The 72089-nt window shown below is 31.7% G+C and overlaps 1 protein-coding gene and 1 long non-coding RNA gene across 2 annotated transcripts; both read right to left on the reverse strand.

Moving 5' to 3' along the window:
- Window positions 1-21182: 21182 nt before the first annotated feature.
- LOC143054707 (GTPase IMAP family member 4-like) lies at window positions 21183-31999 on the reverse strand. The gene is made up of 3 exons (XM_076227724.1): window positions 31901-31999; window positions 25426-25469; window positions 21183-22183 (listed from the first exon to the last, which is right to left on the reverse strand). Exons 2-3 carry the CDS (start codon window positions 25457-25459, stop codon window positions 21342-21344), a joined length of 876 nt encoding a protein of 291 aa, XP_076083839.1. The 5' UTR covers window positions 25460-25469; window positions 31901-31999; the 3' UTR covers window positions 21183-21341.
- A 2384-nt stretch (window positions 32000-34383) lies between these two features.
- Window positions 34384-42764, reverse strand: LOC143053574 (uncharacterized). The gene is made up of 4 exons (XR_012971413.1): window positions 42578-42764; window positions 40201-40278; window positions 36669-36767; window positions 34384-34719 (listed from the first exon to the last, which is right to left on the reverse strand). It is a non-coding gene; the product is annotated as an uncharacterized LOC143053574 (long non-coding RNA).
- Between the last annotated feature and the right edge of the window lie 29325 nt (window positions 42765-72089).

A 72089-nucleotide genomic window follows, 5' to 3' on the forward strand; every position in this document is an offset into this window, starting at 1 on the left:
GCTCCTGATTTGGGACAGGCGCAAAAATGCGGCGGTGTTAAACATGTTTATGAGATCTCAACCCTCCATATCGACTTTATCATGTAGATAGAACTAGTATATTAACACAGATTACCAATGGTCTGTTAATCCGAAGAAGTTTCTTTTCTTCTTTTTAATAACACTGAGCATGTGATTTAATCATTTATATCAGTCCTGATTTTATTCCCATTTTTATTTGAAAATTTAGATAACGTGTTCTTTTTTTTTTAACGTGTTTATATGAAATTTTGCTTCATTTGAAAACAAAACAAAACAAGTCGTCAAATACAAATGTAGTGTAGTGGTGTACAAATAGTAACAATTTGAATACCTGACCGAATGCTGAAATATCAGTCCTATAAACGCATAAAATATGTTGTCGATAAGAAAAAAACTTTAGAATTGTGGTATTCACAAAATAAAATAAAAACCCGGATATAATAAAATAACAATTAATGTTCTGTATGCCACTACGCAATTGCCAAGTCTAGTATGATAAACTTTGTTCAGAAAACGAATAATGATGTTGTACTTTTCTACGTCTGAGGGTTACTGAATATTTCAACATTGAACAAAGCACAACAAAATCTAGTCATAATCCATCAACGTACTCATTAAATCATTTAGCACATACATTTACTTACAACTTTTCGTCCAATCAAATTCCTTAAATTTGCCTTTTCTTGCATAGTACATACTTTTTCCGTGTACTAAGTAACTACGCAGAAGGACCACAAGGGTAAGATTTCATTGTATCGTAATCAAGATATTGAAATAAAAATTGCTACTCAGTTTGGCTATTTTGAAGAAAAAAAAATTTGTTCAAAATTAAACTAAATAGTTTGTAAATAGTTTCCAAATTAATTTTTAAACATCTGTAAATAATTTTCAAATTAATTTTTAAACATCCCACTATTTAATCTTTGGATCTAAAAATGTTTTTGACAATTAAAAGTTTCTTTCAAGAGTAACAAATATAGTTCGTTATAACTTGATTAGAGTACAATGCCATCTAAAATTGGAATCATTTATCTTCCATGTAATTACTTTGTACCAAAAAGTAGAGTAAACCATGAAACTTTGTGAAGGGAAATTAAAGCAATTTGATCCATTGATGCTATTTCGTCATGAATTGATTGATTAATGGTTGCTTAATGTCCAGTGACAGATATTTCATGCACGTAAACTATTCACTAGACTGCCTATGGGTACATACCAGAGGCAGATCCATCCATTTTAAAAGGATATTTTTGGGTTCCAACCCAAAATTAAGGGGAAGGGGTCCAACTGTATGTTCTTAATATTCAAAACATTGATCATCCCCCCAAAAAGGCGTTTTCCAGCACCCTCTTTTTGGATCTACCACTTCAAACTATCTATATGTTTCAAAATTTATCATGTAAAGTAAAACACAGCTTTATACAAATATATCAATAAACATACCTACACCAGCAACTACAATCTTTTCATTTTGGAGTCAAATCTTACAATGATAATAGAGATTTACAAAACTACGTAAATGAGCTACACCTAGTCAGCCAAAACATATCAATAGACTAATTACAGGATTACTCAAGTTGTAAATATGTGCCAAATTGGACAGTGTGAAGAAAGGTATATACTATGAAAATAAGAGCTTGAGGCAGGCCCCTCGCTCTAATATTCATAGTATATACTTTTACACTTACCGATACTTACATAATATACAAAAATATAAAATTTCTTAAAATTAAATTTATCACATATAAGGTCGATAGCATGTTAAACCAAATATGCAACCTGACTGAACATGTCATTAATTTAAAATTTAACGTATTCGACATTAATAGTTTTTATTTTTTTTTTTTCTGGTTTTTGCTATAGCCCATTTACTACTGTATATTAGCCAAGTTATCACCAAATAGTATGGGCTTTTTTATGAACAATTTTATTTAAGAATTGAATGCTTCTTTTTGTAAATTTATTGGGGTGTAAAAGCGTTGACCGAAGTACATTTTGTATGAAGCGCGGAAGCCTGTGCACTTTATTGTTGGAGCACATGTTATCATGAGTGAAAAGTTGTATTGAGCATTGCAACTGCTTACGGAATAACACGTGATGTGCAGTTAGCCAATCAGAATAAAATATTATAATGAAACATACATCTAATGTAATTATATGCAAGTATGCCTCTTTAAAAAAAATAGTTAACCTTGCCTTGACCCAAAGTAACATGCTGTATCAATGGGTAGAATCAAGTTCATAGATGCTCTTGAACAGCTTACAAACAAGCACCAATACGGATGCCAGATGTGGAGAAGGATCTGTAGATCCTTCTTTTTTGCAATGAAATTGTCAGTTTATTTTCGACTTATGAATTTGAATGTCCTTTTGGTATATTAAGATCCGCTTACACTGGTTTCACATTAACCGTTAATATCAAAAGGAAGTCATATATATAGAGTTACAAGTACCGTAAGGTTAACAGTACTTTGACTATACAAAATTTGATTTAGGCAACTCGACGAAGCATGAATTTCTTTATTACCTTATGTTTGAGTTATAACCTTTACTCACCTAACCAATCATCAATTAAGACTGATTACTTGACTAACATTGTCACCGAACCGGTGTAATTCAATGTTAAAAGGTGTCTTACTTCATATCTGTCTAAAATTAATAATTCATAATATATACATGTGGCAGAGTAGTTCACAGTCTTGTCAGTCCTTGTCAATCTGTCTTCTACTGTATTATTATAAACAATACATCGTATATAGATCAATTCATACATTTTGCCATTTTGTTATTGTGCTTTGGTTATTTTTTGTATTCTTGTGTTTCATTTTTATTCAGAGTGTCTATATGCCATTTTTGTTTTTCTTTGTTGATATTTTTGTTTTGTTTTTTGAGATTTAGATTATAACACAATATTGACTGTTGTACCCTAGTAAGTGAGAATTTAAGCTAGCTACAAAACCAGGGTTAACTCGCAATTTCTACATAAAAAATATGCATGCACGATGTCAGGAATATGACAGTTGTCCATTTTTTTTTTTACGTTTTTGAGTTTTTGGTTTTGCTATTTAATAACTTAAAGGGACTTTAAGGTGGTAGACCTAGGTTAAGGGAAATAACTCTTAAAATCATCAGTACGTTTGTGTCAACCATTTTCAAAAACATATTCTAAGCTTCTAGGTTACATAGATTATTTTCAATCTGTTTCAGGTAAATGCTTAAAATACATTGGTGAACTTGACTTTTACAAACGCTTGACTGATTTAAAGAGTTATCTCCCTTAACCTAGGTCTACCTCCTTAAATTTCCGTTTTGAATCTATTTTTCTCGGTGCTTGATGTTTAAAATGTTTTATTATTTTTTCCATTTTATTGGATCTTTCGAAGATAATATCATATCTATACTACGGTACGTCAGTTGGAAAAACATATCAAACACATAGTAAAGAGCATTAAAAACCATAATTTTTAGAAGTTGTGAATTTATTTTCAGATACTTTTACGACCAATCCCTGTCTGTTTGTTAAGGGAAACTGCACAAAATCCAACAAGCTCTTAATTGTACACTTTAAGATTTTAATATCAATTAGGAATCAATTAAATAATATCTTTTTTTCTTGAGTTGTCTTTTCTTTGTTGATTAATAAGATTTGGACATCGGTAAAATATTATATGATATAGCAATGGCGGTTCCTTCATCTACAGTTAACTATAGAATTTAAAAAATATCAACTGGAGCAGCTGAGCCTGATCACATCTAGTTTTTGGTAGGGTTGGTGTTGCTTAGTCTTTAGTTTTCTATGTTGTGTATTGTCTACTATTATTTGTCTGTTTGTCTTTTTCTTTTTTAGCCTGGGAAGTGTGATTTATTTTCGATCTATGAGTTTGAATGTCTTTATGCATCATTTGACACTCTTAAAACTACCCTGCATTTCCAGCTTCGATCTGCATGTCACTTATCACTTATTGTAGTAAATAAAAAAGTCCAAGAACGGAATCAATCAATAACAAATGTATTGAGTTAAACACATACTACATTTTTGTATTTTTCTGCTTAATACGATTTTGATAAGTCACGGGTTTTTTCCTAATATAATTCATGGTAGGATATTAACACATTTCTAATAGACACCTTTTCAGTTCCGTCAAAAACTCTGGTTTTAGTGAACATCATTCGTGCATCGTCACTTCCATTCCAATGTTGAGCGAGTGGTTGGAAAATTACAATACTATTTTGCACGATTTATTCGGCAAACTAAATTCTCATAATTGACAATCAGCACTGCTGTCATTGGGGAATTGTGATTAAGTACTTACAAAACAAAAAATAAGTCTAGTTTACCCTGTACAATGACGATCACTAAGACGCTTGATGAACGTTAATAGTGCAGGGATACAGGCGATCCCCTCTATCTGGTAAAAGACGTCACAAAGGCGCACCTAATTGACGATTTTTTTCCGGTGACGGATGAACTCGAAAGTGGTCTATTGTATCAAACATTTATACTGGCAAAGAACCATAACTCAACTTTTATGGTCAAAGTTTCATCAACTACACAATATATTGGTAAATGCTGACTAAAGTACGAAGAAGAAAACGTGATTGAGGATCCAAATTCCGAAAGGTTTTGCCAAAAACTGTTACAAGTTGGCATGCTTCGTTTGTTGCAATTCAATTGACATTCTAAAATATTTACAAAATATTTATTGATACTTAAATTGACTTTTTTTGCAGTTCCCCTTTATGCATACAGTGCATACAGAAATAAATTTTAAAAAGGTTGAGCGTAAAAGTAAAAAAAAATCCGTAAAGTCTTTCGATGAATTGTTTCGGCGTAAATAACATGTAGGGTACATAAAACAGCTCATCAAAGTGTAGAATCTTATAAACACCGCTGCAGTTCTAACAATGTACGAGAGAAAAATCAGCGACCACGCATGAAGAATCAGTTTTTAATAATAATAAAATTATTTTATTTACATATTTATAGCTAAAGACTCGCACTAACTACAACTTCTCTAAACTGTCTAGTATTTGTGCTTTGATGTTTATATGTATTTCTAAAAACGGGAATTTCGTCATTGGTTTTGGCTTAGCGTCCTGTATTTTCTTGTTTTGTTCTGATGTTATGTTGCCCTTCATAATACACGCGTGAAGATCATAATATTTATGTTAATAGTTATGCAATTGACGTATTACCTCTGTGTTTTGCCAAGATTTGTGATAATATTATAATTACTGTGATAAATTAACACTATACTTAAAAAAAATCTCATCTATAAATACCTAGGTAACTGTTTCATATTCATTTAGTGTTATTATATTTTTATCAGCATAAATTATTTGAAAAAATTAGCAATTTAGCAAGTGCAAAAGCTATTATAATAGTGTCTTCCTATCTATGCTGCATTTGCATGAATGTCTGGCTGGTATTCCTTCAATTCTTTATTTTTTTTAAATTTTATAGCCATGTTACTATAATCTTTTAAATTTGACCCATTATTATCTATTCGTTATAATAACGCTTCCTATTTTTTTGGGGCTTCTGTTTGATTTTTATTTTGTTGCCGTTTATTCTGCATTTTTTTTTTTGTGTTTTTTTTTATCTCAATTCTCTATTCTGTAAACCCATCTGGTCTCTTGTTTTGTAAACTTTTCCTGCAATGCGAACAATACTGAGTTTAACTTTATGTATTGCTATGTGTTTGTTTAATCTACATAGGATTGAGGTATAGGGGAGTTTGGAGATCTCAACAAACATATTTAACGACCGTATTTTTGCGTCTGTCCCACGCCCGGAGCAACTGGCCTTTGTTGGTCTTTTATGTGTTTTTTATTTTTTATTTTAGTTCATTGTTATGTTTTGAAGTTTTGTATGACATCCATTTTCATTGAACCAGTATACATTTCTGTTAATTGGCCAGCTCAAGTCCGCCTCCGGGTTTCGGGATTTTCTCGTTGTGTTGAAGACCTACTGCTTCTTTTTAACTCTTATATCGAATGTGGTCTCTTTGACCCATTCCCCACTTCGGTTCTCAATCGTGTATACTAGTGAAAAGGCCATAATCAAAATTTTGACAAACCGATATTTTTACAGAACAGTCTACTGTTCTGATATTTAAAGATTTATAAGACCCTTAAAACATATTGCCCGCGAGTAGAGATATACAGACATATTGTATCAGGTGACGGGGAAGAAGTAAAATATGGTCCCACTTGGTCCGACACTAAAACCATTGCCAAAGTGGGCCTCCGTTTAGCAGTGCAGGGTGCATAAGTACGCGGACACTTCCGATAAGGATGGGGACGATAAATCCGATTTTTCGTATAAAAAGAGTACCACACTCTCCGACTTTTTTTTTGCAACAGCTCTATTAGGAGATCGCGTGTGGCCTCTTTGGAATGCAACCTTTCAGTCCCTATCCAATGTACAGCTCTATTAGGGGATAGTATATGGCCTCTTTGGAAGGCAACCTTTCAGTCCCTATCCAATGTACGCTACTTTTCTAGTGACAGTCATAGTTTACCGACCTTCATTCCGTACTACCTCTTTTACAGGAACTACCTATTGCACTTATTTTTAATTTGTTTATTTCATGAATATGCATGAAATATTTACCACTGTACGTTAACAAATTAAAAAGTAAAAAACAATTGCGCCAATAACCTAATTCATGAAGACATATTTTAATGAATAGGCATAATATATACCCTCAATTTTAAACTATTTTAAGCCAAAGAGAGAAAGCATCATTCAGCAAAAAAAAAACCTATTGTATAGTCTATAAAGCCGAACAATGGTTTAATGCACTTTACACAATCGGCAATCCTCGGGTGAGTCCGCTACCCGCCTTACAAAGATATTGAATGGGTCGAGTTGTGACAAATGGCGCTTTAAATAGTGTTTACATGTAGGTGTGAATGTTCCAACAACCTAAGTTCAATTACAGATGCCGTAACGATACAAATATGCCGGCAAATGCAAACCTGCAGTTTAAACATTGTAATGTTGAATTAAAGACCTTTAAACTAACCAATAAGCACGAATATACATATACAAAATATAAACAAATGTATATATATCAACATTAACCATTTTTCATTTAATTGTACTAACCCTGGTTAATCGAATTATATGAGAAGTTCAACCAAATGTTTTAAAAAAATTTAAAACAAATTAACATTTTAATTCAATATCAACTATCTACATTGAGTTTATAAATAATATATTTACATCTATATAAATAACAATTTAAATCAAGATGCTCTTCTGACATAAGTAAAATATAAAACCAACAAAACAGAATCATACACGCGATTTGTGGAAAACATAATCACGAAGGCTATGAGGTCTATTCAAAACGCTACATTGATCCATTTCATTGAAAACTATTTCCCTTATAATGTAATATATACTAGAAGATGCCAGCGAATTCGCAGTAAAATTGAGCACGTGTTGAAACAAAAGGTTTTTCCGGAGAGCAGTACCTCGACTGAGCATGCGCGAAATCGTATAAGATACGGATCGATAACGGTCTCCGAATTAGTATCTTTCTTTAAAAAAAAATGCCGTTTTCGAGAAAAAAAGATTGTTTCAAAGACAATTTAGGAAGCACAAAACACTACATTTATGCGTCATATCACAAACATTTCCTACTTTGCATGGTTTCAGAGGAGTCGCGGCTCTATAAAATCGGTCTCTTCATTTAGTAGACGTATAAGATATCTTTACGAATCCCATTGTTTCCATTTTACGTGCACAGGAAGTGCGTTACTATAGTATTAACCTTCTCAAAGTTATCATTTAAAGTTCGACTAACAGTACAAATTGTCCCGCTTTGGATGATATTGAATGAGCGTCTACTGTCCAAATTATTTACATAATTATTATTCTCAACCTGAATAAAATACCGTTCCTGTGTCAAGGGCAACATGTCAAGTATCTGAAAACACTCTTGTTTACATGTATCTTCTGTTTGTATTTAGGACATGTAATCCTCTGTCTTGTATTTCTACTTTTAAAATTTGCAGGCATTATCATAATAAAGAAATTATAAATGAACCTAGTAGGATTATTGAAAGCGAAAACAATGACACGTTTTCTGTAATTCAATCTATTAAGCCGGACATTTTATCTTGGCATGCGTAAGTCAATTCAATTATATCAAATATAGACGATATAAACTCGTTCAAACTTATCTTTGGAACACAGGGCTAAAATTACAAAGCCAAGCCCTGGTCTATTTTAGATTTATAAGAAACTTTAAACGGTATTTTCAAACCGGGAGTATCGTGTTGGAATGCATCACTTTCTGTCAGTCACACAGTCACATTGTTTTCAAACTGCATTTTCAATTAATTTTCTTTTAGTCCTATCATCGTCCTGTTTTGTATTGTATTTAATATTATGCTTTGAAATAACAGGCATAAGTTCGAAATCAGCACTTTTTCGTCTAGGTGTTGCCCAATATTTCCCATGGGCAACACGAACTTCCGGTTTATTATCTTTACTTTCAGTGATTGTTTTTATTGGGCTTTCGGTAGTTTCGTATTTTTTCGCAACAGGATTTTTTGTTTCCGGTTCCGTCTCTTCATGATTTTCCTTTTTGTGGCGAACATATTGCAACAGATCCGTAAATTCAACTTCCCATTTCATCGCGGCACTCGGTGCCTTGATCCGGGGTCTTTCTTGCGGACTCATTACCCCTTTTCTATACACTAGAGCCTTTCTTCTTTTATGATACCTCCAGAATGACACTCCTAATCCTATAAATATCGGTATAACTGTAAGTAATGGACAAACGATTCCAAGAACAGGCACACGTTTGGTCTGGTGTACTATTCCTTCAGGCGTAGTAATATTAGTAAAATTACTCATTTCCTTCAATTTGCTGGCCACCTTTCGAATTCGTATTACAGTAATTAATTGATTACCAATTTATGAACATTCCTAGTATCATTCAGCATGTTCAGCAGTATATGAAATGTCAGGTATATTCAAATGGAAATATTATAGATAAAGTTCGATTTTTATAATGAATGTTTCTTTTATATTCCAACTTTTATTGTCTAATCAATATTCACTATGCTTTTAATAGATTAGATTCGAGCAATTATCCTTATTCAATGTAATTGAAGCTCTTTTGTTTCCATTGAAAATTAAAAATAACATAAATGACAATTATTTGTCTGTTGACAGAAAATAAAATGATATCCTTCTGGTACCCCAAAATCATCGAATGTTATACATACTGTTGGGTAACATTAATAATTATGTTTTGACACGAATTCCAATATTTTCCTTTCAATATATACAAACAAACATCTGCAATGAATTCATTCACCGCATACACAGTTCATAGGTTTAACGGACGATGCTAAAAGCTATTTGATTTGATTAGCATGTGTATCACATACATGTAAATGTATTTTGAAGAAATTCCACAATAAATGTTACCTAATTATCATTATATATATAAACAAAACATTTACAAGTACATGTACACAAACGTTTCGTTATAGCTGTCTTTCTAGTTATCCTTCATCCTTATCTTTAACATGTGTTTATTCTTTGTATAAAATTTACAGCGCGTTCGTAATGAGTATTAATTATCCTCCTTGCGGTGATATTCTTTTAGACAGGAACGCATGCACTTTTTCTTATGTGAAATCAACTAACAATTTAATACACCATCTTCGCACTAATTGTTTACAGATAAAACGTATATGTATATTTAAACCTGCTATTATTTCGAGGAAGGACCGTGAAAAACTTATATTCTGGATTCAATAGCATTACTGTATTGTTAATGCAACACAACTCGTTCGCTTTGAGATTTCGAATCAATATATTATAACTTAAATCCATTCATTTCCCATTTTTTTTCTCTAGTTTATCGACAGTAGCTTACTGTACATTCTTATCCCATAATCTTTATAAACAATTTAACTATTGGATTAACTGTCCGCATCATCATAATCATGGGATGATGACGTCACATACAATTGCAAATCCTTTTTAAAAGACATTAGGAGACGCATAGTAGCTGTTTATGAATTCATACAAGTCAAATCGAAGCTATGAAAATACATTGATATCTTCGCTCATCTTTACATAGTTCACACAGTATATATCATAATTGCATATTCCTTAATTAGTAAAAACCATGAATAATTCAGCATGATGAGATGAACTGCTGGTTTTATTGAAGTTAATTTTAAACTATATATACCTGTAAGGTGTATCTATTGATTAATTGGTAATTACTTTAAAACGTTATTCAAACACGTCTTGCAAACATTATTGATAATCAATTATTGCAAGTGTCAAATGATGTTAATAAAAATAGAAAGGTAAGGCTTACTTTGTCTAGAAATTATACTATAGTTATCGCGCATATTATATTTTAGTTATTGATTGATTGATTGAATCGTCCATTGGCAAATATTTCATGCATATTGTGTACTGGTGGTTCTGTTATATGTGTTACCAACAGAACCAACAGCACTCAACATGTTTATACATGGAAAATCTGCCAATGGACGCAATCAATAACTCATATATGTGGTATTGGCTTTGCTCATTGTTAAATGCCTTTACTTTTTTTAAGTGGGTCGACTTAGAACGAAGATATTTCACCTCTCATGGAAAAGATATGGATATTGGACAGGTACAGCTATTCTCCATCACAAAGAGTTGTAGCAAAGGATCTTGAATGTGAAGTGATCGTGACACTCTCAGTACCAATCATTAGATTGAATATTTCCATTCCGACTAGGATTGCTTCTCTGGATTACGCATGGTTTTCCATGACTGTTACGAATACGTATCTCGTCCACATATCAAGCCTTATACATTTACTATATTGGCCAAAACAGGTATATTTTGGACACCTACGGGTGCGGGAGTTTCTCGCTACATTGAAGACCCATTGGTGGCCTTCGGCTGTTGTCTGCTCTACGGTCGGTTTGTTGTCGTTTTGACACATTCCCCATTTCCTTTCTCAATTTTATATTTGCATTCTCATAGGAGTAATACTATATGTGATCTTGATTTCCCCCCTAGTTGATTTCTTCTTTTTTTATACCTCGACCTGATTTTGTCAACCGTTTGTTATTTATGCATATATGTGTAGTTTGTGTAATTAAAGATCTTGTTTTAAGAACACACTGTATGTATCGCAGTATTTAGCGAAATATCTTAATAGTGAGCTCAAACTAGTTTTAGCACAAAATTATCCGATAAATCTCGTCTGTGCACTGTACTGCAGTTTAGGTTTGTAGAAAGTTGACCCAAATGTTACGAAAAGGAGAGAATAAGATACCCCATTTACACAATCACTAAGAGAGCTCAACACCTCATCTGCGAGCGCAGAATTCAAGAAAAGCTACCACTTCGTCGTTTGACTAGTGCGACACTCGACTAATAGAAAAAAAAACGAATGTCGTCGTATTTTCGGCACCTAAGCGATTAGTTCTGCCTAGACTGGACGTATGCAGATGAACGATTCTTAATATTGTCATAATTCTACACTAGAACAGAGATAAAACGTCTCGGAGTCACGACTTTGATAATTTATTACAATATAAGCACGCTTGTAAAACGTGTAATCTTTTCCTCTCAATATGAAGATCACACTAATTTTATTTGCTGTTTGCCTCATTGGTAAGTGTATTTCTTTTTACAAAGTTTATGTATATGGTCCTAAGTTATGTATTGCTTCTTGTTACATTTGTAATGTCTGGCCATTTTTTATAGAATGTTTAAAACTATGGTATGACTGCCAGTCAGTAAGTGATGTCAAATGACGAAAATAAAGTAAATGAGGCTTTCTACATTTAACTAAGTGTTTTTGTAGTTGAAATAATAGTTTCCGATAGTTTTTGTCTGCATGTCTTGTTCGTCTGCTTCCATGTTTTCTATAATTATAAATCTATGAGGTCCTACGATGCAGCCAAGCCCTAAAAAATCCGTCAGATGTCAGAACAATTTGGACCTTAACAATAGTAATAATAAAATTGATACCCACCAGTATGTATATACATTTGGACCAAACTTAATCATAAAAACATATTGATTGTACAAGAATTAGACTCAATGTATTCTGTTCGGTCGATTTTGTTTTTCATAATATTAACTATTCAAAGGATTAACTGCTGTTACAAATGATCACCAGGACTTTTCACCATCAGTGTCCGTAATTAAGGTGGCATCAATTTGCTAAGATTTATAAAACTTTTGCCACATAAGTTTGTCATTAGCTGTTAATTTCTGTGTCATTTTGTCTCTGTGTTGAGAGTTGTCTCATTGGCATTCAACATATTCTCTTTTTTTCCCCAAATAGTAGTAAACACTGACCTCCTTCACCTAAGAAGCCTTTCATTAAAGAAACCTGCCTCACTGATTTACGTTTTTTTCTTTCTGTCTCAATCTCCATGAACTACTCGCCACTGGAAATTTATCATACACTAATTAATTATCTTTTTACTTTTTGTCATATTAGTGGTAAATGGGGAAACATGTCCTGGAGGTGTTGTAACAGAATGTGTTCACACTTTGTGTGATGATGTATCAGAACTACACTGTGTTGATAACAACTGTGTGTGTACGTTAACTGGATCAAGTAAGTAGTTCAAGAACACACCTTGGTGTGATAGGTAAGATAAACACTCTGCATAAAATGATTTAAAAAGGGGAAGCGATGCAAACCCTTAAATTAGACAAAAAAAGTCTCCACAAGGACTAAAGTAAAAAGATTAACAGACAGAAACAAATTTCGTCATTAGGACAAAACAGTAACGACTCAAATAACCAACATTCATCTAGATGTAGGCTTAAAGTGTGTATCTTCTATATATAGATGTAACTATTTCGTTGATCCCCCCTTATCATGTTTCTCCATGAAAAAGGGTGCCTTTATATGTGGATTCAGGTTATGGCGTACTCCGCGCACGTCCTTCAAAAGACATGTAAAAATGATAAATTTACAGCCAGTTTTGCGTCCAAATAAGCTCCTCTAATTCTATATTTCCATAAGTAATCCCTTAACATCGAATTCCTTATACCTGCCTGTTCTTGTTAAGATGATCTTCGCGCTTTTGAACCCATAGAATTGAGGGTACCACTCGAAAAGTAATAACGTTCAAAATTAATTTGATTGCTTTCGTAATATCGTGTCATTTCGTTTCTAATTACTATTTTTTTTTAACACCAAATACATGATAAAATTATAATTAACTAACCTTTTCAACTTAATTTAAAAAAATGTTATAATTTCTGTTTCGTGTATTTAGGCTGTCCGAGTGGAACACGTGAAGAATGTTTAGCGATAAACGGATGGAGTTGTCCAGCACATAGACGCCATTGTATGGATCAGCGATGTGTTTGTGCTAACATCTAGTAAGCAATGTGGCAATTAGAAAAAAATATATACCAAAGGAGATTGAATGCTAGAAAAACATATACTAAATAATCATATATTTACTAAGTCAGCTATGTAGAATATAAATTAAGCCATTAGAGATGAGATCGAACATTAGACACATTATTTATACGAATGATTAATTTGTTAAAGTGAAATTCCTTGATAACAAATAGATATAGGAAGATGTGGTATAAGTGCCTATGAGACAACTATCACTCAAGTAAAAATTTATAAAAAAATAACATAAAATGACATTAATGGTCTGAAAAACTACAAAGAAAACTACAAACTGAGCAACCTAACATTTTGAAAAACGATTTGATGTCAACTTTATTTAAAAAGGGATTTTCATTCCCAAAATTAGCAAAAAGAAGTCAACGGAATATCTGAAAAACAATGGTTCCATGGATACATGAAAATCCCTTTCTGTACGCAACATTCTTATTAAAATATTCCTTTTAAAAAGATAAACGTATTTAGAACATGTATAATGTGCGGCGTTTAGAATGGTATAGATTTCGCTTAGCTAGTATCCATTATTGGCTAGGGACGAGCTGAAGCTCTTTTGTTTGCGAGATTTTGCGTTGAAGACCCATTGATTGCATTGAGCTGTTTCCTTCTCCTTAGTTGTTTTGTTGTCATTTTACGCATTTCTTTATTATATACGCTACGATATATTTGTTGATTGTTGTAGGCCGTTCTTTTATATACTAGTTCGTACATATTTGTTTTTGTTTGCTCTTTTAAGCTTAAACCAAGCCGTTTGGTTTCACGTTTGGATCGTTTCACCTGTGTCAATTATATTATTATATACAGTATAGGTTTTGCACATTGTTGAAGGCCGTGCAAAGCCCTATACAATGTAGCTGTTAATATATATTTTTTCTCTATTTGTTTGTTGTCATACGACAAATTTACAATTTACCGGATTTGTTATCACATAAGCAACACGACGGGTGCCGTATGTGGAGCAGGATCTGCTTACCCTTCCGGAGCACCTGAGATCACCCCTAGTTTTTTGGTGGGGTTCGTGTTGTTTATTCTTTAGTTTTTTATGTGTGTCGTGTGTGCTGTTGTTTGTTTGTCTTTTTCACTTTTAGCCATGACGTTGTCAGTTTGTTTTAGATTTAAGAGATTGACTGTCCCTTCGTCCCTCTTCTACAACTTATCCTTATTCATATTTTTTTTATACTATAACTCGGCCGAGAATTTGCCACTTATAATAGCTATTTCATCATGTTCATCAGCTGTATGTGTGTTGCATCAAATTGAAACCAATAAACCCTTCAAAATTTGATATCACTCAAAATTATGCGACAAGAAATATGAAAATAAGGAGATGTGGTATGATTGCCAATGGATCAACTATAATTCGCCGTTTCAGAATCGAATGCATCCTGGGTAATATTTTCAAAATGGTACACCACAACGTCCTGATTGGTTAAAAATGTCATAAACAATGGAAATTTAACCAATGACGTGGCGTTATTTTCATTTTGGGGTACGAACAATGAAATTACCCATGATTCTTTAGATTCTGAAATGGCTAATCTACCAAAGTCAGTTAGGCAAGACATATACTAAAGTCATAACAATCCAACCAGTGTCTTTGCATTAACGTTTTGATAGATCATGATTTTGAAAACTGTTTTTCTCTACCTCCTACAAACCGGATTTTTTTTAGTAATCATTTCAATAGGTATCTATCTGCATGTTATGCTTAGTTAACGATCGGAATAAAGGGCGGGACAAAGTGTTTATTGAGTTTGATAGGGATATTAGTTTTACTTTCAAGTTGTTACACATACAACATACAGATGGACCCGTTCAAGAGCTGTTGTAAGGGGTCAAAACATTCAAAATCGTGGCAATGTCCCTACAAGGGGAATCGAATTTAACTTCTTCATTTGAACTGAACATTACTCCGTTTTCAAACACCACCTGCAGCAGAACTTACGTCCAATCTTGAGAATAGGGTTTACTGCAAGATGAAAGAAGCTGACATTATTTCTTTACCCCGTCATTTCTTTTGACTAAACACAGTTTGTCTTAAAATGACAATTTTGTAGGTCTTTCTTAGTTGATTTTATTCGAAAGGATGACAATCCCATAATTATGTTTTACATCTTTAACATTAAAAAAGAGAGACGGAATATACTGAAGGTACAAAACTGTAAATTAAAACTCAGAATTCAATGGAGAAAAAATGAAATAGACAAATCGAGAAGCAACAGTTTACAAAAAAAAAAAAGTTTAGATGTTCATTAACTGCGAATAATTGTATATTGACGAGTTTACAGAAATAATAAAGAGGCATAAGGCAACTCTCCGCTAAAATGACATATACGATAACAACTATAGGTTATCATATGGCCTTTTACTATGAACAAAACACATACTGCAAAATCAGCAATAAAAGGACCAGAAATGACCAATGTAAAACAATGCAATCGAGAAAACTAGATCGTTTTTAATCACATTTAAAAATGATTATACAAGTGCCTACTAATGTCTTTTCAAAACTCAAGAGTGAAAAAGTGTGTGATTTAAGACAGGTTTTAAGTTTTGAAGTGATACCGATGTACTGTAAAATATGTATCAAATTACATATTTCAATGCTTTCATAGTTTACTTGTACGTACTTAAGGTTGTAGTCTTTAAATTAGTATCTGGTTTGTAGGAGGTAGAGAAAAACAGTTTTCAAAATCATAATCTATCAAAACATTAATGCAAAGACACTGGTTGGATTCTTATGACTTTAGTATATGTCTTGCCTAAGGGTTAAATTAGTATGGCGTTCATTATCACTGGACTAGTATATATTTGTTTAGGGGCCAGCTGAAGGACGCCTCCGGGTGCGGGAATTTCTCGCTACATTGAAGACCTGTTGGTGACCCTCTGCTGTTGTTTTTTATTTGGTCGGGTTGTTGTCTCTTTGACACATTCCCCATTTCCATTCTCAATTTTATTGTAACTGACTGCTCTGTAGACTCAAATGCAAAGCGGCTGATCTATGAATTTAAAAAAAAAAATGCTCCATAGAATTTTTTTCAATGTGAAATTTTAAGCAAGAAAAAAAAAGTGGTCTGGCCACGCAGATTTTCTTTTTATGAAACCCTGAAGTTATTTTTTTTCTACTGTTTGTTTACTGTTTTTATTAGACTGTAGTGGTCACTTACAGTAAACATTCCATTCTTCCACATTCCTGGTTTGATATCCCCATAAAAAGATGCATTAAAAAAGATATATAAATACTGTATATAATGTTTCAATTCAGCATAAACTTTTAACCAAACAGAAAAAAACTGATTGCAGAAAAAAAAAGAACTGTTTTATTTTACTGTAGTTGTAATACAAGACTGGTATCTTGTTAATAGTCTTTATGTTCTCCCGTATTCTTTAGTCGTCTTAAAACTGTTTGGAAAGAAAAACTGATGTAACGTAAATTAAATAATTTAAATTTATAAATATTTGTAGGTGATGCAAGATGCCAATGTGAATATGGTTGACGAAGAAGAGAAAATAAAAAAAAAAATATAAAAGTTTCTTATCTATATATTTTATATGTTAGTTTGTTTTCTGTGTAACACTTTTCAGGTGTATGTACGAATAATTACATTAGATGTATGTTTCATTATAATACGTTATTCTGATTGGCTAACTGCACATCACGTGTTATTCCTTAATCAATTGCATCACACAATAAAATATATCATTCATGATGACACGAGGTCCCAAAATAAAGTGCACAGGTGAATTAAATAAAAACTTGATAAAAATCGTGCTTTCATGATCCTAGCTAATAAATGTAATTATAAGTATTGAATGCTTCTTTTTGTAACTTTATAGGGTAGTAAAGGCGTTGACCGTGCGCATATTTTTAGAATGAAGCGCTTCTGCGCTTCATACAAAATGTACTTCGGTAAACGCTTTTACAACCCTATAAAGTTACAAAAAGAAGCATTCAATTCTTAAATAAAATTGTAAAATACTAATGAGACAGCAACATAAAATAGGTTAACAAGTGTCAAACATATCATTACAACTTTGATAATATTTGCCCAAATGAAAAAAAAAATAAAATGTAAATGTCGTCATTTAAACATGTTTAAAGGCAAACACTTCTATTATTATATAGCTATATGTAGAGTCGTCTGACAATTTCGACAATGTTTATCTTTCTGTAGATCTTGTCTTGCTGATCGTTGTTGCTGTTTTTCGTTTTTCAGTACCCAACTCCCAACAATACATGATTAAAGTAAAGGTATCGACTTACAATTTCGGCTGTATTTCCTTATTCGTAAATATTTTCAACTGAATTTTTTCCATTGCAGTTATTATCTATCAATTCAAACTGACTATGCTGTATGGAATTTGCCCATTGTAAAATAACATACAGTGACTTATAGTTATTAATTTCTGTTTCATTCGGTCTCTTGTGGAGAGTTCAGTTGTCTTATGTTAAACAATATACCACATCTTACTTTATGTGTCGCATTGGTCTAAAATGGGACAGGCGCTGAAATTAAAGATTTCCTGTAAACCAAATTATTTTTATTATCATATTTCTCGATACTTTATTTCACGTTTATCCATAATGATTTCTAGTGCGTAGATTTAATTTCACGATTTTCAAATATACTTAATGAAGTAATACGAGGAAAGATCCAACTTTAAAATTTTCACAACGATTTATATGCGCGAAAGCCACGAAAATAAGGTGCTCGTGAAAATAAGTTGGTTTACAGTATAAAAGGCCCCGATATGAAAAATGTAAAACTATTCAAACGAGAAAACAAAAGCATTTTATGAACAAACTAATAAACAAAAAACAAATATGATACACGGAAGTAAACGACAACCACTGAATTACAAGCTATTGACTAGGGACAGGCACATACATGCAGCGGACACCTGACACTCCCCAAACCTGGGACAGTGGCGTAACATTGCAACAAAAGAACAAACTAATAACATATAAATCAGTTGAAAAAGGCTTATTTTTGTCCATTTGATGAGTTAAGCCTTTTTCAACTGATTTTTATAGTTCGTTCTTATGTTGTACTGTTATACCACTGTCCCAGGTTAGGGGAGGGTTGGGATCCCTCTAACATGTTTAATCCCGCCACATTATTTATGTATGTGCCTGTCCCAAGTCAGGAGCCTGTAATTCAGTGGTTGTCGTTTGTTTATGTGTTACATATTTGTTTTTCGTTCATTTTTTTTTTGCATAAATAAGGTCGTTAGTTTTCTCGTTTGAATTGTTTTACATTGTCTTATCGGGCCTTATATAGCTGACTATGCGGTATGGGCTTTGCTTATTGTTGAAGGCCGTACGGTGAACTATAGTTGTTGATGTCTGTGTCATTTTGGTCTTTTGTGGATAGTTGTCTCATTAGCAATCATACCACATCTTCTTTTTTATATTAACTCATCAGATGGATAGAAACTGCTTCGAACAAAAACACAGACGACCACTTTGGAAGTTTTAACGACCTTGACTGGCGTTACAGCCCTTGCAAGGCCGGCTTAAAAAAATTAACTTGGTGTGACATGGTACTTATACATCCAAACATTAAAAAGAAAAAAGTTCAGATCTGAATGTACTCGCAGTTACTGACAGCTAGTTCAAAGCCAATAACAACTAAATATATATCGTTGACGAGTTTCTTAAATTATTTTAGTAAATTGTTGTAACGAAACCCCTGTCTTACCAATTTATAATGGACACCATGGAACAGGAGCGAACATTTTCCTTTGCTATCCCGTTAGCCGAAACAACATATATATTGTACCACATTGGAAGGAACTGATGATTATTGTTATATTCAGTTGTGTATTTAGATATTTTGTACCAGCTGGAATAGATTACCTTAGCTGCACAACTTTTGGAATTTTGGATCCTCAATGCTCTTCAACTTTGTACTTGTTTGGCTTTATAACTATTTTGATCTGAGCGTCAATGACGAGTCTCACAAATGTATGTAGACGTAACGCGCGTCTGGCGTATTAAATTATAATCCTTGTACCTTTGATAACTATTCACACCACTGGGTCGATGCCACTGCTGGTGGACGTTTCGCCCCCGAGGGTATCACCAGCCAAGTAGTCAGCACTTCAGTTTTGACATTATCAATTATATAGTCAATTTGATTAATTTCCTGTTACAAAAACTTTGAATTTTTCGAAAAACTGAGGATTTTCATATCCAAGGAATTGAATTCCTTAGCCGTATTTGGCACAACTGTTTGGAATTTTGGACCCTCAATGCTCTTCAACTTTGTACTTGTATGGCTTTATAACTACTTTGATCTGAGCGTCACTGATGAGTATTATGTAGACGAAACGCGCGTCTGACGTATCAAATTATGATCCTGGTACGTTTGATAACTATTTATACGTAGCTGTTGTTTCCTAATTCAAACTGACAACAACAACCTCACATGGCTGATAAAATTTATTGAACCTCAGGGGCAAATTGCCAGCTGACTGGAGGAAATCAGTCAATTCGATATCAAGATAAAGCACTTTCTTGCAGCTAGATAACAAGTTTCAGATGTTTTGTCCCGCTAGCTGTAAGTGTGTTCTTGTAAAAATTACAGGGTTGGGTTTCGACAAGCGGATTTTGTGTGTGTGAGTATACATATCGCACACGGGTTCAACAAAATAAAGGGGAGTTTACTGAGAATGACGATGATAATTACAGTACCCTTAGCGAATAACCCTGCCGCTTATGTTTATTTACGGGCGAATTCGGTGAAGGAAAGACTAAGAGGTGCATATATCTTTGGTCTCTGTTCATAAATGTGGGGTCCAGTTGTCCTTATGGATGGATGATAACTATGCTGTTACGGTCCAAATGGAAAGAGGCGACCCTGTTGTTAATTTAGCAATCGATCAAGGAAGACTTAGAAAAAACAGTGTAACGATACTGAAATAAAGGCGAAAGATACCAATAAAAGCTTCAAACTCATCAGTCGAAAATAAACTGACAAGTCAAAGACAAAGAGAAGAAAGGACAAAAAGGCAAATAACTGAACACAGAACACAGAACACAGCATAGAAACGAAGTCAAATTAATACGCCCCGACCCTCCATGTAAAAAAGAGGGTGATCAGGTGATCTGGCAGGATCTAGAGGAAAAAGAGAGATTTGAGATATAAAAAAAACGTGTTTAATCCAGATGCTTGTTTTGCGGCGTACTAAGTCAGGAGCCTCTGGCCTTTGTTAGTGTTGTATGTTTTTTTTAATTTAGTTTCTTTTATATATTTCTAAGTTGAGTATGACGTCCATTACCACTAAACTAGTACACATTTTTGTTTAGGGGCCAGCTGAAGAACGCGTTTGGTACGGTATTTTCTCGCTGTACTGAAGACGCATTGGTGGCCTTCGGCTTTTTTCCCACTTTTCCGGTCGGGTTGTTGTCTCTTTGAAACATTCTCTGTGTCCTTTGCACGCGAAACTTATTGCCGCCATTAGTGAATCAAGGGAATTGTGTTGATAAATACCCGTTTTGCCATCTAATAATAGACACAATTCCCTTTATGATATGGCACAAAATAATATCTAAACATACCCTCTCTTTTTTCTGTTTGTTTGTTGTCTTAGTATCTATTTTCAAAATTTTGTTTTAATATTACAAATGCATTTTATTAGTATAATTTCTATTGCTAAGTGGTTTTAAAGATGATTGACGAATGGAAATGCTTTCAAAATGCTGAGAAGATCATAACTTATAGAGCGACAAATGAGAAATTTATTTTAGTTTTTGTTATGGTCATTTGATAAAAAGTTACAATAACTATGAACAATTCCTTGTTAATGTTTATTGAAATTAACATAAACACATGCTAGTAAACACTTTCAAAACCAGGAACATGACATATACATGAAGTGTAATCATTTAGAAAATAATCCTGCAAAGAAACCAATAACGCTACCAATAATAGCTCCAACTGGGCCAAAATTTTCACCACCAGAACACGCACCAACAAACGAGGTTTTAACACCTTCCCATAATGCAGATAAAAAAGTAACATTTTCGTTGTTTATTTCACTACGAACTTCACCACGCTTCTTTCCACCCTCGGCCATTAATCGTTGAAGTTCATTTTCAGCATCTTTGAACATTTGGTTTGTATAAAATGATTCGTTATTTTGTGTAACTGTTGCTTGTATCAAAGTAAGCAATTCTTTCACCTTTTGTTGCTTCGTTGTATCAACTGCTCTATTATAAAATGCAATGCAACGATTTCCACACTTTTGCAAAATTGTCTTCAATACATCTGGAACTGTTTGAAGAAACTGTTCAAATGCTATACCATCCTCCCTAAGATCATCTTCTTTTGTGAATAGAACAATGACATGATTCCATATTTTTTCCCCAAAAATACGAACAAATAGGTTGATAGTATCCTCTTCCTCCTGTGTGAAACGACCAACACTTACGACAAGAATGAACGCGTGAGGACCAGGGGAGGTGAAATAAATACATTTAACTATTTCTTGTATAACCCTTTGATTTGACATTTCAGGATCAAAAAGACCAGGGGTATCAACCACTAGAATATTCTTCCCGTCCAGCGTTGCATCACCTTGTTTACACCGCTTAGTAACTCCAGCAGCACTTGCTGATGATTTGAAATGTTTTTTGCCAAGAATAGTGTTTCCAGTAGCACTTTTACCCGCTCCTGTTCGTCCAAGTAATACAATTCTTATTTCATTAGTGGTAATATTGTCGTCTGAAATAAGAAAATGTATTGTAGACACAGGTACATCCTATCATTACACAGGTCGGGACCACTACCTTATATGGTAATGCATAAATTAGCATACTTATGTTCTCTCACATGTAATTGTTTATTTATGTGTGACGCAATTTATTTTTACCTAGGTTTTTGCCCAATCCACTAAATGAGTAACAATGCATGATGGACTACTACGCGTTTACAATCAACCGAGAACACGTGTTATTTACTAAAATACAACACATTTTTTCGTGCAATGCGGGATTCACAATTTCGCTTAGTTTTTCATTTTGTGTATCCTCATTTACAGTTCGTGATACAAATTATTCCTCCCATGCTCAGATTAACGAAGAGTTGTTTCTATGCGAAGAAAAAAGGGTTTGAATTACCCGATATATAGCCATTAATATATTTGATGATGGCACGGAGATTTCATGTATTTGTCCACCCGACAGCAATGAAACAACAGCGAAAAACAATTACCCATAAGACAAACTTACTAGTGTAAAGTAAGCCGTCGATAACAGTCGGTGCTAATATTCACGAGTACAGCAATTTCCGCATAGATAATTAAAGGCAAATGTGTGATCCTTGAATTTTGTGTTCGTAAAAAGGCGAAGAAATATTTACATACATGGCAGTGTGAACAAATTACAAGTATTTATATTTGTCACATTTCAGTATACGTGACTTCCAAACTGTTCCTTTTGTTTTGAAGGTAGTGAAGTCACCAATTATAGTTTCATTTTGTTTTCGTTTTTTAAAGGACGACATCAAAAGATCGATGTAGGATAAATCGAAGAGTTTTTTTTTTTTTTTTTTTGGGGGGGGGGGGGGGGTTGAAAGTGCTGCAAGTTTGATCGATCCAAAATCAATTTTACATAAATATATATTGGTCAATCAATTTTTCCAAAATTAAGTTTAGAGAGGGGGTGTTGGGGTCAGTGAAAAAACTATGCGAATTAAGTTTCTTATCCTTCATTGAACTTTTTATGTCGTCCCTTAAACGGGCTCGGACATTTACCAAAATAAATAAAATTATTACAGCTGATTTCCTATTGCTTGCAAAGTAAAACTTTGGTTGGCTTGCTTGCTTTGTGTGTATAGTTGTTTATACAAGCTTTGAAAATAAGATTGACATCTTTAAACAATATATACAGGCATAGTTTAACTTGTATATTTTACATTTGAATTTTATTCTTCTCCTTTTATATATTATATTAGGCCGGTTATATTTTTTTTTTGTTTTTTTTTTTTGTGTTTTGGATTGTTTTACACAAGTAATTTTGGGGTAAATTATAGCTTGACTGCTTACTTTACTAGATTGTGTCTTTTTTGGAAAGATGTCTCATTTGGTACTCATACCGCATCTTCTCATTTCTATATACAAAGCACGTTTTAGAATTAAAATAATAGGTAATGTGGCACCCACTGTGATCCATGAGCTTTCAATATTGGAGATATTTCACATACGTCAACATGACAGCAGCCGAACGATAAAAAAACTCTGAGGTATATTTTGTGATAAAACTAGCAACAAACGGACTTTATCGATGGATGAAGTTATACAAAATGTATTAAGCTATATACCGTACCCGCTCAGTGGCGGATCCAAAAAGGGGGGGGGGGTTCGGGGGTTGGACCCCCATTTTTTGAATGATCAATGCATTTGCCAGAATGGGGACATGTAGTTGGAACCCCCCATCCCCTTTTATCCTGGGTTAGGACCGTCCTTTTTAAAATGGCTGGATCCGCCCTGCCGCTTTCATAACACTTATTTTTAGCATACTGAATATTATAATGTTTTTACTTTCAGTTCAGGACCTGATAAAAATTTTTCACATCCAGTACAGAAAGAAATGTTTCAATGAAAGTATTCGTGTTTTTCTAGGCAGAAATGATTTTGAAATGACATTATACAGGTTTAAAAGAGCTCAAAAAATTTCATAGTGGACAGTGGTCATTTCATCTGAAATTTCACTGTTTCAGGTCGTAAAATAATTGCATAGGTACAATGCATACCAATGGAGAAAAACCTGTTCAACAACTTTTAACAAGACGAAAAGGAAAGTCGAATAGCGAAGCCCGTAAACAATACATTTTGAATCTGAGCATCCAAATTGAAGATTGTGTTATATATTTTACAAAAATCACATTCGCAGAACAAAAACATATATTTTGAGAATGCCAGACACTATATTAGTTGACAGTTCTTCCACTAATTCTACGTGTATTCCGGTTGTAGTAAACTCGTAGTAGTCCACAACGCATTGTAGCTCATTGAGTCGATTGGTCTGTTTTTCAAGGCCGTATTGGCCTTGTGTTTGGGAAATTACTATGCAAATATATTCTGACGTAAAGAAATATAGAGTTCTCGACCTGTTACATTCATAGCAATTTACATAATATGTGATAATTTTACCAATATGTTCTGTTTTACCGCGATATTTATGATGTTAGTTTTACAAAAACATATACACCAAAAACAAAAATTGAAACTTTATGTTGATTTTAAATGAGAAACGTTTTGAAGAGTAAAATATCGTCGAAGAAACCAGGTTGATAATTAAGTATACATCAATTTCATCAGTCGAACTCATATCTAAAAAGGTAGAAACTGCAATTGAAATTGAAAAAAAAAATCAAATATTTGGCGTTTATGGTCAAGGAAATCTATACTTTGATGAAGACTCATTTTTGTGTTTTATATATTTTTAACTTACCACTACTTTCAATTGAAGAATCATTCACGTCAATGCATTACTGCGGTATTTCTTAACGAAAAGATGCGGTGTTGAATGTATTGCTCAATTATATATTTATATATCATGTTTGCATGTTACATTTCTTTAAATGTCAACTTCTGAACTTCACGATAAAAAGAAAATAACAGCTTGAAAACAATTGCAACATATCCAACACTTCTAACACTGCCATAAATTCTTCCTGTATCACCAGGGAATTGGTTTTTTTTTAATTTTTTTTTAATGCAAGAACAACTCCATTTGAACACGTTATAAAGTCTTCCAAAGGTTGTAAAGATCTCTCATATATATTTTACTTGCAGCCAATCGAGTACTGTTCATTTATATATAGTCTTTTCTATATATATTATTTTAAAATATTGATAACAGTTAACCAGGTGTTTTTTAATAAAAAAGATTGATCCTAAACTACCTAGACGAAATATTTAAACAGAGTTCTTGTGTTTGTAAAGCAACTGGTTTTATTTTTACCTGCTGTCGAATTAGAATTGCTTCCTTCTGCCATTGACCCTGATCTACAATACAAGTAAATATGCATTCGTTAGCATGCATCTAAATAATCAATAATCAAAACTACGTTGTATGCTTAATGTTATAGAAGTTGACATGCTTCTTTCAATCAAATATTGTGTTATATCGTAAATTTGATACATAATGTGCAATAAATAATTGAACTGATTGTACTATGCGATATTAGTTATTGAAATGTCAGAAAACGTTGTTAATATACAATGGTTCAAAATTTTAAAATTAATTTGAAAAACCAGAAAAAATAAACTCACAAATGAAAATTCAGAACGGAAGTCCTAATCAAAAGGCGAAATAAAAAGCTCAAACACATCAGACGAATGGTTAAAACTGTCAAATTCCTGAATTGGTAGTGGTAATTCCTTATTTATAAATTGGTGGATTCAACCTGACTTTATAACATTTGTATAGAGTTGCGTTATGTTTTCAACAATAGTAAGATTTTTTCATATCTTCACTATTTTTCCACGAAATATGTATTCTGCTTTTTTTTCACGCGCTATCTTGAGTGGTTTGTTTTGGATACTAACCTGTTTTATTTTTATTTTCTAAGGTTTTAAGTGCAGCCATATGTTTGTTCTATTTTGAGGTCCTAGCCACCTCTCATCAAAATCAGTTGGTAGCTTTTTAAATAAAGATGTTGGCGTTCACTGCGGATTTTTAATAACTTTCAGTAAACGTGTTCAATCCTGTACAATTCCATTACAATTAGTCAACAAATTGAAGTTTAGAATTATGGTCTGTGTGATGATCATCAATTTACTTGTTTAGTTTTAGTAAAGACGGCATGCAGCAACTGTCAAACCAATTAGTTAAGGAAGTGAGCTTTTCATTGGAGAGCACAATTAGTTGATCATATATTAAATCATAATTCAGCTTAAGCTAAATTCATTTAAGCATAAGCTAAACTCATGTTATCATATTACGCTAAATTCATTTTAGCATAAGCTAAATTCATTTAGCTTAAGCTCAAATTCAATGTAGCATAAGTAAAATTCACTTTAGCATAAGCTAAATTCATTTTAGCATAAGCTTAATTCATTTTGACCGCCATGCAAATCCACTTTCGAAATCAGGGTAATAGAACATATTTTGTAAATTGTAAGGTGAACCGACCAATCAAGCGTTTTAAAGATATACGACCATAAACACATGTCGCTAGTATATCATGTTATATTTATTTTCTGCGTAGAAGAAATATTTTGTAAATATGACCTTGTAAAAGTGTTTCTTCAAAAAATTATATCACAAGCATTTGCGACGTTCATTTCAAATAAATACTGTTTATCAAATTAGATCAACCGTTGCATGACATTATCATAATGGTTAATCTTTAAACAAGTTTTTTTCATTGTTTCAAAGCCTTAATTGATGCAAAAAGTATGCCAAAACATAAAAATAAACTAAGTAATATGTTTTTAGAAGATTTAAAAAAACACCTTTATTTTGGGTATAGTATCTTGCTTGTCATGATATTGATGAAATGAAAAAAAAAACCAGCTAATTTCATAAAACGTTGTTTGTGGGGTTTTGAATAAATTTTATATAAACATGATAAGTATTACATTCCTATCCGTAAAATGTTGAATACAGTATCATTAAGACTATTAAATAATGTGTATATCGAACTATTTTATAGAAAAACATTAAGCTGATATTTTTCAGATGTTTTATGCAAAATATTTTAATTTTACGTTATAAAACCTTTCATTCAAATAGCAGTACAATATTTTCTGTAAAACATTTCTTTTGCAGAATGTTTTTTTGGATATTTTGAAAATATTTACCTAAAATGCAGTAACAATATGAAATACCAATTGAAAAAAAAAGTATTATTTTTAATATTATAAACTACCTACGGGATATTTAAGAACAATGTTTGAGAAGATAAAAGATATTAGCAAATAATACTTTGTTACCGTTGTAAAAACATTTTCCTTTAAAAAATGTTAGAAATGAAACATTTCAAAAACAATAAAATAAACATTTGTTACGTTTAAATAATATATTATTGAAATATTTTGTGAGAGACGTCCATATGACATTCAAAACATGTTTTAAAAATGTGTGTGTTTGCTGGGAATATCATAGTTTTCATTATTATTGGGAAAAATGAAAAAAAGAAATCATAAAAGTTGTCATTTATGGGCAAAAAGTCCTTGGTGCAGTTGACATCATCCCTTCGTAAATTTTACAGACGCCATCACGAGTTGGTTGACCGTTATGGAATAACCGTTTCACAAATGATATCGGATTTGTTCCTTACGTCGTAACTACAATCCCCTTCCCTTTCATGAATGTGACCTTGCGAATTAGACTATTTACCGGATTTGTTATAACAAAAGCAACACGACGGGTGCCACATGTGGACCATGCCCAGGATCTGCTTACCCTTTCGGTGCACCTGAGATTACCCCTAGTTTGTAAATGGGGTTCGTGTTGCTTATTCTTATGTTTTCAATGTTGTGTGTACAATTATGTGTCTGTTTGTCCTTTAATTTTTAGCCTTGGCGCTGTCGGTTTATTTTTTGATTGATTTATTCATATTTAGAAAAAGTCTACTTTATTTTAATTGCTTCCTTTCATATTTTCCGTATGCAAAGTGACATCAGTGTGACCCATCTCGTAAAAATCCGGTGATCGCAATACGCATGGATGTCCTTAAAATAAACTATTATTTGAATGTACATGTTAAACACGTGCTCAATTTCCCTGTTTTTTTGTTGATTTTTTGTTTATTGTTGACAAACAGGTGACACTCGTTAAACTTCGGTTTCAAAACACGAACTTTAATTACCTGCCATATTTTCAAAATAACACTGACCGATTGAAAAAAAAATTGACGATTATTCGAAATTTATGCGAAAAAAAAAATAATTCTTGAACAGAAGACTAAGTTTATGATGTTTGTATGCATTGGTTCAAGAATTGGAAAACATTATTTTTCACCGGTCACTCGTTTCTTATGACTTTAACTAAAATACCGTAAATTCAGAAATTATTGCGAGGTTTTCAATATTGCGAAAAATGCGACAAGTGTAAACGCAATAATAAAAACTCGCATTTTGAAATATTATATGATTTTTTAACAGGATTTTTCTCAAAATCGTAAACAATTCAATCGCATTTAAGTTTAAAATTACAAAATCGAAATAATAAATGCACGCAATAATTTCTAAAGGAGTAGGTCCGGTAAGGGCTAATTTTGGCCTCATATTTCAGGTTCATCTGACGAAAGACTTTGGACACTTTTTAAATACTTTAGTGTCTATTTCTGTTGATTCAATCAGTTTATGTAAAAGATTTTTACTGATTTAGTCATAAAAAACGCTCCGATTCAAGCTTAAATATGAAAAATCTATCAAATATGCAAAAAAATGCCTCTTTTCAGAAGGCTTTTGTCAAAAATGAAAGTGGCCGCATCCGTGTTCATTCTCAACCTTTATGTACAGTATGCTATGTATTATCATCAATTACAACTTACATTTCAATATTAAGGAGGCTCGAGGGTATAAAAATTTCAGAAAAAAATCAAACATTTGTTTTTCATTACAAATTTTATTAATTTCCTTTTGTAGTTGTTACTTTATCATATGGTACAAAAATTATTCAATACAATCAATTCGTGTTGGCCCCAGATGACTTTCAAAATGAATACATCATTGAAAAAGTTCCAAATTATCTCCCTTTGGTTGAAAAATGCCATTTTTTGGCTCTGAAATTAAAATATCTTTTTCAACTCATCGGTGACCTATCTTTTTTAATATAATTTCCATATAAGCTGTACTTAAACTAAATTATTGTAAAATGTTAGCGATTTCTGTAATAAATTTCTCTTTTTTATTTCGATATTACCTTTATTTCTCCTATTACTTCAACAGAAAAAATCAACTTTTACAAAAATGTATGCTTCTTTCGAAGGCAGATTGTGAGCGCAAATGAACGGTGACCCCACTTTTTTATTTTATTTTTCTATTAACTATAAGATTAAGTTAATTTATAGAAAAATATAGAGAAATCCTATATAAATTATTTAGACCCACGAACCCCCTTAAGAATGAATACAAATGCGGCCACTTTCATTTAAGACGGAAACCGTCTAAAATTTAACTAACATGCTAAAATAGTAAAGATTTTTCTACATTTGAAAAGCCTGTACCAAATCAGGAATATGACAGTTCTTGTCCATTCGTTTTTGATGTGTTTTGTTATTTGATTTTGCAATGTGATTATGGGCTTTTCGATTAGATTTTCCTCTAAGTTCAGTATTTTTGTGATTTTACTTTTTAGCATGACTTAATGATGCTAGTAACCGATATATGTGCATTGAATTGTCAAAATCAGCTCATATTTATGTAGCAGAAGCATTCTACTTTCCAATAAATTACGACAAGTTTACATTATAACAATTTTGTAAAACTGTTATATTTTGGGGCCAAAAGGGGGTCTTACTGGACCTACTTCCTTTGTTAATTCACTTATTTACTAAACTGTATAGATCGTACAGCCATGTATAATTTTGTTTTTGTGAAATGCTGCTTTCTAGTGTTATAGGTATAGATTGCATTAGGGTTTTTATATTTTCACTAGTCCTAACCAGAATGAAAAATATGACACTGGTCGTTAAGCAAAAAGTAAAATCATAAAAATACGGAACTCTGAGGAAAATTCAAATTGGAAAGTCCCTAATCATAGGCATCATCAAAAGCTCAAACCGATCAAGCGAATGTCATATTCCCGACTTAGAAAAGACATTTTCAATCAACAATCAAACAGTCTTATTGTTCACTTTTCTTTTATACAGTTTCATTTTGCTCACCGCATTTGATGTACATGTATAAAAAAGGGACGAAACATACCAGAGGGACAGTCAAACTCATAAATCGAAAATAAACTGACATCGCTATGGCTAAAAATGGAAAAAAAAAACAACGAGACAAACAATAGTAACAATAGTCACAATAACAATCTATATTCGAATTAAGTTAAATGAAATATAATAGTGAAAACAAACTCAATTGTTATCCACCACAATGAATACTTTCCCTGTAAACACTAAACAAAGTAAAAACAAAACCGGAGGATGAAACTAAAACGGTTGTCATCCAAAAACCTGATGCAATCTGACTTTGATGCAGTGTGTCTTTACAAAAACAAGCTGTTGAAATGCACAGCTTATCCGTGTATATAACAGTAAAAAGCCGATGGCTCAGTCCTTTTTCATCAAATTTGGTGTATAAAAAGTAAAAACACAAAAATACTGAACTCCGAGGAAAATTCAAAAAGGAAAATCAAAAAGCAAAAAGCAAAATCAAAAGTCCAAACACATCAAACGAATGGATAACAACTGTCATATTCCTGACTTGGTACAGGCATTTTCTAATGTAGAAAATGGTGGATTGAACCTGGTTTTATAGCTAGCTAAACCTCTCACTTTTAGACAGTCGCATCAAATTCAATTACATTGTCAACGATGCATGAACAAAACAAACATACTCAAAGAGTAAAAAATGTCAAAAATAGGGGTACAACAGTCAATATTGTGTTATCATCTTAATATCACTACATAAACAACAAATGTAACAAAGTAGCACAAAAAGGCATACATCAAATTTAACATTCTCATTTTGTTTTTCTTATACGGCTGAATTTATCTATGTAAAGTCTACCCATAAATGAAAGAAGGTTTTCATTACTGGTGTAAAATTGCGCGTTTGAAATTCGCACAGGTAGACATAAAAATAATTTTGTCGTATGACGGCATACATAAATGCAGACTCACGTAAAGTACATGTAGATATAACAAAAAACAGACTTACAGTAAAAATAATAAATAAAATAATGGTGTGGTTCAAAGTATGACGGGACACATAAGTACAGTTTCACGTCAAATACGGCTGAATTTATCTATGTAAAGTCTATCAATAAATGATAGAAGGTTTTCATTACTGGTGTAAAATTGCGCGTTTGAAATTCGCACAGGTAGACATAAAAATAATTTTGTCGTATGACGGCATACATAAATGCAGACTCACGTAAAGTAGATATAACAAAAACCAGATTTAACAGTAAAAGTAATAATAATAAATAAAATAATGGTGTGGTTCAAAGTATGACGGGATACATAAGTACAGTTTCACGTCAAATGTATATCATAAAAAACAGACTAAACAGAAAAATATATGAGTATATGAGTTAATATATCATGGGTGGTTTTTTTTATGATAAAGACGCATTTTACGAATTATATTCGAAAAACATAAATGACGGATTTTTTGTCAACATTAAATACGATGTTGTAAATTAAATATATAAAGCAATATACCTACAATTTTTTTCCGTGGTTTATTACCTTAATACAAAATTGTTCAAGTAAAAATAACAATCTATAGATTTAAGTTAAAAAAAAAGTACTTACTTAAAACTATTTAGAATGTGATTTAAAAATAAATCTCGGGGAAAACTTTTTACTACAGTTCCGACTAAATTTAAAAACCCAAGCTATACTGTTTTGCGTCTTATTACTAAATGAACTATGCGCAAACACGGTTTAATTTCAACTATCGGTGCGTAAACAAACTCAAAACATGTTGTGTCATGTGCACTGGATAATAGATATTGACAGATATCAGACAGAGACCAACTATTTTTGTTGTCATGCATTTCCAAGTGTTTTAAAGGGAATACGTATGTTCCTTTGTTGCTAGGAACTCATTATTTCAGCAATCATGCTGTTGCATTCATGCTGCAATTTTTAATTTTTTTCTATTGAAAAGTAAAATAAATTTCTGCAAATTTTTAAGAAACATTCTCTTAAATTGTAACGGTTACCTTACTCCCTTAACATAATTACCATAGTAGATATGTGTTTTTTAATGTAATGCTGTTAATGTCATGACCAACAACAACGGCCAGAAAACAAACATGTTTAACCCCGCCGCATTTTTGCGCCTGTCCCAAGTCAGGAGCCTCTGGCCTTTGTTAGTCTTGTATTATTTTAATTTTAGTTTCTTGTGTACAATTTGGAAATTAGTATGGCGTTCATTATCACTGGACTAGTATATATTTGTTTAGGGGCCAGCTGAAGGACGCCTCCGGCTGCGGGAATTTCTCGCTACATTGAAGACCTGTTGGTGACCCTCTGCTGTTGTTTTTTTATTTGGGCGGGTTGTTGTCTCTTTGACACATTCCCCATTTCCATTCTCAATTTTATTAGACTACAAAACAGAAAATAGAAAAAAAACTATTAAATGACTGATGATCAGTACCTAAAAAGTGGGGTAGATCTTAGGTGCTTCAAAAACGTAAGCAGATTCTGCTACACATCTGGCACTTTCTGTGTTATTTCTCATATAAGCAGTGACCACTTTAATAACACTGGTAAAAATGCCACACATGTGAACATGTGTGACACATGCGTTTCACATGTGTGTCACACGCATGTGAAAGAGAGGTTTCATGCCACGCATGTGACACATGTGTGAAAAACAAATGTGATACCCATGATATACACATGTGATCATGCGTTTCACATGTAAATCACATGTGTTAGGAAATACACCTGTGATACATGCGTGATTTCTGCATACAAAAGGCATGGTGCCTGTATTAAAACAATTTCAAAATGTGTGATACGCATGATATACACATGTGATCATGCGTTTAACATGTGAATCATGCGTGATTTCTGCATGTAAAAGGCATGGTGCCTGTATTAAAAAAAAATCAAAATGTCCTCCTATTTGTCCAATTACCATGATTGTTGACATGTATCTAAGTTCTAATGTGAATAAAATGGGTTAAACATGGGTTTTCCATATATATACACAGGCAAATTTTGTGACAGGTAAATTTCATGTGAGATTCACCTCAAACAAGCTTATACATAAAACTCACTTTCAATTAATGTGAATTGAGCTCAGCTAACATGAAATTCATGTAAAATTTTTCATGTGAAGCTAACCTGAATCGAGCATTTGTATTAATTTTTCTAAAATAAAATGAAGGTGAATTGAGCAAATTCACAGTATTTGAGCATATTTTAGGTAAGTCAATGCTAATCTAGTGCACATTCTATTTTGATATAAATAAATATTCTTCTTGGTCTTGACTTAGTATGTGTTCATACTTCAATTGTATTTTACTTTCTTGATCCTTAACAATAAAAATCCCAACTCACAATATTTCCAATGCAAGAGATAAGATGTAATAAAACAAAGAAGGCCAGCAATTATCCAGGTCACCTTAAGTTCACTCCTAGAATTTTTGTTGGTTATGTTCAAGTCGCAATATTTTTTTAAAAAGTGATGTAAATTAAGATTGGCGATTCAATTATATTTCATTTTTAATATGTATATATAAGTCATTTTGTGGGTATCAGTCATGAGACAATCCAATCCCATTGTGGAAATTGTCTTACTGGCAAAAGATGCCAATTCTTCTTTTAAAATTTTGAAGAAAAATAGTTTACCCTGCCACATATTCGTGTGCCTGTTTTAAGCCAGGGTTTCAGTGGTTGTCTTAAGTCTCATCCTAATAAAAAAACCATATCTAAAAAATATTGTGTTAATAGCAGCTCTTTGATTGGTATAGACTCTGGTTAATTAAGTAGATCATGACATTGTTCAGACAACTGTTTATTGTTGAGGACTGTATGTTAGCACCTTAATGCCTTTCATGTGTTTTTGTTGTTGTGTGGCTGTCTGATTGATTTATACCTCATTTTGCATTTTATTAATAAATTGAAATATATTTGATATGCCATATTGAATGCTTTACAGTTATTTACAACCGTTTCCTTATTTCAAAATAAATTTTGACAAACAACAAACGTATACCATTAGAAAATTTCAAAGCTTGGCTATACAATATTAAATATAAAAGATCTTGTTTTTTCAAATATTTATATAAAATTCAGTTTAAAACATGCGTTATTCATTTTTAGACTATAATTGTCATTTTGACACAATAATTTGAATTTGAATTGTATAATATTCTGAAAGTACTTGTGGTTGAAAAAATATACACAATATTTAATTCCATGTGTTTTAGATTTCTTGAATACATCACTCCCATATCATGTCTTTGTTTAAGATTTCTCTCCTGCATGTATCTGCTGTAATTGTTATTTGTACCCACAGCTTCCTTCATACATTTGCACATATCCTTCTAAGATATTGCTTGAATGATAAAATCCTGTAATACATTATCAGCCATCAGACTCTTGGAATACAGTTGCTGTAATTAAAAAAACTTAAAATAACCATAAAATATTGGCTTACAAAATGATAACATAAATAATGATTTACCAAACTAACATATATTTATACATAAATATTGTGTGAACAACTGGAGTGGAGAAATAATAGTTGTTGTTTTTTGCTACATGTATTTATCATGGTTGTTTTTTTCGCTTCTATGTAAATGAGGCCCTTAATTTTCTCTTTGGAATTGTTTTACATCTGTCATTCCAGGACCTTTCATAGCTTGCTAGATGCTGTATTGGGGCCCAAATAACTTTATGTAAATAACTTCATTGGAAATTTGCCAATATAAAATGTTGCTGTCAGATGAAGCTTTTTTTCCTTATCTTATCTAAAATGTTTTTAGATAATGTATGTTGGACATTTGCCAGACATGACTATGATGTAATTTTCTATTTTTATTTGCCAATAACTTTATGTAAATAACTTCATTGGAAATTTGCCAATATAAAATGTTGCTGATGAAGCTTTTTTTTATTGTTTTATACAATAAACAATGTATATTCACTTTTACTACCAACCAATCTTTACCATTCAGTGAGAAAAGCACTTTATTTTACATTTTAATATTTTATGATGTATTTAAAAGAGTAGTTATTGTTGCAAACTCCATTAGAAATTTGAATTGATATCAGTTTTGGAAAAAGGGAAACGGGGATGTGAAAAAAAAGGGGGGGGGTTAAATTTTTCTCATTTCAGATTTCATAAATAAAAAGAAAATTTCTTCAAACATTTTTTTGAGAGGATTAATATTCAACAGCATAGTGAATTGCTCAAAGGCAAAAAAAACCTTTTAAGTTCATTAGACCACATTCATTCTGTGTCAGAAACCTATGCTGTGTCAACTATTTAATTTTAGATTTAAAAAGTTTGAAGAAGAAATCTTTAATTGATTTGTAAAATCTTGACATTTGTTTTGTGTAAAAAAAAAACCATGTAATGTCCAAAATTTGATCACAATCCAAATTCAGAGCTGTATCACGCTTGAATGTTTTGTCCATACTTGCCCCAACTGTTCAGGGTTCGACCTCTGCGGTCGTATAAAGCTGCGCCCTGCGGAGCACCTGGTTCCACTTGTAAAGGGGCATAACCCTAGAATGGTAATCAAAGTGCTTGTAATCACTGAATGGTGAAGATTGCTTTAATTCATCAGTTGGTAGTTAAGTGAATATTGCATTGTATATTGTATATAGCTGACAATGTGATACCAATATACGAACGCAAACATTTTGCGGTCGTATCAAAACGGGGACCAAATTAAAAAAAAAATAATACAGGGTTTGATTCAGCATATTAAAGAACCCCAAGAATTCAAGAATAAAACCCCATTGGCATTGAAATTGGTCTAGAAATAAGAAATTCATACAAACTATTAGAAAAGTATTGTTTTTGGCCCCTAATTTATAAACAGTTTGTGCCATAACCCCCGAAATCAATCCCAACCTCTTTTTTTTTTGTATGGAACCTTGTGGTACAATTTCAGAAAGATTCACACACTTATACACAAGTAATTGTCTGGAACCTAGGAAAATACTTATTTTGACCCCTTTTGGGCTCCTTGTTCCTAAACTGTTCATAGAGATCCATTTACTTAAACTTAAGTTATTGTACGGAAACTATGTCCAGTGGCAAATATTTTATGTATTCAAAACAAGAACAACTTGTCAATTTATAATATACATGTGTGTAGGCCAGTCTGACTAGGTAGGTTTGTAATATAAATGCTATGATTATTTGAACTTCTGAGTGTGTGTGTACATGTATGGAGCAGGAGGGGATCAGGGTAAGGATGCCTTGAAGCATACTTGACCTTATGAAAGAGAGAAAAATAAGCAAGTGTACATGTACAATTATACTTGAAACAGTTTTAAATAGAGTGCATCAAATTATTTATATTTACTGCAATTCTGCAGATGAACATACTTTGATATCAGTTCTTTTTGCAGGACATTCACACCTACATGTACAGTACATGTTCACCAGTGGTTTAAATACTGTACTTTCCATTCTTTTGGTAACAAGCTAAAATTGTATAAAATCTAAATTATTTCATCAAGAAGTCCAGACAAAAACTAGATGGAGTATGAACATATTAATCTGATGCTCACTAATTTATACCTTTACAGTGAATGCAAAGAACATGTAAGCAAACAACAGAAAGAAGATCAACAGCTTAGCTAATAAATATATGTACAGTATGAACTTTCTGGTTTCAATTTATCTATTCTGCTGTATACAGTTAAGAAATCATTCTAGGCATTAATTACTGTCAGATGTTTATTGAATCTTGTTTTGCTGTTTTAAGTTAATAGGCAAAAATGTTAAAATACACCATTTTGATATAGGAAAGACTAAACTCGTGAACATAACCAGGCCTCGACAATAACGCTTGTCCGATTGTCCGGTACCAGAGGGAAAAAAGGTCGGACAAGTAAAAGCTATATCAAGCTTGTCCGACGGGACAAGTAAAATTATTCTGCAGAAAATAAGTTTCATCCAACTTTGATGAAAGTAATTATAAACAAAAAAACAAGGAAAGAAGATAAAAACAAGTAATAATTTGACTGTTTACTTTGAAACTTTGAAACATTTTATTTCTCAAGACCCCATCACTTGCAATCGATAATTTAAAACTGGTTCTTTGTCAGATACTTTTTAACAGGTAAAATGCATACTATTCTCAGAAACCAGTCTTACTGATTCGAATCAGCGATGCCCTTTGTAGATAAGGTAACTTTACAAGACAGTTCGTCACCAGCTGGAAACATTTGGCTTCCAGTACTGTTGGTTTAATAGACAGTTTGGCACCGTGAGATTCATATTTTAATAGACAGTTTGGCAACCCAGAAGACATTTCGGGACCAAGACAAATCAGTACCTTGTTTTCCTACCTTATTCTGTTGCTTCAAAATAAATACCATACCAGTAATTTTTTAACAAAAATATTTTTCAAATAAAAAAGAAGAAATCATTTACCACAAAATTCACAAAATCATATTTAATCATATTTAGAAAAAAAACACTTGCAATACAGTGACATATAGTTGTTAATTTCTATGTCATTTGGTCTCTCGCAGAGAGTTGTCTCATTGGTATACCTCATCTTCTGTTTTTATTGATTATATTTGAATAATTTTTTTTCAACTTAAAAAACCAGGATACAAATCCAATGAGTGTACATTGACAGGTCTATCAGACTTTGCCTCATGTGCAGAGTCTGATGAGACTTTGGCTTTGATGAAAACTAGAACCTAAGTCCTGTGACATGACTTGATTCAGTTGTTCTCGACTCATATATTTGAAAAGTCTTTCAAAAGATTAAATCAAATTCTGTTTCATTGTTGAAATTCATTTTGTTCCTTGAATCAACTTAAAATGCCAAAAAGGTTATTATCAAGATTTTTTTGGGACAAGTTACAATTTCATTCGGACAAGTAAGTTTTGGTATGTACTTGTCCTACTGGACAAGTTGAAAAAAAAAGTTATTGTAGAGGCCTGATAACTTGTTGTCATTTGTGTTATAATCCGTACTTCAGACATTTAACAAAAGAACAACCTTTCAATGTACATGTATCTTGCCAATGTGTGAATAAATTTACTGTCAAAAAACATGTCTTGTGTGTGTTTTTGTTTGATGCATTTCTTCGTTGTATACTGTATAGATCTGGTGAGTTAAGCCCTTTTCACATGTACCAGGTTACGTGGGTTTGGCACCACGAACTGCTAGCTATATAGTCTAGCCCCCATCAAATCCTTCAATTAGTATGTGCCTGTCCCATGTCAGAAGCCTGTAATTCAGTGGTGCAGATTTTCTTTTGTTGTTGTGTATAATACATGTCATATTTTGTACATACAATGTAAATTAGTCTATTAGTTAGTAGTCTTTTTGAATTGTTTTACAAATTTTCGTTGTCATTTAGGGTCTTTTTATATACCTGACTACTATAAATTCAGAAATTATTGCGAGGTTTTTATTATTGCTAAAAATGAGACAGAGTTGTAAACGCAATAATTTAAACTCGCATTTTGAAAATTTTTTATGAACTTGACAGGATTTTTCTCAAAATCGTAAAATTTAAACTTGCATTTAAGTCTTAAATTTTATAAAATCATAGGCGGATTTAGAGGGGCCAGGGGGCCCGGGCCCCCCTTTTCTGGGAAAAATTTGGTTGATTATAGGGAATCACTGACTCATGACCGGAGCGGGTCCCCTCTAAGGCAGTCAGTGGGCCCCCACTTATGAAAATTTCTGGATCTGCCACTGAAAATGGCCATGGTGCAGTGTTCTAGGATTTTTTTGGCACCTTGACTTACCACGGGTAAGATCAATAAAAAAATTACTTACCCACATCTAAAAGTTAAATCCGCCAACCAATGCGGACGGCGCAAAGCATACCCCCTGGTCCTTTTTTCAACATCATACAGTTTGTCTCTCTGCTTTTTGTCAAGTTTGGGCTTTTTTTGGTGGGGGTGATGCTTGATTTATATCGTTTAGCCTTTTTGAAGTAAATCCAAACTTATGCAAACTCATGAAACTTTGAATATTGTAATTTACTGAACAAAGCTGGATTCGAATACGATTGAATTTTGTACAAAATTGATTTCTTACTAAATTTGACAAATATGTTATAGTTATTACTATGTCATTTATTAAGAGCTATAATAAATGCAACTGTAAGTTTATTTTCCTCCGATGACAAGAAAAAAAATCGTTTATGTCCCGATTTAAGCACCAGTTATCAATCCGGATTTTCCGATTTTACCGACACCGTGACCGACTTTTAGAATGATAGGAGAAGAATGTGGTCTCTTTTGCGCTTGATTACACCTAGTAAACGAGTGCTTGAATAAAAGCGCCGATAGACATCGACAAAATCTTCGATTCTTTTATCAAAGTTTTTTCTCGTGATTTAATAAAAATAAAAAGCAGATATGGGAAAATTGAAGAGGACCGGGAAATTTCAAGAGTTTTTCGGCTTCCCCGAACTTGAAAATTGACTTACCACCGGGTGACAAAGGCTAAAAAATGACTTACCCGTTGTCCTAATCCACTTACCCCGGGTAACGGGTAATGGGAATCCTAGAACACTGCAATGGTGGCAATAATAAATGCACACAATATTTCAGAATTTACAGTATACATGTATATGGTATAATGTATGGGCTTTGCTCATGGTTAAAGGATGTATGGTGATCTATAATTGGTAACTTTGATGTCATTTGATCTCTGATGGAGAGTTGTCTTTTCTCATTAGTGTAAACAATTTTTTTTGGAAAATAATTAGGTATTTTAAACATTACAATATAAGACAGTTTTATTAGTATTGGGATTGGAAAACAAGTGAATTTTCACTTTTACAAATTCCTCTCTTTTCTTATTGGCAATCATACTACATTTTCTTATTTTTATATTTACATTACGTACATTTGTACATGTACATGATGTAAAGAAGACCTTTCATCTTCTTGAGCGGTCCACTTCCTCAGTACAACAAGGGGTCCTAAAAGCATGATTTTGAGTTGGCTAAAAAACCTATAAGATATATTTATATGATACAATTAACAGGTTTCTTTGCAATTATTTGTCAAATCACTAAAAAAAATTAAGCATGCAAGAGTAGTTAAATAAATGTATTCTTCAATAATTACATTAGATGTATGTTTCATTATAATACGTTATTCTGATTGGCTAACTGAACATCACGTGTTATTCCTTAAGCAGTTGCATCACACAATAAAACTTATCATTCATGATGACATGAGGTCCCATAATATAGTGCACAGGTAAATTAAATAAAAACTTGATGTGAATTGTGTTTTCATGATACTAGCTAAAAAATGTAATTACATTTGTATAAGTATTGAATGCTTCTTTTTGTGTAACTTTATAGGGTTGTAAAAGCGTTGACCGTGCGCACATTTTTAGAATTAAGCGCTTCCGCGCTTCATACAAAAGGTACTTCGGTCAACGCTTTTACACCCCAATAAAGTTACAAAAAGAAGCATTCAATTCTTAAATAAATACATACATTTCCCCAGTTGACAAGGCAAAACTAAGGAGGAATCCGCAATATTGCATTGATTGGATCAACAGAGGTTTGATTTACTACAATGTTGTCGATAAACGAACAACATCATCTAGAATTCGCGGTTTTACAGTGATTTTATATGAATTTGAATCGAAGAGGCAACTTATTAACTTCCAATTTGTAAGTTTTCATTTGTATGAAGTCACATTTAGCCATGACGTCTTTGCGCGTAAATTATTCATGAAGTTTCACATATTTTTTTTGTATGTCAAATTTATACATTTTTTCAAACTCCATCTTATTATATCTTTTTGTTATGAATTAGAATTGGAATAACAGTACTGTAGTTGAAGAGTTTTCACCGCCAATTGTGGATTTGAAGGTTGCAAATGCAGTTTTACTGGTGACAGTCACATTTTTTTGGGGTGGATAAGTTTTCATTTTTTAAAGTAGGGCAAGTTGGCAGACCTTTACAACATATACATTATATATAAAAAAAAAAAAATCCCACCTGCGCTTTCTCAATGAAATTTTTACAGTGTGCTGTATACTTTTGGGACAAATTATATCAAAATTATAGAAAACTTCATAGGCTCTGACTCAAAATACAAATAATGTATGGACAATTTTATGTATAGGGCGTCTTGAAATCTTTTGACAGCTTCAGAATTGCCAATTTTTAACCTTTTTCAGCCGGACCAACTCTATATATATAGCTACTTTCCTTAAAAATTAGGGACCCAAATTTTTTCACAGTGTAATTTCACCCCCTTTCTTGCAATTGGAGGCATTAAACATGGAGAAATAAATTTGGAAGGGGTATAAAAATTAATGGCAAGTAACCCACTGTCAACACTAGGGACTATATTCGTGAACAACGAAAATCAGGGGACGACAATTGTGGTCTCGGACTTTGTGCATCTTTATTGACAACATATACAGTAAAAAAAAGAATATGAACTCGTGATACACACAAAAACGTAAACAAAAGAAATGAGCAGTGCCTTTTCCTATCATAAAAAAGTGTCCTGCCCTCCAATGGAACCCTGCCTCTTTTGATTTCTAGCTGGAGCACTGTATATTGATGTTGTATTTATTTAGATTTTACCCAAGTAAGGCGAGTTGCCACTGTCATGACTGTTGGCAGGAGTATAATAAGGGATTGAAGTTCAAATTTTGGCATAGCAGCCCACATCTTTTATTTTTTACACAATTTTATATAGTTCTATAAAAGAAAAGCAGAAGTTTTAGAAGCCCACTCCAAATTTTAGGGGCAAGTGCTAATTTCAAACCCTGATCATATTTAACTGGATTTAATCCAAAGTTGCATAAGTTGGGTGAGTTGGTAAGGTAGTTACCACTTGGATTTTCAAGGTTTTTTTTGGGGGGGGTGGGGGGCTATGATGAAAATGTTATCCTGCATTGTCGTTACTCTTTCGAATTCTTTTTTCTTTTTTTTTTTTTGGGGGGGGGGGGGTCCTGGCTTTTAGATTTTTACTCAAAACTCGTCCTCGATATTTCAATTTCATCCAATCTCCACCCACCCCCTTTCTCCCATATAATTCAAATGGTAGATGAATGAGACTAAGCTCCCTAAAAAAGAGTGGAGCAATTGAAAAAACAGGTCGTGTTGTTAAAAAAGTGGGGCGTTTTACCAGTGGGGCGAGCTGACTTGCTTCCGTTTTTATCAATTTTTGACTGATTTTCGGGGTTTACATGCATGACGTGGATAAAGTGACTATATATGTTTTCATGAAAGTAAAATACTAACACCGTCCTAAAAATGTGCATGATTATATTTACCTTTCAAGTACAAAAAAGTGATCCGGACATCAGAACGATACACTTTTGTTGCGATGACTTTCTAAAATGTATGTTTCGTTCCCCGGTTTCTTCCAGTTAATCGGTATTGTAACTCATTATAATATCTCTGTTTACAATAGCTTTTTGAACCATCTCATTATCTGTTTGAAAACCCAAAGTTCTTTGTATCAACTTTCAAACATCAGCAGACGAGCGTCCTTTCGCGTCATATTATAAAAAAACGACCACGGTGAAAAGATTTCCGGTTTTCCGTATTCCCTCGAGGATCCAAGCTTTCGTACATTTCCGTATAATATCATATGTGAGAGTTAAGACTCAGTTTACTTAGTCTGCAATCGAGAATGGCAGCAACCATTTGAGAAAGGCAGCAACCATTTGATTTTCGGGGGGGGGGGGCTATGGTTTTTTTTCTGGACAATTTTTTTTTTCGCGACAAGTCGAAAACAATTTGTTTCTTTCAATTTTAGCATTACATATAGTGGCATCTGAGGGTTAAACAAACAATTTTTTTTTCTCAGAATCAAAAACAAATTATTTTTTTCTCCAAAAAATGGAAACAAACTTTTTTTCCAAAAAAAACCATACCCCCCCCCCCCCCCCAGAAAATCAAATGATTGCTGCCTTAGATAAGGACCAAAAAAAACAAAGTTAGGTAAAAAGTAAAAATAATATATAGGCTATGTCTCTGGAAGAATCATGAGAATAAAGAAAAACTAAATAGAGAATATTCAATCATTTATCTATTATTTATAACTCATTCACATTTTGTAGAGGGCATACGCACCCTTTGCTTGGACATTATTTTTTAAGTAAACTGATTAATCAGACAAAGCTTCAAGACAAGACTTCGAGAACTTTGCCATTTCCCGTGTATTTTTTTTTTATGCGACAATTCTTTACTTATAATTATGATGCTTTTTGCTGGTATTTATTGATTATGTTAAAGTCACGTGATTCGTTATGGTGGAGTTGACCAGTTCGCCGTAAAAACGTCACTCAGTCATTTTGAAATTCAAATTACAGTAACACATGGATAGACTGAGGATGACAATCATGACATCTTCAAGGCGACACAGGATTGAGCAAGAACGTATTGACTTCTATTTCACAATTCTACGAGACAGAAAGTTATACTCTATTACACTTTCATGAAAAAAGCAATATTATTTCCTACGAAAACATGTGTTACCCAAAACGCATCAGCCTATTTTAACTAGAAATAACATGAATGAACTGAATGATGATCCCCAGTCAGCATAAGCTCTGGATACGAACCATTTGTTTGAGAAGGCAGTCTGAGATATTTGAAAGAAAAAATCTGACTCTGGGTTTTGCCTTTTAAAAACAAAAATTCTGGCCGTAATTGGATTGAAAACAATATTCTTGTCCACTTTTTTGCTAAGTGCTTTATTCATCATGTTTACTTAATGCGAAATAATTCTGTTGAAAATTTCCAACAGAATTATTTAGCATTAAATAAACATGATGAATACAAAAATGGACGTATTTTTTTTTTAGAGCGGGGGTTTGCATGTGTGACTGGAATGTCAATTTCGCCGAACTATTATATTAAATACCTTTTTTCAAGACCATACTGCAAGCAGTTACTGGGTGTGGCCTTTATGTCTCCATTTGTCGATCGTCCAAAATGACACAGAAATTAACAACTATAGGTCACCGTACGGCCTTCAACAATAAGCAAAGCCCATACCGCATAGTCAGCTAGAAGTTTCAAATTCCTACTGCCTCCTTCATTTAAAATTGCATCATAGGCGGATCCAATTGGGAGGGGGGCTAAATGTTAGACTTGATCTTTTTGTCCAAGGTTAAACAATATATTTTGTTTTATAATTTTCAACTCATGAACTATGCAAACATTTTTAACAAAAGGAGATGTTTTATTGTAATGGGAGAAAGGAGAATGGGGGTAGGAGAAAGGAGAAGAGGGGTGGGAGAAGGGAGAAGGGTATCCCCCTGTTCTCCCCCTCGTCACTGGCAAAATTTTAGTTTTATAATCATCGTAAGTCCAACGGGTTACTGTTGTTTTTATCTTTCACTCTTTTGACTTTTCTCAATTTATTGGATTTATGGCTGTAATTATCTACTATAATTGGTACCCAGTACCGTACGAAACGAAGTATGTAGACTATTAAAGTGACTAGACGTGTTTGTCGTGATTTAAACACGATAGTAGTGTTTCTGTCCCCTAAACCTTATGAGCCGCATTGAACAGGAGATTACCTCAGACCTCAAACAGTTACACTCTGAAACATTTTCAAGTGCTTTCTATATGCTCATGTGTATTTTCTTGTTAGCATAGTTTTGTACTTGGACAGAAAATCAGAATGATCAACAATCATGTATTGGCAATGTTAATTGGCCACGTTTGTTTGAACAACCAAACCAGGTAATGTTTAATTTAGCCTCACATATACAATGTTTATGTATATACATTCAGTCATTTTTATAACACAAGGGTTACAAATAGGAAAATCCTAAATAAGATATGTAAATCTATTAATTAAGTGCCAGAACTTACTGTATGAAGGTTCAAGCACTAGCTGTTTGTTCTGAGACTACTATAACACTGTCATATGTGTAACTGATTTAGTATTCTCAGATTTGGTTTAAGAATTATAAGGATTAAACACATTTTTCAAACTGGGGCTCTTACTCACAAACATTACCAAAGGACTTTATTCAGTTAGTGAGTTAATCGCCCTGGTTTATACATCAATAACCTCTAGAAAAAATGTTTAATCCTGGAATCATTAAGATATTATATTACTGATAAAGCAATACTGTCCTTCAAATTAATCTAGGTATCTAGGAATTTGAAATCAAAGATGTATACACACATATATATGTACAAATTCCACCCTTATGACTCTACAAGAGATAAATATAAAACTTTTTGTAGTTGCATCTAATCCACTATCAAGGGAGATAATTTATGCCAAATAAAAAGATAAGTATTAAAATCTTCTAATGATTATATGTGCCCCTTTTATGGAAAATCTTCAGACAAAGGTGAACAGCTTTAATGATTAAATTCTTCAAATAGATAAATGGAATAAATATTGGAATATTCAGGTGAATTTGTTTCTCATACTTCATTTTTTGTACTTGTATGTTACAAAAAATGAACTCAAGAATGTTAAATTTCTCTAATGAATTCCATGTTTTAATTCAGTTAACATTAAATATAACTTTTTCACATAAACTTTGTTATTGTGAATTGTTCACATTAATTTAGTGTGAACTATTCACATGAATTTCACTGAAATTAGATTGTTTTTAACATGTTTAAAGTAAATTAAAATTTTCAATGAAATACATGTCTTGCAAGGTATAAGATGTAAATAAACAATTTTTATTTTTTAATTTTTAATTATTTTTTTTTTATTTGAATTTCAAGTGAATAATTTATCGTAAAAATTATATGAAAAAAATAATTTAACTTCATGTCAACAAAATTTGCCTGTGTAATTTACACATGCGATACACATGCGTTTTACTATACATGTCTTACACATGCAAATATCGCATGTGTCACATGCGTTATCCAACACATGCGTGACACAGGTGTATTTCTGACACATGTGATTCACATGCGTGTGTTACGCATGTGAACGCATGTGTACAACGCATGATTCCCATGCGTGGCAAGAAACATGTGTATTACGCATGTAACACACCTGTGACACATGCGTTTTTAGGTACATGCGTGACACATGTGTGGCATTTTTGCCCTAGTAGTTATGTCACATTTAAAGAAAAGAGGATAGAATAGCAGTAACTTCATTGTCCGCTCTTCGTGAAAAAACCTTTGTGCTAAATCAAAACTAATACTACTGATTACTGGTACACAAATAGCGTGTTTCAGTATTAACCAATAGGTGTAGCATTGACCATGCAATAATCCCAAAAAAACTACAAAATCATGAAATGTTACATGAGAAGCGATACCTAAACTCTACTACCAGTATTTCATAAATACCAAGTGCACGGAGTATCATAAATGGGTTGACTGATCAGTGACAAGTATATGCATACAATGAATAAGCGTTGATTCTTGAAACAGAAACCATGAGCCCGGAGTTCATAGTTGTTACGAAATCAACCGAAAAAATACTTAAAAATAAGTTATGCAATCTAAACAAATCTGTAAGTGTTTTAAACATTAATATTACACAGGCTTGCATGTTTAAAAATAGTTTTATTTTAAAATAAAAATTGACATAAGGTCAACAACCGGTACATTAAAAGAGTGTTGTCATCATGTAGCATAAGCATGTCAATAAACAATGATAAAGAAGTTTAAAGGAGCGCTCAATCATCACTTAGACAACAAACTAGAAATAATTATCAGCGTTATGATGTCACTATAAGTGTCACGTAAATGCCAAAAAGAGCTAAATGTTATAAAGTTCCTTTCTATGTTTCCTTCACCATGCAAATCCGAGAAACGTAAAAGTAATATGAAAGAAGTTATTTTTCTAGCTAATTGAATGAATCACATGTACCAACAGGGTATGCATATCTTTCTTAACAAATATCAAACGTCATACAAAAATGTAAAATCACAAAAGTAATAACTCCGATAAAAATTCTAATTGGTAGGTCCTAATCAAATGACAAAATCAAAAACTTAAGCACACCAAACAAATGGATAACAACAGTCATATTTCTGACTTGGTACAGGCATTTTGTTAAGTAGAAAATGGTGGATTAAACCTGGTTTAATAGCTATCTTACCCTCTCACTTTAATGACAGTCGTATCAGATTTCGTTCTATTGACAATGATGTGTGAACAAAACAAACAGACATTAAAGATAAAAAGGTCAAAATAGGGGTACAACAGTCAACATTGAATAATATTCTTAATCACTATAAAACAAACAAAATATGTAACAACAAGCTTAAAAAGGCTCTCAGAAAAAGCACATTAGCAAACATTAAAGACAATAATATAAAAAAATTACTAAAACACAATCACACAATGATGTAAAAGTACAGTGACACATCGTATGTATCAAAGAAACAAAAAAGGCATATAGTCAAGCACATCAGCAAAAATGAAAGACAGGATAACAAATATTTTAAGATAGCACAATTACACAATGACGGGATGTATAACTACGTCACGTCAAATGAATATGACAAAAAAAAAACTGAACAGTAAAAGTAATATTCATAAAGACCTCAGAGATAAAGACAAATAAAAGAATATTATGACACGTTATTAAGATGATGAACAACGTAGATACCAACTCTAAAAACAAACTTAGAAAAAGGGCATATGTGGTAACTTCTCAGATAATACGACTAATTAGGTACTTTAAGATTATGAACATAATTCGCTAGTCATTAGAGATACAGAAACAGTAAAGACGTTTAACAAATCGTAGTGTTGACCAAAACCATATTGTGTCGTTTTGAGTGTAGTTCTTCTTCATACCTATGTAAAAAGTAGTTTTCGAATTTAAGGATAACATCCTTGATTATCGAGTCCAAGTAGGGTATCGTGGATGATATTTACGAATTAATTAAGATGTGTGAAATATCAACCATGCATACGATGAAAACCAAGTTCAAATTGTACAATATTCTTCCTTCATAGATGCATTGAAGCCTTGGTAACTCATGGGATGTGCAAATTCGAAAGAAGACTGACGAAACCAACTTGACCATATCCAAACGTTATTGAAACTATGGCCTCCTTAAAAAAAAAATGTTCTATTTATTTCTGCTGCGTAGAAGGGATGTTTAATTAGTATGACCTTGCATTTTTTAATTAACAGTTTTTATGTCATACGATAACTTTATTTACTGTGGGTTTAAATAGATGTCAAATCTAATCAATCACTGCCTGGTATTATCATTATAGTTTATCTTTTAACAAACGTGTTCAATGATTTAAGTCCATTATTAGTGCAAAACGTACGACAAAACAAAAGAAATTATTAAAGTAATATTGTTTCGAACACCCGGTGAACTGATTGGTATATATTAAGTAATTATCAACGTTATGTACTAAACAATTTATAATTCAAATTGCATCATTTCAAATATATGTTGTTTCGGCTAATCTAAAAAGGTTTTGTGCAAATTGTTTATAGATACGTTTGAACGATGTGAGAAATCAGTTGTAAATCGGTATCTCAACTTGCAAGAAATGTATTCATTTAAACATGTTCAATGCTGAAATATTTATGATATATATATGGAATTCACAATTGATGTATTGATTGAGGATCTTAATCATTACTTTTAAAATTGTAAGGATATTTTAAAGCCCGTATTAAACATGTAACAGACAAAAGACCAGTTTACTAATAATATGTGATTATTGTTTAAAACTGGATTTAATATTTTATACCTCTTTTGTCAGGGTCACTATCGGTGAACAGTACTCTCCGCAAAGATGCTACTGTCCTAGTAGCTTCACTGCATGTAAACATATCCTTGATAGCATGTCCTCAAGGATATACTTTGTCAATCACGAGTTGTCAAGGACACAATACCAATTTGAATTATCTAAAAAAAAATCTTGATAACGACTTTTGTGTAGCGTGAAGATTCCTGTTTGTGCTGCAATAGTACCGTCCTATTATGATTATTAGAAGATTGCCAAAACTCTCCTTGGTAATTTCAAAATTAGCAACTATAGGTTACTTTACATCACTCAACAATGAGCAAAGCCGATACAGCAAAACACGCTTTAAAAGGCCTGTTGATATGTCAATCAATTCAAATTACAAAAGTTAATTTCTATTCGGTATTGAACTGTATAACTTTAAAATATATCTAAATCTGTTGTGCTGATTAGGGGGATGTTTTTCAGCTTTCTAAAAAAAACAGAAGTTCTTTTAAAAATAAGTCTTTATTTCTGTAACTCCAAAGATCGAATGATATATACATACAATTTATAAACAACAATCCATCATAATAATATTACAATCATATAATATTGCAGTCTCACACAAATAAGACATTTAGATCAAAATAACTATTCAGGGGGACTAAGTCTGTATTTCCAATAATCTATTCAAATAGGGGGATCTAACTCAAAGGTTCTTTTTGCTATTATATTAACTTCAAGTTCATTTGAATAATATTCATAAAAGTGTAAAATGCTACTTAACTAAAATTTAAAGTCTGGAACGAATTAATTACTTTTAGCATTACATTCATTAAAATAGAGTTTGGTTTATCTTTCCTTGAATTGTTCAACTTCAACTTAACTCTTCTAAAATAACAATTAAAATATATTGTGTGTGAGACCTGCTAAAATGACACATATACACATTCATAAGTACAAAATATATCTTGTTAAATATCATTTTTATGATTAATATTCGACTTTAAAAGATATCAACAAAATACCTCTTTTTCATAGTTTCCCACATCTCTCTTGTCACTGTTAATAAAACTTATTAAGTATAACAATAAATATTTAAGCCTAAAAACTTTGTTTCTAAATACTAAAGACGGCATGTTCTAAATTTAATAAATATGAGTTCTCACCCTTAAATGATACAATCTAAATATAAACCTATAACCTAAGCAACGTTCCGGTATCATGAATTCCTTTAATCTAAAGTATCTTATTCTTCAATTTTAACCTTTAAATAAGACGTAAAATATACTTCTATTTTAGATACATATTTTATATAAATTAACAATATAAAATTAATCAGATTTTCTTCACAAATCAATTTGACATCATATATACTTAAAATATTTAAAATTCAATTTGCGTTTACTTATTTTGCAATTTAACTTAAAACAATGTTACTTCCTTACATTAAGTAAAATATTACTTATAACAAAATTATAAAATTAATATTAACTCACCTAAAATAAACAGAAGTTCTTTTAAAAATAAGTCTTTATTTCTGTAACTCCAAAGATCGAATGACGCTAAACCTTTACTTTGGTTATTTCAAATTTTTAGTCACATGATCTTTGGAATTATGAACTTCTGCTATTTTCTCCAATCAATGACTTAATTGAAATTAGTGACCTCCCTTATTATATTTTTATTGGTCAATAACTGGACACTGACCTGATTTCTATCTGTCCTTCATTTCACAATTATCTTTAGCGTCACCCTTAAAACGGATTATCTCGCTTATAAAAGCTAAAAGTTTACGTAATACTATTTACAGATTGCTTTGTCTACTATCTAACAAATCCAAATTTATTTACATGTATTCTTTTCTACATTGGTTAGAGGTATAGGGGGAGGGTTGAGATCTCACAAACATGTTTAACCTCGCCGCATTTTGCGCCTGTCCCAAGTCAGGAGCCTCTGGCCTTTGTTAGTCTTGTATTATTTTAATTTTAGTTTCTTGTGTACAATTTGGAAATTAGTATGACGTTCATTATCACTGGACTAGTATATATTTGTTTAGGGGCCAGCTGAAGGACGCCTCCGGGTGCGGGAATTTCTCGCTACATTGAAGACCTGTTGGTGACCCTCTGATGTTGTTTTTTATTTGGTCGGGTTGTTGTCTCTTTGACACACTCCCCATTTTCCATTCTCAATTTTAATTTTACTTCTTATTTTATCTAACAACTAGTTTTTTTTTTGTGAAATGCTATTTACACGTTCTTTTCTTCTGTTAATTCCGACTTTATTTTCAATTCTTAAGGGACGACATCAAAAGTTCAATTCACATAGTTTTTTCGCTGACTCCCCTACCCCGCTTCTTAACTTAATTTGGGTAAAATTGATTTACCTATAAGGATATATGTAAAATCGATTTTAGATTAACAAAACTTGCAGCAATGTTGACCCCCACCCCCAAACTATTCGATTTAAGTTTTTTATCCTACATCGATCTTTTGATGTCGTCCCTAACATAGTTACTTATTTCAATTATTTAAGTATTCCATGTAATTATTGCATTCTTTAATATTTCTTTATTTATAACTAAAATGCAGAAATATAAATTATTAACTTCTTTTCATATTAAAACATATTTAAGGTGTTTTTAATGTCACAATATATCCCTCTGCGACAGAAGACTTTGTTCCCACAAAGTTATATATATACATGCAAATTAAATCACAGCTAAAAAAATGGTTACTACGGTTAATATATGTACAATGTTTGTTTCTATAGATACTACTCTAATTTTACATGGTGAACATCTTCATATTTTCTTCATTTGCTCTCATTGCTCTTAGCAATTGCAATTTCCATTTTTCTGACAAAGATGCAGTTGAGTGAACACCATCAACTAATTTTGAATAAATATATCTAGTTTTTAGACCTGAAGACTTGTAGACATAAGTATGTAGAAACGGTGTTACCAAATTTTTGTGCTCATTTGTCATGGTGATAAATTTGTTAATTTGCTTTATTAATTCGTTTAAGTGTGCTTGCATAATGTCATATTCTAGAAAATATAATAATTTTGAAGTTTTACCAATGTCAAATCTGTGAATATTCCAATTTCGTATATTCATTGTGGTTATATGTACAAAAACCACTTTGCACTGAATGCTTTCTAATCTGTCTCTAACGTTGTTTTTAATGTCTTCTAATTTGGTTGTATTTAAATAATCAAAATAACTTTCTTCATATCCAAGACTTTTCACTCTAGTGCATATATCAGGTATACCCGCCATGATATAGACAATTTTCTTTTCTTTAATGCTTTTTAATTTAGAAAATGCGATTTGGGCTAAATCTTCTAGTTTTCCACCAGGTTTGATAAATATCTCTCTACATGAAATTTCATTTTGAATGCATCTTCCACGACTTGAGGAAAAGAAATAAGTGCTGTTGAGTATCTATAGAAACAGAATAATAAGAAAAAATTACGAAATAAAAGACCAAGTAAAATACATATTATATCTACAAAAAATATCACCAAATAATTAATATCATGAAGTCATATTCATTCAATAAGTAATATCTGAACTCTTTATAAAACGAAGCATGCAAATATAGTGTGAGCAATGTAAAATAAAATGAAAAAGCCAAATAAGGAACATATGCGAGTGCACAGTTTACCTGGAATAAATTTAGAAAAAAAATATATGTCATTGCTCACATCTTGTATATTAAACACATGTATATTTTAATTGTTTTATTCGTGTCCATAAATATCTCTCGTATTCACTGATGATCCTGTTGAATGTCCTGAATTTTTCACATTCGTATTTGTAATCTCACTAATTCACACGGGTTTCCTCTTTGTATCCTTGTTGATATGAATCCTGTTGCTGGTTTATATTTTTACGGATGGTACGCATTTGAGAATTGGTTGTTCGGCACTGTCCTGATCACAAGTCAATATTGTTCTTAAGTTCACTATGTTCTTATATTATATTGTCCTATCTAACTGATTATACACATTTGAAGGTAGAAAATTTTGTGTGCATTGTATTGAAAATTAATTTTCTATTTGATTTAAAACTTTGAATTCATTTTGATGTGACAGAAGAATATATACACAGTAAGGTTGTTTCAAAATTTCTTTTAATTGTAAACTTTGGAAGAATGATACTTTAACATTTTTGGGGATGAGTAATGCTTTTTCAGTAAGTTTGTTTTTAATATAAAAGTCCTCCAATTGGATCATTAACATAGGGTTAAAAGTAACCATGACCTCAAGTGACTCTATTGCAGGTGGCATACTGATTTCCCAATAAGAGGGACATAATGGCAACTTAATAAGCGGGACTTTTAAACAAGATGTTCCCGTAGTAATTTCCATCAACAAATATGTAAAGTGGGATGTTGATTTTCTTCTTTTAAATATAATTAATCCAATGAATATAATCAAAATACCAATTATAATCAATAAAATGTGGTTCATGTTGAATTCCTTTTCAAATATATGTGATATTAAAGAATTAGTAGTTGTAGTTTCTGGTTTAAAAATAAATGAAGGCACAGCAGCAGAATGAGAATTTGATGTCTTTTGTAATTTAAAAATTAAAAGGGTGGTAGTCAAGATTCTAATTTTGAAAAATGACCATATACAGTAAATAAAAGTAATACTTGCTAAAGCGGCTCCAATTAAACCTAATGTACCTTTTAAGTCTGGCCAATTATTTTCTATATCTATTTGTCCATCTAATAACGGTTGTTCTAAACTTTGAAAAATAATTCCTTCTTTTTTAGCTACTTTAGCCATTTTCTTTAAACTTAGATGCTCTTGTTGATCTTTTACCAAAAATGATGAGAATGAATGATTGTAAATTTTAAAATCAGGAACATTAATGTTCATCTTGTTTATAAATGTGGAACTACCATTTATTTCTTTTAATTGATCAGATTTGAAGAATTGCTGTAGTAATGCTAAATTAATAGGATGAACTACTGTTATATTACTGGACTTTTTACATGAAGTAATTGAAGGGGGATAACTCAATAATTTAGTAGCAATTGAACACTGACATGGATTATTCATAATGCAAAAGTCACAACCTTGATGAATGCTTTGTTTTTCTGAGCGATCTATTGAAATTTCTGGGGTTTTATATAAAACTACTGATGAAGATTTTAAATATATAATATTAGGTGTTATATGGTTATGTAAAAATCTAAAATCACACAATGAGTGCATTTTATCTTTATCATTCTCAAAAATAGAAACTATACATGAATTTTCACTTGATATAAATGATTGCAACAAAGGACAGAACATATTATTATTGTACTTTCTGCACTTCATAACTTGTTGACTTGAAAGGGGAAAATACATTTTCTTGTCGTTTGATAGAGCTAAAAATTCGGGAGTATCCATTAATTGGGTTGCATGTAGGGAAGTGTTAACAGGAACTGGGAGGAAAGTTATTGAAAATAACTCAAATTTTGCCATTTTAAATGCAACTGGGATTTTTATCATAATAAATATATCAGACCCTTTTTTTGAATACACAAAATCTTGTTAGGAGTAGTAATAATTAATATCTTTTTGAACGACGTAGAAACCAGGATATTTATGATGTAATTGAAATTCAATATGTTTCAAAGATTTACTAAGAGTTGATGGTTTTATCAAAAAGGGAGATAATTTGCCTTCTACTAAATTAAAAATTCCCAACTTTAAATCGTTTAGTTTATGTTTTACCTCAGTATTCATAGTGATTGTATTCAAAATTGTATTTGATATAGTAAAAAATAATTTTTCCAAGGATTTTGAGTTATTTCTCATTACACTTTGAAGCAAATCTATTTCAGCATGTGTATCTTTTATTTCATTTACAATGTTTGAAATTCTTTTATTTACTAGAGATATAAATGATGATTGATGATCAGAATGTACAGCCATTTCTTTGGTTAATTTCACTGTTCTTTCTGTTAGGGCATTTATGTGTTTAGCCAGAATCTCTACATCTGAAATTGTTGCAGTACCAAAGAAAGTTTTTGATAATTCTCCAACAAAGCCTAAAATTGCTTTTTTTGTTCTGTTCTTGGATTTTCCTTTACTTGTTGTTTTTGGGATAAGGCTCTTTATAATGGATACAGTTTCATTAAGCTCTTTGATCGTTTTGAATTGTAGTAAATTTAATTCATTTGCTAGTTTGTTGTAAATTTCACAAAATTCCTTTGCTGTACAATGATTTATTAATCTTATTCCTTTTTTCACCGGCAATCTAATTTGGAATGTGTGCATCGTTAGTGAAATGTACAATGGTTTCTTTTTCAAAGAGAATGCCATAGTTTAATCTCAAGATTGAATTTTCCCTCGCCTCAGTTATCGAGAACATAACTATTACCATGAGTGTTATTTTCAACATTTTCACAATGGGCTTTAGTCTTGGAAGCACCTTTAAGGTTGCCTACAACATAATAATTTAGAGTTTGTTAAAGCCAAGTTAAAATATTGACGTCTTAATATTTTTAGCACTAATTTAAGTAAAATGTGTTACCAATTTACTAAAATTCATATGGCCTTATCGAAATCAAATTAATAATAATATTATTTTATAACATTGACATTATTAAAGTTGTGGTTGAAATTACAATGCATGTATTTGAGGGTTTTCAAAAGTGAAATTTGTTTACTATTTAATTATTCAATTGATTATACTATTATTTTGTTTTGTATTTTTCCGAATAACGTCTAGTTCGTCTTCTAGTGTTGTGATTCGATTCCGCATATGTTCTTTATCGCGCTGTAATTGGTACTGCTTGTCGATAGCTTCACATCTTTCATCGTAAATCCGAAGATTAGCTTCTGAGACTGCATTAATTTTTCTATAATCAATCGTCATTCTAAAAGAATTATCTTTTTTCTTTACTAAAACTACAGCACTGTTATAAGGAGATGTAGAAGGCCTTATAATATCATTTTCAAAAAGCATATCAACTTGTCTTTGAATTTCTTCTTTTATGATGGGTGAAGCCCTATAAGGAGGTGTTCGTACTGGCATCTCATGTGTTGTTTTAATTTCATGTTGATAAATGTTAGTTTGTCCAATTTCTGACAATTCTGTTGCAAAGACATCCCTATGTTTGTCTAAGAACTTTCTTAATTTTTTTTTTTCTCATCTTCTGTCAAATCAGCAGATGATAAATCAAAATCTATTTTACTTTTTTTCTTTTTCAAATTTGACTTTTCTTCAACATTAAAAATGCGATTTTCATTTTTTGTTGGAGAATTATCAAACACTTTCTTTGGTACTGCAACAATTTCAGATGTAGAGATTCTGGCTAAACACATAAATGCCCTAACAGAAAGAACAGTGAAATTAACCAAAGAAATGGCTGTACATTCTGATCATCAATCATCATTTATATCTCTAGTAAATAAAAGAATTTCAAACATTGTAAATGAAATAAAAGATACACATGCTGAAATGGAGTTGCTTCAAAAATCAATTTGACGTCATATATACTTAAAATATTTAGCATTCAATTTGCGTTTACTTATTTTGCAATTTAACTTAAAACAATGTTACTTCCTTACATTAAGTAAAATATTATTTATAACACAATTATAAAATTAATATTAACTCACCTAAAATAAACAGAAATTCTTTTAAAAATAAGTCTTTATTTCTGTAACTCCAAAGATCGAATGACGCTAAACCTTTACTTTGGTTATTTCAAATTTTTAGTCACATGATCTTTGGAATTATGAACTTCTGCTATTTTCTCCAATCAATGACTTAATTGAAATTAGTGACCTCCCTTATTACATTTTTATTGGTCAATAACTGGACACTGACCTGATTTCTATCTGTCCTTCATTTCACAATTATCTTTAGCGTCACCCTTAAAACGGATTATCTCGCTTATAACTTGAAGACAAAGAATGAGACTATTTTCTTTGTTCGCTAGGATTAGCATATCTACACAAGATTTATTTGACTTATCTTATACAAAGATTTAATTTCCTAAGTGTCTAGTAAGCTATTCTTTTCCTATTTTTCAGTTAAAAACTATAATTTGTGCTAAAAGGTTACGTAATACTATTTACAGATTGCTTTGTCTACTATCTAACAAATCCAAATTTATTTACATGTCTTCTTATTTTATCTAACAACTAGTTTTTTTTTGTGAAATGCTATTTACACGTTCTTTTCTTCTCTTAATTCCGACTTTATTTTCAATTCTTAACATAGTTACTTAAATCAATTATTTAAGTATTCCATGTAATTATTGCATTCTTTAATATTTCTTTATTTATAACTAAAATGCAGAAATATAAATTATTAAGTTCTTTTTATATTAAAACATATTTAAGGTAGATGGGGTGTCTAAATTATAATCCATAGAATCTTTTAATAATTTGCCAAAATGTAGTTAATATCCTGCTTGTTTAAAAACATTATTAAAAAGAATGGGTCACCGGACTTATTTTCACACTACAGGTTGTGCTAAATTGTCAAGATTTTGTATAGATTATGCATGGAAAACCCATTTTCCGCCATAAAACGCAAACCACACCATAGAATTTTGAGATAAAATATGAGAAGATAGCTCCAATATTATGCTTTCAGATAAGAAAAAGAAAAAATGGGGTCACCGGACTCGTTTTCTTGCTACATGTAAAAATAGGTAAATTCCTAATACATTCTATTGTAAAAGTAACACTATCTGAGTTATCTGCCCTTGCATTTGAGTTGCCTCCCCTTATTTGAGAAAGTTGGAAAAAAATGAATCAAACAAAAGAATTCTTATTTTTGTAAAATACAATCATAAATATGATCAAACATGGCATTTTCTATATTATAATGAAAATTCTTACACATGAATTACCTACTAATATAAAAATTTGCACATTTCATCACATATCTAGACCTTGTTTTCTAGTATTTCAAAATCCAAGATGGAGGAAGACACCCTATCTACCTTAAGGTGTTTTTAATGTCACAATATAATGTCAAAGATAACTTGCAACAGGACATTATTCGTAAATGTAGCACAACATGCAGACTTCTTATACGTTCAGGTAATTCACATCCAATTTTTTATGGAAATATTCTTTATAAAGCACACACATGTCAGTATTCCTCTCAGAAGCTAACAAAACCTTTAAATAGACTTATTTAGAAGGGATATAGTTACGATACTGTCAGGTCATTAAAGATTGCACATTTTGGCGTTAATATTAATTCACTTATCAGGTCTTTTCATCGGAACTAAACACATTTATTTTGTGACCCAGGTTTGTTTGTGCGTAATCGGTTTATGACTATTGAACAACAGTATACCATAATCGCCTTTTTTAGTTTACTTTTCAGTATTAATATGTTCTGAGATATTTTAATGATTAAAAATGATATTGTTCTTAATTGCAGTCATCTATCAGATGCTAAAATCAAAAGAACTCAACCCCCATCTCCTTTTATGTCACCCTATTTTCAAGTCAGATTCAAATTCCAAGCTTGTTCCTTGAATAATCATTAGAACAATCATTTTGTCTACATTCCATTTTGAATATTTAAACAACAATTGCATCGCCACTGATGAGACTCATAGAAAAGAATCACGAGTATGATGTATAAAATCATATAGAAGTTTGTGTAGGTGGATGTAATAATTGTGTTAGTTGAGGGATTAACAAATAATCAAAATATTTAAAACTTAGATATTTAAATACGTTAACAAGATGATAGATTCAATATTCAGCACATATCCTTTTTCAATACTCCTCAGTTTTGAAAATGAATTTGACTTTCAGCTATTTTTTTCAAATCACCACTGATGATCATTGTGTAGTCGAAACGGTAATTCCCATTACTTAAACTGAATACCTCGTATCTTTGATGACCTGTTTATGACACTAATTGATAATCATTTAGGCAGAACAATATGTTAAAAATCACCACAAAGTTTTAAAAACTGTTACAGATACTTTTATATATATATGCAACCAAGACAGAATTAAGTATACATAACATTTAGAAATGACCGAACATAATTACTCACAACAACATCATGGTCAAAAAAGAAAAAAACAGATCAACAGACAAAATGACAAACAATAGTACAAAGCCATAGGCACATAGTAAATGTTGCGGTTTTGAGAACATGCATGTATGTGTGTGCGCGAAACACTCTATCTCAGCTGGGACATAGCTAAATCAAAACAGCACAATAGATTGATATGATGCACACATAGTATGCTATATCAAAGACAAAAGACACACATTACCAATTTGTAATTTTATTCACAGTTACCAAAATAATAATAGAAAATTTCAACAAATAAATATATCATGTTTGCATTACTACAAGTTAATAGGTTAGTTATAACGGACCTTCGATGTCTTCAAGAAATGTGTCCGGACAGCACGAAATTAATCAGGTATAAGATTTTGAACATCATATTAATAATAAAAAAATATCTTGAATATTCTAATGTATAGTTTATTTGTTTTTATTTCACTTTTAATCAAAATGCCTTTGAGTAAGTTAAAAAAAAAACGTGCTTTTCAAAAACAAACATTCGAAGGAAATGTGTTTAAGAGATTTGTCGACTTAAACTTTAGAGACTGGTAATGGTTGTTTTGTCCAACGTTGACCATTCATATATTCCTGCTCTGTTTGATCATGTCAGCAGCTTTATCAGCAATCATTATAGTTGGAGCATTGGTGTTGCCTGATGGAACATTCCTCATTACAGACGCATCTACTACTCTCAACCGTCTTATACCTTTAACCCTGTAATATATATTACCGGATAGTTATCATTATGAAATCAGAGACATTGATTGTCAAAATGTGTATCTGGTGCAGAAAAAATGGTTAATTTACTTACTACAAAATGTTAATTACATTATCTTGCAATATAATAATAAAAATATTCATTCATTTGTACATGTAAGAAACAAAATATTTGAAATTTTGAATAGACGACTTTATGTTTTTTTTTTTATCTATTAAATTAAAAATGTTTCAACTAATGGCACTTATTATGTGGTATGATTTCCAATGAGACAACTCTGCACAAGAGATCAACATGGCACAGACATTAACAACTGTAGGTCACCGTATGGCCTTCAACAATGAACTACAAAAGGCCCCGAAATGACAATGTAAAACACTCCAAACGAGAAAGCTAGCAACCTATTTTATGTACAAATGAACGAAAAACAATAATGTAACACAAAAACAAACGACAATCACTGACTTACAGACACTTATATACAGAATGTGGCGGGGTTTAAAATGTTAGCGGGATCCAGCCCCTAACCTTGGACAGTGGTGTAACAGTACAATATAAGAGCTGACTTTGCGGTATGGGCTTTGCTCATTGTTGAAGGCCGTACGGTGACCTATAGTTGTTAATGTCTGTGTCATTTTAGTCTTCTGCGGACAGTTGTCTCATTGGCAATCATACCACATCTTCTTTTTTATATAAAAATCAGTTGAAAAGGGCTTAACTCATCAGATGGAAAAAAATATCATGCCGATGTCGTAAAAAGTGTGTATTAAACTTAATTTTTTGGTGAACAACGACAGCAAAGTCTCCCCAGATCATGACTGCCCATATATCTTTCAAAGTTAGTATTTACCCTTATTTATTGTCAACTACAACAGTATAGTACAATCTTGATCATAGTCTTACACCGTTTGTATCTAACCTAATTGTATTATCAACTTCTTCAGAATGGTCCCATCTACACAATGTCAACCCCATAAATCACACAGTTTGTATTTACCTTAATTTGTTATCAACTACGGCAGTTTGGTCCCACCTAGATCCCATCCTACAGGGGGTTGTGTGATGATGTAAAGATAAAGCAAAATGACGAATCATACAGTACTTGCAACCTTAGGCGTTACTGTTTGACGTGAACTTGACTGATCGGTGAATGATCGGTGACGGATGTTTGATTGATCGATGAGTGATCGGTGATCGGTGACCCATAGGATCCGTCAGATAAGTCAAATAACCTATGTGAGAGTTACCCTGACAACTGTCACCGATCGATCAGTAAATTAAATTTATGCACGGATCGGACGGATACGTATATATTTAAAATTCTTATGTAAACCGAACTCCACAGTTTTTACAATCGCTGAACGCGGACCTCTACGAAGACACCTTAATTTACACGTTATAATTTGTAATAAAATTAGTTGCAATAAAAAAGTAAAAATAGTTTAACAGAATAAGATGCTTAGAACGTTAAATTGTTTGTGTTGATTAATATTTTCGTATTAAATATTATAAACATCAGAGACATATAATCATAATTGTATTATATGACTCAGTTAACATGAACTTATTTCTACGAAATTGGTTATTGTTGACCGCCATTGGATTTTTGAACTTTTAATAGTTTCGAATAGGTTGTTTTTTCATTAAATTAAAAGAATGTCAAAGAAATGATATTAAAACTCTGTTCCCATTGTTTAGAATTACCAAAATGAATCTTCTTTTTATCAAATATTGTAATATTTTATTTGCAATCAGTTATTTTTACCATCTTGAGACAAGTCTTCTATTCAGAATTGAGATATAATGAGAATTAAAATACATAAACTTTTATTTTTGTGGAATAAGAATGTAGTTATTGATTTATTTTGATACAAATTATTAACCGTCATATGATTTCAGTACTTTTTGTACATCAAGATTGCCTGTTCTTCATAAAATATGCTTACTTTTAGGAAAAAGTTATAAAATTATTGTACGCGTTTCCTAAAATCTAAATATTGTTTCATTTTATTGAAAATTATTGACCGCTATTGGATTTTTGTACTTTTTATAGTTGCGAATAGTTTTTTTTTCATAAAATTAAAATAATATCAAAAAAAATCATACTAAAATTTTGTTCGCATTGTTTAAAATAATCAAAATTATTCTTCTTTTTATCAAAAATGATACTATTTTATTTGAAATCAGTTATTTTGATGCATATTATTAACTGTCATATGATTTCAGTACTTTTTGTACATAATGATTGGCTGTTCTTCATAAAATAATCTTACTTGAAGGAAAAAGATACTAAATTTTTGTACGCGTTGCCTAAAATGCAAATATTTCTTCATTTTACTGAAAATTATTGACCGCCATTGGAATTTTGTACTTTTTATAGTTTAGAATAGTTTTTTTCCGTAAGATTGAAAGAATATCAGAAAAATCAGACTTAAATTTTGTTCGCATTGTTTAAAATAATCAAAATGATTCTTATTTTTATCAAAAATGATACTATTTTATTTGAAATCAGTTATTTTTACCATCTTGAGACAAGTCTTCTATTCAGAATTGAGATATAATGAGAATTAAAATACATAAACTTTTATTTTTGTGGAATAAGAATGTAGTTATTGATTTATGTTGATACAAATTATCAACCGTCATATGATTTCAGTACTTTTTGTACATCAAGATTGGCTGTTCTTCATAAAATATGCTTACTTTTAGGAAAAAGATATAAAATTATTGTACGCGTTTCCTAAAATCCAAATATTGTTTCATTTTACTGAAAATTATTGACCGCCATTGGATTTTTGTACTTTTTATAGTTGCGAATAGTTTTTTTTCATAAAATTAAAATAATATCAGAAAAATCCTACTAAAATTTTGTTCGCATTGTTTAAAATAATCAAAATTATTCTTCTTTTTATCAAAAATGATTTTACCATCTTGAGACAAGTCTTATAATCAGAATTGAGATATAATGAAAATTAAAATACTTAAACTTTTGTTTTTGTGGAATAAGAATGTAGTTATTGAATTATTTTGATACAAATAATAACGTCACATGATTTCAGTACTTTTTGTACATCATGATTGGCTGTTCTTCATAAAACATGCTTACTTTAAGGAAAAAGATATTAAATTTTTGTACGTGTTCCCTAAAATGCAAACATTTTTTCATTTTACTGAAAATTGTTGACCGCCATTGGAATAGTTTTTTTTCATAAAATTAAAATAATGTCAAAGAAATCATACTAAAATTTTGTTCGCATTGTTTAAAATAATCAAAATTATTCTTCTTTTTATTAAAGATGATACTATTTTATTTGAAATCAGTTATTTTACCATCTTGAGACAAGTCTGCTAATTAGAATTGAGATGTAATTATGTACTTTTTATTGTTGAGGAGTAGTTATCTTTTTTATTAAAAAAAAGACTATCAGAAAAATATAATGTAATGTTGTTTGCATTGTTTAAAATTATTTATATTTCTTGTTAAAAAAAAACAGCAGTTATCTTTGTAATTTGTTATTTTAAATGCTTCGATTGTGACGAGAATATAGAAAGTCCGTGATTATAATAAGTTTTTTTTAAGAATTTTATGATGATAAGGATACAAAAATTTAAAATATTGAAAAAAAATAGACTACATTTTTCAATAACTGATTCTTTCATTTTGTTTTTTCCCGAGAATGTTTGGAAAATAATCAAATAAAAACCGCGATGTAGACACCGTTTTAGAACTCGCCGGTTTTAAAAATATATAACCTAAATAAAACGAAAAAGACCATTCTTTAATGATGATATTTTAATTTAGGTTTTATCTGTACATTTATTTTCATTTCAATTCATAAAACTTTGCTAAATAATTAATAAACAAAATGTATAATTGAACGTTGAATTTTCAAGAGTCGCCATTTTAATTAGATTAAACGAAACTAAGATTCCGTAATTTGTATTAGTTTATCATGTGACGTATTAAAGTTCAATCCGTCATCAAGGTCGATCGGTACTATCCGTCCGATCAGTCCGATCAGTCAATTACTTTTACTATAAGTCTGACGGATTGCTGACGTGAGTTTGACGCGAACTTGACTGATCGGTGACTGATCGATGACCGCTGACTGATCGATGACCGCTGACTGATCGCTGAAATAGTAACGCCTAAGGTTGCAAGTACTGTACATCTCCAATAATCATCAGTGTTGTACAGCATTTCATCACAATGTCACTTTACATCCTTTCTGACTGGTTTAACGCCTAGGCTTTGCCGTGCTTTCGTCTGTTCTAGTTGTTGTGTCAATCGAACTACTGAAAATATATAATTTCATTAGACTAACATGTAAATAGTAAATGAACAATTACATGGCAGATGTTTTAAGGGTAATTTGATTGGCAGACATGAATCACGAGGTCGTATTTGTCAATCGAACCACTGAAAATATATATACTTTAATTAGGCTGACAAGTAAATCGGACTTCGATACATGTATATCTTTTTTTCATTTGACTTTTTTTCATAAATGAACAAAAATGGCATATATAGATGCTACAAAATGGAATTTGATTGGCAGACATGAATCACCTGGTCGTATTGAAGCTGATCATAATGTCCCTTTACATCTTTTCAAATGGTTTAACGACAAGCCTTTCCATGCTTTCGTTTGTCCCAGTGTATGTGTCAATCGAACCACTTAAAAAGATAAATTTTCATTAGACTGGCATGCAAATCAATAATAAACAATTACATTATTTTACTTTTTATATCTTTTCAAATACGTTTACAGGCAAGGCTTTGCTATTCTTCCCTTAGGGTTAGATTTATCAAGATTAAACCGTTCGTTGTCCTGTTTGAATTGTTTTACAGTTGTCATTGTATGGCCCTTTTCAGCGTGTGCCAATGCTTATATAAACTTAGCAAAATAAATAATATTCACAAATTGATTTTACTTGCAACTGTAGGTATCACATTAACAACACTGAAACAAAGGGAAATTACTGTGAATGTTAATGAATACGTAAGTTTTAATAATATGTCTACATCCTATGCATTCGACAGGAATCTCGGGTTAATTAAAGGCTTTTGTAAAGGGTCTGTCGTGGCAAATTTCACATATCCTTGCTTTTAGGATGAAGAAAAAATATCACTACAAGACAGGAGGAATCCGTAAATCTAGTTAAAAGTTGTATAAACACCTGGAAAAATCAAAAAAATAATTATGTATGGCTATCATCAGCGAGTTGTAAAAACAATAATTCAAAATTATCTGAATTTAAGGAACATGCAACAGGTGCGACCAAACAATTGTAAGATATTCATCAATGATCACTTGCTCTAGCACTTCTATATACGATCTGTTCATGGAGGTCATGCACCTATTTTCTCATGGGATTATTTGAGTTGTTGCGGTCATATTTCTGTCGGGCTTTTAATTTTTGTGCACTACTAAGATTGAGTTTTGAGTCGTACGCACCTTTTCCATGCTGTATTCGAACTCACAGACCTCATTGTTGAGGGAAATTGAGAGTTAGGAGATTATAAATAGAGGTTGTCGTTGGACTTTATTTTTGTCCCTTATGCCGTTAGCTTTATCGTTTCAAATTCCTGAGTCGTAGACGTTTTTATCTAACTGTACGATATGAGTTCCTTTTCTTATTGTTGAGGACTGAACGATGATCTATATTTGCTTAAGGTTTCATTATAGTCATTTGGACGCTGATTGGTTTTTTTTTCATTTGGCAACCATACCCTGTCGCTTTAATATTATATAAAGTGAATTTAATGACGATATACAACTGTTTTGCTAATCACAAAAATATTAAAGTTAAAAAGTATAGCAAGGCATAATTACATTGTCCTTCAGGTTTGCACTTGGAGTTGGAGACTCAAATTCAAAAGGACTAAAAACACTTTCACCATCCGGGTATTTTGTATGTGATGCTCTGTCCACTTTTCAATATAGGCTTCCATCTACATTCGGGTTGTTGAATATTCCTATAATTAAAAATATGAAATATAGTTTGGTAAAAGTTATAAGCCTCTGATAAACAATTTTCTTTATTTTTGACTTAACCTATTGACAACGGTTACAAATAGTGAAGTTGAAATCATCCCTTCGTAAATTTTACGGACGCCATCACGAGTTGGTTGACCGTTATGGAATAACCGTTTCACAAATGATATCGGATATGTTCCTTACGTCGTAACTACAATCCCCTTCCTTTTCATGAATGTGACCTACCGAATTAGACTATTTACCGGATTTGTAATCACATAAGCAACACGACGGGTGCCACATGCGGAGCAGGATCTGCTTACCCTTCCGGAGCACCTGAGATCACCCCTAGTTTTTGGTGGGGTTCGTGTTGTTTATTCTTTAGTTTTCTATGTTGTGTCATGTGTACTATTGTTTTTCTGTTTGTCTTTTTCATTTTTAGCCATGGCGTTGTCAGTTTGTTTTAGATTTATGAGTTTGACTGTCCCTTTGGTATCTTTCGTCCCTCTTTTACACATAAATTAGAAAATTTGCAATAAGAGGCCGCAAGAATAGTAACAGGTCTACCAATTTTTACAAAAACTGAAACTTTATATTCCTAGGTTGACTGGGAATCTCTTTTTGAAAGAAGAAGGAGAAGAAAATTACAAATGTTTTATAACATGAACCAAAAGCATGCACCAGAATATCTATGTAATCTTGTACCTCCTTGTGTACAAAGTACAACTAACTACCAGTTGCGAAATGGTCATGATATTATTGTTTCATTTTGTAGACTTTCCCTTACTACTGAATCGTTTATTTCCTCTACTATACGTGAATGGAATAAACTTGATCCAAAAATTATCAGTGTCGACTCTATTTCTAATTTTAGAAAGAATTAAAAAAAGATAGTCTATTATGTAAAATTGAAACATTTTATTTGTACGGCCCAAGGAAATTAAATATTATCCTAACGCAATTGCGATGTTCCGCTTCATTCTTAAACAATGACCTATTTAAAGCTAATATTATAGATGATCCTTCTTGTCATTGTGGGTCCGACATTGAGGATGTCTACCATTACTTCTTCGTTTGCCCAAAATACACATTGTGTAGAAAAACCTAATTCCATAATCTTAACTGGCTATCTGAAAACTTTGTTTTAGATACAAAACTATTAATTTGCGGACACTTGGAACTTTCGAACGAACAAAATATTCAAATTTTCAAACATGTTCAAAATTTCATAAAAACGTCAAACAGATTTCTAATGCCTTGAAAGAGCGTTATTATTACTGACACGGAACGTCATCGTTGTCATCAACTTACAAGTCATCGTCACAGAATCATACGACTTTTCAAACTTTCTTTTTCTCTTTTTACTTTCTCTCCTCTTTGTTCACATATAAAAGCTAGTATTATATTGAATAAACTGTTTGTTTTATATGCATGTCCATTATATTATACTATTATTGTAACTATATATTGTATTATGGAGAAGACTTCATAAGTATGATTTACTTGTGTCTTATCCATTTTGCTTTAATTCAGCAAATAAAATATGTTTAAACTAAAACTAAACTACAAGACAACGGTTTTCCATACATTCCATACATTTCCATCTCGCATGTTCTTTTTATGTGTAAAACAACGATGATATCAAAAATGTATTAAAATGATAGTTATGCGACTCTCTACTACTACAGCAAAATCATTATAATGATGAGAAACCAATACCCATCTATATCAGTAGAAATCAGGAATAAAGGTCAATTATCTGATTGATTCAAACGAAGAGCAAATATATACGATCATAGATCACATGGTTATGCGTTTTCTTCAATTCGTCGTTTCATGATCTATGGCAATCTGGGTAATATTTAAGTATAAAAAAACACGTTTTGATTGGATAAAAACGTCCTAAACAAAATATATCTTATAGAATTACCCATAGTCTTATATATTCTGAAGCAGCCAATGGCCGCTATCATTTTTTCAATATCTTTCCTATTTAATACATCAACTAAATTTAAATTTTACATTACCATTGGATAATACTGTTGTCAATGACTTTTTTATTGAGGTAAAATAAGATTAGTTTAATTGATTAATTAATAATATAATCTACTGCTGAGTTCATTTGCCCAAATGGAATAAAATCTAAGTTCTTTAATAATGATTGGAAATCGATGCCGTTTTCCAGAAAAATGAGTAACGTGTATCTTCTTATGCAATATAGTGATGCATAGATGTATTATCAAATATTGAATCAACTAACTTACTACTTTGCCATACTGTGCTCAAGGCAAACATTTATATTGGTCATCTTTTCTGATCAACACATAATCTTATAATTGTACCTTTTTTCTTGACAAAACTTTTTCTTAAAATGATATAAAACATATAATATTAATATAATGCATTAATGAATACCCTTTCTTTTGAAAACGTAATCTAAAACATTGTCTGTATCGGTCAACTTTTTAAAGTTTATATTTAGCGTCGTAACTACCAGTTGCGAAATGGTCATGATATTATTGTTTCATTTTGTAGACTTTCCCTTACTACTGAATCGTTTATTTCCTCTACTATACGTGAATGGAATAAACTTGATCCAAAAATTATCAGTGTCGACTCTATTTCTAATTTTAGAAAGAATTAAAAAAAGATAGTCTATTATGTAAAATTGAAACATTTTATTTGTACGGCCCAAGGAAATTAAATATTATCCTAACGCAATTGCGATGTTCCGCTTCATTCTTAAACAATGACCTATTTAAAGCTAATATTATAGATGATCCTTCTTGTCATTGTGGGTCCGACATTGAGGATGTCTACCATTACTTCTTCGTTTGCCCAAAATACACATTGTGTAGAAAAACCTAATTCCATAATCTTAACTGGCTATCTGAAAACTTTGTTTTAGATACAAAACTATTAATTTGCGGACACTTGGAACTTTCGAACGAACAAAATATTCAAATTTTCAAACATGTTCAAAATTTCATAAAAACGTCAAACAGATTTCTAATGCCTTGAAAGAACGTTATTATTACTGACACGGAACGTCATCGTTGTCATCAACTTACAAGTCATCGTCACAGAATCATACGACTTTTCAAACTTTCTTTTTCTCTTTTTACTTTCTCTCCTCTTTGTTCACATATAAAAGCTAGTATTATATTGAATAAACTGTTTGTTTTATATGCATGTCCATTATATTATACTATTATTGTAACTATATATTGTATTATGGAGAAGACTTCATAAGTATGATTTACTTGTGTCTTATCCATTTTGCTTTAATTCAGCAAATAAAATATGTTTAAACTAAAACTAAACTACAAGACAACGGTTTTCCATACATTCCATACATTTCCATCTCGCATGTTCTTTTTATGTGTAAAACAACGATGATATCAAAAATGTATTAAAATGATAGTTATGCGACTCTCTACTACTACAGCAAAATCATTATAATGATGAGAAACCAATACCCATCTATATCAGTAGAAATCAGGAATAAAGGTCAATTATCTGATTGATTCAAACGAAGAGCAAATATATACGATCATAGATCACATGGTTATGCGTTTTCTTCAATTCGTCGTTTCATGATCTATGGCAATCTGGGTAATATTTAAGTATAAAAAAACACGTTTTGATTGGATAAAAACGTCCTAAACAAAATATATCTTATAGAATTACCCATAGTCTTATATATTCTGAAGCAGCCAATGGCCGCTATCATTTTTTCAATATCTTTCCTATTTAATACATCAACTAAATTTAAATTTTACATTACCATTGGATAATACTGTTGTCAATGACTTTTTTATTGAGGTAAAATAAGATTAGTTTAATTGATTAATTAATAATATAATCTACTGCTGAGTTCATTTGCCCAAATGGAATAAAATCTAAGTTCTTTAATAATGATTGGAAATCGATGCCGTTTTCCAGAAAAATGAGTAACGTGTATCTTCTTATGCAATATAGTGATGCATAGATGTATTATCAAATATTGAATCAACTAACTTACTACTTTGCCATACTGTGCTCAAGGCAAACATTTATATTGGTCATCTTTTCTGATCAACACATAATCTTATAATTGTACCTTTTTTCTTGACAAAACTTTTTCTTAAAATGATATAAAACATATAATATTAATATAATGCATTAATGAATACCCTTTCTTTTGAAAACGTAATCTAAAACATTGTCTGTATCGGTCAACTTTTTAAAGTTTATATTTAGCGTCGTATTAATTGAATAGGACAGGTCCAATGCAAGGTGGTCTTGTAAATTTTCTCCAATAGGAAGGTCAACGTGAACAGGAATCTGTTAGAAAAAAGACGAAACTTGTTATACATGAAACAGTTGATATTGATGTCTTACCGGTTTTCATGCGTAGAGATACTAAAATGAAATATGATCATGATCTACATCAAGTGATCAAGTAAAACACAACAGAAGATTTGTAATTGACTCTTATCTAAGCCTGAGATATCACCAAATTCTTAAAACATCAGTTATGTAAATTGTCTAACCCTTGATATTGACCGAGTGAGAAAATGAAATCCGCATTTCATGACTCAGGAAAGACTGCTAACTACAAAGAAGACAAACATTAAAAATTAAAAAGCACAAAGAACAACCCTTAAAACTTGACCAAGGGCTTCACGATCACGATCCCCTTTATGCAGATATTAAAGCTATTGTAACAATCTGTTTTAGTGTTTATAATTTGTTCTCACAAAAGTCGTAAAAAAATCCAGATATCTATTTAAATTTCACGTCATTAGTGTCGATCTAAAATTTTCAATAATTACATCTAACTAGTTTTTACTTAGTTTTTGTTTGTTATCTATGCTAATGATGATGACACGTTTGTCTTCTGTTTTAACCCTTGTCTGTGTGTAAACCGTTATTTGATACATTCATTCATGGGAATCTCATGATATTCAGATTTCGAATTAAACAGAAGCATTAAAAGTTTAATGTTTTTGCAAATACAATTAAAATAAAAATCGTATCTACATTGCACATTTACCTATTCAAAGTTCCATTATTCGAGTATAATTAGCTTATTAGATACTTGGACGATTCGACGTTTCAACATGTTCAACCTGCCGAAATATTTCGGGGTTTCCTTTTGTTAATAAGTAGGGTTTCAAGCAGAAATATGTTGATAGTATTTTCTTAACAACTGCTTTTTATTATTACATTTTAGTCTGACGAATTCTATTTTATATTGTTTTTCCGTATTGTCAAGAATATTTCTTAGCTAATTATTATTCATTTCATTATAAAAACAATTTTAGAAAAAGGCTTCATCTAATTATTTATCTTTTTTTTTTTTTTTTTATTAAAGACAACAAATGGTGAAGTTGAAATCATCACTTCGTAAATGTTATGGACGCCTTCACGGGTTGGTTACCGTTATGGAATATCCGTTTTAAAGATGATATCAGATATGTCCCTTATGTCGTAACTACAATCCCTTTCCTTTTTCACGAAAGTGACCTACCGAATTAGACTATTTACCGGGTTTGTAATAACATGAACAACACGACTGGTACCACATGTGGAGAAGGATCTGCTTAACCTTCCGGCGCACCTGAGATCACCCCCAGTTTTTGATGGGGTTAGTGTTACTTAGTCTTTAGTTTTCTATGTTGTGGTTTGTGTTCTTATATTTTTCTGTTTGTCTATTTCTTTTTTTTAGCAATGACGTTGTCAGTTTATTTTCGATCTATGAGTTTGACTGTCCCCTTGTATCTTTCGCCCCTCTTTTAGTATACCGCTGTACAATAGTCATAAATCATAGACCGAAAACAAAACTGAGACACAAACCAAAACTGAGAAAAACACAATGTGGTCTATATCTAAAGGAAGGCTCTGTAAAAACAAAATAATTAAGAAATAGTGGCGGTATATTGCATTAAAATCTTTTCAATATAAATTAGCTGTTTCAGATAGAAATCGACCTTATGCAAGTGGACATACACATGGACATGTATAAGACTTTGATCGATGTGGAACATTGAAATATGAAGATAATAATGAATTTTGTTCTGTTTTTTAGGGTTCTAATATCAGCTAAATTTTCAAACAGCTACATACTTTGTGTATTTTGCAGAGAGAACTTTTCAACCAGAAATAGGTTAACAGATGTATTGATATTCAGTCGCATAAGGTCGATTTCTATCTGACGCATCTCCTTTGTAGAATATCTACAGATCAAAATAACGAAATTTTTCAACAAGTGATTGAACAAAACATTTTTTTTTTCTTCAAGAATGTGCTCAGCGCATGAACGAGTTATAGCAGTTGTTCGATCACGAATTGAAGATGTTCATTTTTTTTTATTTCCT

Source organism: Mytilus galloprovincialis, chromosome 12, assembly GCF_965363235.1.
Source record: "Mytilus galloprovincialis chromosome 12, xbMytGall1.hap1.1, whole genome shotgun sequence".
NCBI classification, from domain to species: Eukaryota; Metazoa; Mollusca; class Bivalvia; order Mytilida; family Mytilidae; genus Mytilus; species Mytilus galloprovincialis.

Bases quoted from the DNA above. Each gene is read 5' to 3' on its own strand.
- LOC143054707 (XM_076227724.1), bottom strand. From the start codon at position 25,459: ATGGCAGAAGGAAGCAATTCTAATTCGACAGCAG. The intron at 22,184-25,425 runs GTAAAAATAAAA...TTCTTATTTCAG, and splicing joins CAATTCTAATTCGACAGCAG to ACGACAATATTACCACTAAT.